The sequence below is a fragment of the Ovis canadensis genome, chromosome 2 (genome assembly GCF_042477335.2).
Source record: "Ovis canadensis isolate MfBH-ARS-UI-01 breed Bighorn chromosome 2, ARS-UI_OviCan_v2, whole genome shotgun sequence".
Taxonomy (NCBI): domain Eukaryota; kingdom Metazoa; phylum Chordata; class Mammalia; order Artiodactyla; family Bovidae; genus Ovis; species Ovis canadensis.
In genome coordinates, this window is record NC_091246.1 from 243,115,770 (window position 1) to 243,187,858 (window position 72,089).

Genomic DNA, 72,089 nt, shown 5'->3' on the forward strand with positions numbered 1-72,089 from the left:
TGTGTCTCCAAAGACAATGAAATATAATTTCAGGCCCATGAAATTAATAAAGACTGAATAAAAAGAGAAGAAATCGATGCTGGTAAATGTGTGGCGAACCAGGCGCTCTCGGGCGCTGCTGGAAGTCTCTTTGGAAGGCAATTAAGTAATAAAGATCTTGAACCTTCAAAATGTCAGCGCCCTGATCCAGGGATAGCACCTCCAGGAATCGGTCCTTAGGAAGTGTTCAGGGATTTGAGCAAGGATTATGCCTTGAGATGTTTATTACAGCCCAAGGATAAGAGTGAAGAACCATAATGCCCTGTTTATCCAGCCACAAAGGATGACAAAGTAAATGATGACACTTCTAGATGAGGGGCTGCTACGAACTATTAACATCTTGCTTTTGAGGAACTTTTCAATAATGGGAGAAAGCACTCATGATACCATGATAAATAAGAAAGAAAGCTGAGTATATAGTAAAATCTCAAAAACAAAAACTATATTGTATGGATATATTCAAATCTACAATACATGCTTATAGAAAGGGGAAGTTAACAATACTCATAATAACAATACAAAGAAAAGCTTTCGAGTGCTCTCTCTACGCCATGTACTGTGCTGAAGACTTTAACCCCCAGATGGACATAAGTGGCAGAAAACGAAGCACAGAGGGGTTAAGTGCCATGTCCAGTGTCGTCAAGCTGAGAGTCCGAGCTGTGATATGAACTCTGGTCTGGAAGACGCCTGCCGTTACTGGGTACTGCTGGAGCTGAGAGGGCCAGGCACTGTCTTGGACCACTGCCCATCGGCCCAGGCTCCTGGAGAGTCCACGTGCTGTGTCAGGAGACCATGGAGGCTCTGCTGATTGCCCTGATAAACTGAGGCCCGGAGCCTCTCTTGACCATTTCTCAAGTTGGTCCAGGCTGCTGTTTTCTATTTGGCCATCTCTGCCTGCCCTTCAACCCCCAGTTCTTCCAAGTTACCCAGGGTGTTTCCCCGATGGGCCATGCTGACAGCTGGGAGATGTGTGGAGATGTGGGACCTTGTGAAGGTCTAAGGGCCCAGGCCTCCCCTCATTAGAGCTGCTCTCACATCCATCACCATCAGTGAAAGGCGAACACCAGGGCAGGAGGATCCCAGAACTATCACTCAAGGGCTCCTCAAGTAGGGAGGGGTGATGGTTTCCCCCTGATTTGTTGATAACTGTTTTCTTTACAGCATCAGTTTCTGATGCCCCTGCCATGCCTGGGCTGCCCGCATCTCTCCCCACCTAGCTGGGGGCTTTTGGACAATCCATGGCTTATCTTGGTCTGTCTGCTCACTCGCATGTGGAGGGGAATCTCGTAAGCCACCCCCACCAGACTTTAACCTCCCCTCCCCTGACTGCGTGGCCATCCCATCTACCTCTCCTCTGGATGGATCTAGATGTTCTGATCAGAAATGTGTTGCATCAGCCTGAGCAGGGAGTGAGGCTTCCTGGAAGCTGGAGGAGAGAAGGGAATAAATCCCCCCCTTACCCAGCTCACCCTATCCAGCCCTGTCATCACCTCGACAGTCCACCCCTCCCTTCTGTGGGGACTTAGAACAGCAGCCATATAGTGGGGACACACTGGTATGTTGGCCCCTGGACTGAGGCTGCCCAGACCTCTTTCCCAGCAGGATTTCAGATCCAGCCAGGGCCACCCTTCTTGTAACACTCAGTCTGCACCACAGGCAGAGATGTAAGCAGAGAGATTTGTAATTATCTGTGTACACAGGTGTGCGTTTTCCTTGACAAAGCATTTTCCTATCATTCTTCACATCCCTGCAAGGCCAGGGAGGTTATCAGCCCCATTTTATAGATAAGAAAACTGAGGTACCAAGAGAAGTCATCTTCCATCCAGTTACCATTTAGCTAATTCAGTAATGGACACTGGACCCCAGCTTGGGGGTGACTGATGCAAACTCACGGGTTGCCCTTGGTTACAGAAAGAATCCTAAAGAACCGGAAGCAACTGAGATGCACTTGGGGATGAGATGCTTATTAGGCATCAACAACTTGGAAAAGAAGGGAAGGAAGCAGGGCTGGAAGGAAGGACAGCCCTGCCTGGGGGAGGGTGTGCAGATGACAGTTCTCAGGTGACACCACCCCCCACTCAGCGTCTGTTTCCACCCACTGAGGAGCTTTGGGTCGAGACACGTGCAGGGCTCCACATGTGAGGAGCCCAATGTGGCCAACTTACCAGCTGGTCTCATGGAGGAATGGTGCCATCTCAGGGGCTCAGCAATGGCCTGTGCAACTGGCTGGTTGGCTTCCAGAAGGAGCAGTAGCTAGGTCCACTTGGTAAGTGGAACCTAGGCCATTGTGCCCAATTATGGCCCCCATCTCCATAGGTCAACATGGGGTGGCCAGTGGCTGCTGTCAACTGTTGGGTCATTTTGTTTACTTGGTCCTTTAATGCATCTTCTTTAGAGGAAGATCACGTGATACAAAGACTTGAGCACTTATTGAGCATTTACTAAGTACCAGGTAATGAGTTACAGGCTTTATATCTATTAGCTTATTCAGCAATAAGAACTCTTGTCATACCCATTTTACAGGTGGGGAAACTGAGGCACAGAACAGGTCAAATACCTTTCCAATTCTACTCAACTAGAGAGTGGAAGAGCCAGGGTTCAAATGTGGGCATCTGGCCCCAAAGCTAGGGCTTGACTCGTGGTGTCACACGGCTTCTCCGAACACCCAGACAGATCCTGGTCCTGTTCGCTCCCCCAGCAGGTGTTTCAGCCCAAAGCTTCTCGGTGGACGGAAACAGATACTGGGTGGGGGATGGTGACACCCGAGAGCTGTCACCTGCCCACCCTGCCCCACGCAGGCTCAGCCAGACCCACCACCCAGAGGCGAGGTTGCTACTCATGTGCTTCCAGAGCGCATCCTTTGTGGCTGGAGATGAAGGGTAGCTGTTCAAGATATATTCGTTTAGCATTGACTATGTGCCAGACCCTGTACTGGGGATTCATGAATGAACAAAAGCAGATTCTCCCCAATACTTCACGGTTTACAGTGAGGGTGAGGATCAAGTTTAAAATAACACCTTTGATTGATCTCACAGGACAAAGGAGATGGAGCCAAGAGGGCTTGTGGCGGGAGCTCTGAACCAGCCAGGGGAGTCAGGGAGGGCTTCCAGAAGGAGGCAATGCTGGAGTGCAGTCAGAAGCCTGGAAATGCTCTCGCACTGCTCAGAACTCCAGGGAAGGGACTGGAGTGATGGCTGAGTGTCTGGGCAAGACTACGTTTAAGATTCCTGGAATCCTAAAACCTCGTGATCAGATTCAATATTTTATAGTTGTAAGATTCCATTAAGTGAAGATTCTATGACCTGGGAATTTACGATTCTGGAAGTCAAGGACTATCTGGTTCTAGGGTGTTGTCATCCTCACACATGAGCCTTTGCTGCTGGAGAAGCACCAGCCAGAACCTTCCTTGGGTCAGAAGCGTGCTGTTCCCCTTCCCGAGCCCCAGCCAGGCCCGTAACATGGATACATCTGCAGCTCTTTGTGGCTTAGAGAACGTAAATTTATTCTGCAGCTCCAGCATCAGGCACTCACCTTATCTGCATGTTCCAGTCGTAAGGATAAATATTAGGAGACAAGTCTGTGGAGATTTTCTGTGTGTACATGAGTTAAATCCTCCAGCCAGTGGTTAATCCAGGCAGGGATTTCAACAGAAATGCTTTCCTTATATTAATTACAAGGAAGGACTGGTAACTGGGCCTCTGGCTCTATCTGAAGAGGGCTCCTGTCTCCCCAGGAACGGACTGAGAGGGGTCTTTGTGTGCTGAGGCTTCAGGCCAAGGTGGGAGGAGGCAGGAGGGAGGGCAGGCCCAGCGGGTCTGGGCTGTGTGCACGGATGGGGCTGTTTTCTGCAAGCATCTGGGGGTCTCCATGTGAACCTCTGGGTCTGGGCTCACCCAGGGCTGGTGCTTGAAGAGCTTCCCCAGCGGGATGAGAGGGGCAGGGCAGCCCCACCACAGGTCAGATGCTGCCCTGGGTCCCCAGGCAGACTCTGAAGTCAGACAGATGGGGCAGAGCTCACAGTTCAGTCAAGTGATCTTCCCAAGCCCCTTAGGATTCAGTTTCTTCAAAGGGACCCAGGGTCTCAACCACCCCACCCCATCTGCTGATTCTAAGAATTAGCAATGGAGCATCAAAGCCAGGAGACACTCTCATAAAGCCCTCTGGAGGCCAGGCACAGCTTGAAGCACTTTGCATAGCTAAATCTCCACCCCAGCCCAGTTGTAGTGGGACTGTCACTCTCCCCACTTTACAGATGAGAAAACTGAGCCACAGAGAGATTAAGTAACTTTCTCAATATCACATCGGTAAAACAAACACAAAACAGCAGAAGCAGAATTTGCAATTAGACAGTTGGCTCCAAAATCAAGGAACTTAAAACACTGCATTCAAATTATTCCAACCCCCTCCTAGCTGGGTGCCCAAGAATTGGCCACGTTTCAGCACGGGCACCCTAGGATCTGGCTCTCACCCTTCTATTCTGAGGCTCAAGATTCTAGCCACGTGACAATGAAATGCAGTTAGGGTCTCTAGGCCTTTGCTTGTGCTGTGCCTGCTCCCTGGACCACCCTTCCCCTGGCTTATCCAACAGTCACCAAGTTAGGTTCCTGTTGTAAGATTCACATTCTGAGAAGAAAGACCAACCCAATGATGTTGGTATAACTACTTTCTTGTGGCCAAAGGCCCAAGTAGCAGTCTGGGAACTCTGACCCCACTCCAGACTGCCAAGATCACTTTGTATAGTTAATGGAGAAGCCATTCCTGTTTAGAGGCTGTAAAGTCCCTCTCACCCAACTCCCCCAGGAATGTCAGTCACTCCTCCCTGCAGCCAGGAGTCCAGGAGACACACCTCCTTTTTGTCACAAACCAAACCATTTAGTCAAGTTCGTTAAATGTGTATTGATTATAAGAATATTACTTAGGATTTTAAAGAGATACACTTAAGAGAGGAATGGGGGAAGAAAATAACAGAACGCTATGGCTTTGTTATGTTTTTTCAGAGCAAGCCTTGGTAAGAAATTGAAGGCTAAAATAAATTTTTGAAATTTGTGGTTATTGTCAGTCCCCTCTAATTCTAAAACGTAAACTCCATGTGGGTGGGAATTTTGTCCACTTTCTTCACTGCTGAATCCAAGCACTTAGAACATTTTACGGCATGCAGTACTGGGACAATAAAAATTATATAAATGAAAACTAATAAAAATAAAACAAATAAAAATTTTAAAGAGATACATTGAGGTACTATGAGATTAATAAAAAAAAAAAACAGGCAAGTCAGTTGAGAAAATTAATGAAACCATAGTTGGTTCTTTGGAAAGACCAGTAAAATCAATGAGCCTCTATCAGGCTAAGAAAAGTAGAGAGAGTCACAAATTACTAATAACAAAAATGAAAGTGGGGCCATCACTACAGATCTCACAGAAATTAAAAGCATAACAGAGGAATACCATGAACAACTCTATGCCCACAAATTTGATAACCTAGATGACATGGACCAATTCTTTTTGAAAGAGACAATCTGCCAAAACTCAAGAAGAAATAGATGATCTGAATAGACCAATATTTATTAAAGAATTTGAATAAATAATTAACAACCTCACAAAATAGAAAGCATCAGGCCCAGAAGGGTTGACAGGTCAGTCCTAAAAAAATGTTTAAAGCTATACCAACTCTGTACAATCTCTTTCAGAGGATAGAAGCAGAAGGATTTCTAACTCATCCTATGAGGCAAGCACCACCCTGATACCTGAGCTAGAAAAAGACATTATAAGACAACCAAACATAGGCCAGTATCATTCATAATGCTTGATGTGAAAATCCTCAACAAAATATCAGCAAACCAAATTCAAAAAACATAAAAATAATTTCACTGTGACTTCCCTGGTAGTCCAGTGGTTAAGAATCCAACTTCCAGCCAGGCTGGATCCCAGGTCTGAGAACTAAGGTCCCATGTGCTGTGGGGAAGCTAAGTCCACATGCTCTGGAGCCCACACACGACAGCAAGAGAGAAGCCCACTCCCACAGTGAAGACCCGTGCGCTGCAACGAGAACCTGACGCAGCCAAATAAAAATCATCATCATAATTCCACCATGATCAAGTGGGATTTACCCCAGGTAGGCAAGACTGGTTCATCACTCAAAAATCCATTACTGTAATCCATCACATCAACAGACTAAAAAAGAAAAGTCACATGGCTGAATCAATAGATGCAGAAAAGAGCCTTTGACAAAACTCCCTTTCATAACAAAAACTCTCAGTAAACTGGAAATAGAGGGGGAGGTTCTCAAGCTGATAAACACATCTACAAGAAAACCCACAGCAAACATCATACTTAGTGGTGAGAAATTTGAAGGATTCCCACTAAGAACCATATTGATACACTATCCTGGCAGGTATCATTTAAAATTCTTTTTACTTCTTCACTTTAAAACTTACTAATAACGGCCTAATTCTTGTGGATTAGCAAACCTGTACTAATGGATGACCAAATGAAATGAACTGGCAAGAGTGAAGAGCAAGTTTAAATGAAGCCAAGGTTCTGTGGTCCAGTCAAGGCGAGCCTGAAACAGGCGAACCTCTGTAAAGGAAGCACCAGCCTCATGGACCCCTGACGGTCATCATCCTGCAAATGCTCTCAAGGGGTCTCCATGTGTGGGCTGGGGTTCAGGCTGCCTTGCTTGCTCACCTGGAATATGGCCCCAGCCTCCCATTTTGCCAACTCCAATCCCATCTCCTAACCCTAGATCAGAAATGCCTCAATCAGAGCATGGCAGGAAAAGATGCTCAGCTGATGCTCAAGTGTTGACTGTTCTCATCAGAAGCTGTGGTATAGTGGAGTCCTCACCTTGGAAGGTCCAAAGTCAGGGAAAGAGTTGGTCACAGAGGCAAAGAACTAGGGATGTTGGGCCAGCACTCCCAAAGCCCGCTGCACTCCATCCCTCCTCATGTCCAAGAGCTGGCAGGGCAGGATGCTTGCTTCTCGTCCCGCAGCCCTCCAGGTACAGATGAGGGAACTGAGGTTCTGAGGGTGGTGCAGCCCAGGGGCTAGAAGCATGGGTTCTGCGGCCCAAAGGACCTGGGTCAGCACCACTCACTCCCGTGGGACCAAGCACCTATTTCCTCATCTATAAAATGGGGATATTTGTGGTACTTACCTCCTAGGGTTGTTGTGTTGGATCAAACTGTATAAATGTCCATGAATGATCTGGCACTGAGCCTGGCACATTGTATGTGGTTCAATAATGTTAAAGAGTGATAATAACAATTATCATTCATATTATTCTCCTCAAGTGACTTGGCCTCATGGAACCCGAGGCCAGTGTGCTCTGTAAACCTACAGACCCTGGGATGACTGCATTAGCCATTTTTATTTGTGTCTTCAGCCCTTGTCATGGTTCTCAAGGATCTCAAACTATGACTCCAAGATCTCAAGGTCTTTTCATTTCCTGTCAACGAACAGTGATTTTGTCCAATATTTACATGGTCCTGAGTGTGTGAGTCTCCAACCATTAGAAATAATTTCATTCTGCATCTGTTAAATTCCTAACCGAGGGTCTCTCACATTCAAGTACTTGGTCTATGTTGCTTAAAGAATTTATAGGATGGATTTTTTTAACTATTAATACATCACTGATTTATCAGATTAGGGATAAACATTTCAACATTTAAAAAGCTTTGTTTGGAAAACCTCACAATTCAATTATCATTGTTGTATTTAGCGCTTACACTGCCTTGAGAAACCTGTAAGCAGGTCAGGAAGCAACAGTTAGAACTGGACATGGAGCAACAGACTGGTTCCAAATAGGAAAAGGAGGACGTCAAGGCTGTATATTGTCACCCTGCTTATTTAACTTATAGGAAGAGTACATCATGAGAAACGCTGGACTGGAAGAAACACAAGCCGGAATCAAGATTGCTGGGAGAAATATCAATCACCTCAGATATGCAGATGACACCACCCTTATGGCAGGAAGTCAAGAGGAGCTAAACAGCCTCTTGATGAAAGTGAAAGAGGAGAGCGAAAAAGTTGGCTTAAAGCTCAACATTCAGAAAACGAAGATCATGGCATCCGGTCCCATCACTTCATGGGAAATAGATGGGGAAACAGTGGAAACAGGGTCAGACTTTATTTTTGGGGGGCTCCAAAATCACTGCAGATGGTGACTGCAGCCATGAAATTATAAGACGCTTACTCCTTGGAAGAAAAGTTATGACCAACCTAGATAGCATATTCAAAAGCAGAGACATTACTTTGCCGACTAAGGTCCGTCTAGTCAAGGCTATGGTTTTTCCTGTGGTCATGTATGGATGTGAGAGTTGGACTGTGAAGAAGGCTGAGGGCCGAAGAATTGATGCATTTGAACTGTGGTGTTGGAGAAGACTCTTGAGAGTCCCTTGGACTGCAAGGAGATCCAACCAGTCCATTCTGAAGGAGACCAGCCCTGGGATTTCTTTAGAAGGAATGATACTAAAGCTGAAACTCCAGTACTTTGGCCACCTCATGTGAAGAGTTGACTCATTGGAAAAGACTCTGATGCTGGGAGGGATTGGGGGCAGGAGGAGAAGGGGACGACAGAGGATGAGATGGCTGGATGGCATCACGGACTCAATGGACGTGAGTCTGAGTGAACTCCAGGAGTTGGTGATGGACAGGGAGGCCTGGCGTGCTGCGATTCATGGGGTCTCAAAGAGTTGGACACGACGGAGCAACTGAACTGAACTGAACTAAACTGCACTGAACTGCCCCAGTATTGCTTTTATACGGGGCACATGGTGGAGAGGGGAACAGACAAGTTTCCTGCTCCTGATAGTTTATGTCTTCATGGGGAGATAAGAAATGAGGATGGAGAAAAAGATGGAGGTTCATGTGGAAAGACCAGAGATGAGGAGGAGCATGATGCTAAGAGGAGCTGGAGGAAGTGAACGGAGACCTGAGTGACTGCAGAGGGGTGACAAACAGGGGTGTCATGTGGCCTGAAAGGCCCTCATCAGGGTCCCGTTCTTCATCCTGAATACAGGGCAGCCACTCTAGGGAGATGTCCAAAGACTAGATGACCCCAGTCCTGGAACTGGGGGTGATTCTTATGGAAAACAAAGAGGGGGGCAGTCCAGACCTCCCAGCAGGGACATGGCCACTTAATTTGCCACTAAATCCAGACTCAAAGCCAAGAGCGATGGCCCCATTGCCCCCGACCCTGACAGTGGCGACACAGCAGTGAGACTCCTCCTCCTTACGCCACTAGCATCCACTCCTGGAACTGTGATGTCATATATGTGTGGGAAACACCAGAGGTTAAAGCGTCTGCCTCTAATGCAGGAGACCTGGGTTCGACCCCTGGGTTGGGAAGATCCCCCGGAGAAGGAAATGGCAACCCACTCCAGTATTCTTGCCTGGAGAATCCCATGGATGGAGGAGCCTGGTGGGCTACAGTCCATGCAAAGAGTTGGACACAACTGAGCGACTTAACTTAATGAACTAGAGAACAACCACAAGGCAAATTGATGAGGCAAGATTTGGGGGGACGTGGCCTTCCTGCTGGTGTTGGAATGTCCTGCAGGGATTTCATTGTTCTGTCTGGACTAGTGGAGCGGTGGTGCTCCAACTCCACGGGGCTTCTGCAGGATAATTTCTGATCCAAATGGGAGAGGGAGAAAGAAGACCTCCTAGCACTGTGCACTGACGCTCCAGAAAGCCCAGCCAGTTCTGCAAAGCTCATGACTGAAGCACACCGATTGTTAAAAGCATTTTCCATACTGGGTTCAAAAGACACTGGTTTGGGAGATGTTAACAGTTGACAACCTTGCACCAGCAGACTACACTGACCTTTTGTTCTCATTTTATGAAGAGCTTGTTACAACTTCATCCCAGGCTGCCATGACATCAGGCTCAAGTATGCGCACTGGCTGGGATGAGGACCAGAAAACCCTCATTCGGTGCTCCCTCCAGGGCCCGAAGGGTCCCCGAGTGGACACTCTCCTCCATGGGCTCAATTTCATCCCCTCTACCCAAGTCCATACCTCCTCTTCTGCCCTGCTCTCATCTGTTCCTGGCTCAGGATTCTGGCCCAGCCAGCCCCAGGTTTGGAATTCAAGTGAAACAAGGCAGAGCTGAGAGACACCAATCGTGGGTCAGAAGAGTGAGTCCTGGTCCCTGTTCTGCCACTGACTCAATCATGACCTTGAACAGGTCACGTCCCCACTCTGGGCCTCAGTTTCCCAACCGGACCATGACGAGGTTTAACTGAATGAGCTACCTTGTCCCTCTCCACTCTAGGAGCCCAAGAATCTCTGATTCTGTGCTGGAGGACTTGCCCCGGTATTTCGTAACAGATGACACAGGTTGATTGACAATGGTGTCTACCTGGGAGGTGAGAAAGGGGAAAACATCAACTTAATCATGAACCGTAATCAGAACCCATAAGATATACCTTCATGCTAGTTACCACTGACAGAACAGAGGGACACTTTTGTTCCCAGAGTGATTAAATTCTAATCACTAAAGTAAGATGATGTGTCAGGACATAACAATTTGATCCCTCTTCTAATACAGGGTGTAGGATTAACTGAGTCAGTAAAAGGAATGAAAGCCCTTCTTGATGTAAGAGTCTGGGGACAGGGAGGGAATGGATCAAGAAAGAGGGGGCCTGGCCTTTGATGACAGGAAAAAAAAGGTGATAGGAACCAGGAGGAGAGGTGGGTAAATAGCAACAATAATAATAACAGCTCATGTGTGTTAGGCACCAACCTCCTTCTCAGCACTCTATAAAGAGACTTAGCCCAGGGCCCGGCACACAGTGGGTGTCTGTGCTAGTTGGACTGATTCGTCTAGCAGCCATCAGTGAGGTCTATATTTGATGCTGCTGAAAGGGCACCTCCTCTCATATCGGCCATGTGCAGCCTAGCTATCAGCTCTCAGCAAACTTCTAAGAAATGATGAGATTAGAGGAGAAAGTGAGCAAGACTCCCCACGTCCCCAGTCACAGCAGCATTCGCAAAGGCCTACCCGCCGCACACACGAGGCTGCCCCATCACACCACCAAGGTCAGACAGTGTCTTCACATCCTGAATGTGGCACAATGCAGGCATCTCTGAAAAGCCTGGAATAGATCCCGCCCGTGCATCCCTGTCCTTCCCAGGTACCTCTTGGGCCTGACCTCTCTGTTTCCACCAAGATCCAGTTATTCTACAGGGGACTTTAAATAACTCCTAAGCTGCCAAGAACTGTATTCTGTGTCCCAGAGAGATGTGTGCAGCTGTGAAAGATGAGTGAGAGAGAGGTTCAAGACCTGGCGGCTTTTGGACAAAGAGCATGAAGTGTGCCCTCCTCTTCCTTCCCTCCTTTGGGATGTCAGTTTCCAGTGACTCAGCGGATGTCACCAGAGAGTCCCAGGCCATGCACAGGGCTCTGGTCACAGAGAGAAAACTCGGGTGTATTCCGTGGTTGAGGAGGTCATGGTCAGCTGGGGCAACCTGACCTGCCAGCAACACATCCCCGCAAAGCCCCAGACTAGAGGGCACAGCAATGGGAGCCGATCCACGAGCTCCCCCTGTATACAACCTGCTCATTTAGTGCCTACTGTGTGCTGGTGCCATGGCCTGCTGATTCACTGGCCCCACATCAACTGTCCCTGCTATTTAGAGATAAGGATACGGGCTCAGAGAGGTTGGGGAACTCACTCGCAGTCACACAGCCAGGGAGGCAGTTTGAGTCAGCGTGTGCTCTCTGGCTACCCATGCCCCCTTACGGGTGGCTCAAGGAGGCTAGACCTGCTGGGGTGGACCAAAGGTAGGTGGGGTCACTGACCCAGGTGGTCAGAATCCGGAGAAGGTGCTAGATTGCAGGAGCACTGTCACCTTCTGATTGTGGAGCTTCCTCAAGGTGATCAACGATACCCCAGTAGAGTTTGGTCATCTCACCCCAGTGACCAAGCAAGAGACAAGATCAGCTTTATCGATACTTTGCATATCATCCTCCTTCCCCCTCACCCACCCCTTCTCCCCTCTTTATCTCAGCAGTTCAACTGGGGCTGAGCCCACACCATACTCCAAGGGTGTACATGTGATGCAGGCCTTACCAATCAGTAGTTCCCTTCCCCCAGCCACACTGGCTGGCTCAGATTTGGCACATGACCCTAGCTGATTCAATCAGAACTAGACCCTGTATTTTTAATTTTTCTGAACATTAACGTCTGTAAACTGGCTAGTATGAAGCACAGTGGTTGGTGGTCATCTTGAGAAAGGCCTGCCTGGGAGGGAAGCCAATGCCGACAAATGCAGCTCTGAAAGACGGAAAGGAAGGAAGAAGAGAGAGCTAGACAGAGAGACAAAGAGCGGGTGCTGACATGCGCATGTGGGCACGTGATCCACTGACTCCAAGCCCAGGGAAGGCAGAGGGGACCTTCCTTCTGCATTGCTCCTGCTATTTCCCAGCACTGGGCACTACCTGGCACAAAGCAACTGGAACTCCCGGAACCCCCATATCAAGGCAGGCCTGGAGGCAGAAGCCCCCATCCTTCCCTGAGTAAAGGGCTTTTCTTTTCTATCTAAACCAGTTGCAGTTGGGTTTGATAGTAACTCAGTGAGTCCCGAGGGTGCCTTGTAGCTGCTCAGCCCCACACACCTGGAGAAACAGTGCAGGGAACAAAAGTGAATGAACTTGACCGTTTCCCCTTTCTTGGTCCTCTCAGCTCTCCCCAAGAGCTACCCCCATCCTCTCCCAGGCAGAGGTTCTAGCTGGACCATCAATCACGGGTGCATAAAGGAGGCTTGACCACTCAGAGGGGGAGACCTAGCAGAGTGGCAGCGGCCACTGCATTGTCAGTGCTGACTGCTGGGCGGCCCCACCGCCACCCCGGGGTCCCACGGGAGCCAAACTCTGGAGGGCAGGTGGGCTCACGTCTTTCATCTCCTTCTGTATCTTCCCTCCGCACGGGAAGCTCCAGGATGCCTCCCTGAGCTTGGAACAGTGAGGAACTCATAGCCAAAGCTCACAAATGTAGCACAGAAGAAAGATGGGGGTACCGAGGGACTTCACTTCATAGATCCAGAGTAGAATTGGAAATTAGTAGGTTGTGAGAGTGAGGAAATCAGAAAAGCTTCAACATGAAAAAATGGTCCGATGGTGACCTATGACATCTGGCTTTCTCAGGAACAAATTACGCTGCACCCTGGTAGATCTGGGAGTTCCTGGTGCAAAACATTTCTCACACCTCTTACTTGTCATGCTGAGCTGGACAAGTCCCAGATTCCAGGAGCCAGTGAGCAATCCTAGGGCCAGGGCCCAGGAAAGAGCAGGAGGTCTGAGCTCTGGTCTCTCCTCACCAGCCGTGTGAATGCAGACGAGTTCCCATCCGGTGGATGATCCTCCTGTGTCCCAAGCTTGGGAGGGTCAGGGTGATGGACTTGGGGCCCAGGACACCAGCCCCATGGGCTGCAGGAGCTCAGGGACTGTGGGGTGAAGGTCAACAGCAGAGAGATGGTGGGAGCTCCACGGATTCTGGGGCACTGACTCACCCCCTCTCCCTCACTTCTTGCCCCAACCCCTTGGGTAGGTACTGCCCCCACATAGACATGAGGAAACCAAGGCTCAGAGAGGTCATGTGCTTTGCCCAAGGGCACACAGCCAGCCCTGGAGTGTCTAGGTGAGATCCTGGCCCCATGCTCTTCCCATGATCCTGGGTTGCATTTCTGTCCCCAAAGGCACCTTCTGCAGTCCTTAAGATAACAATCCCGGGGGTTGAGGGGCCTCTTAGGCCATTCCACAGGACCTTGGCATTCAGCCAAGCTGGCCACCAAGCTCATCTTCCTCCCAAGGCGTGACCCCTCCCTGCCTCACGAGGGTGGGTTGATCACTGATGGGACCTTCCTAGCTGTGTGACTTGGTCCCTTCACTCCACCTCCCTGGAATCACAATCCCTCTCCTGTAAAAGGAGTAATAACAGTTTCCAGGCCCCTCAGGTTATAATGAGGATAGAGTGAAGTAATTTTCATAAAGCTGGGTACATGGCCGGCAACCTTTCCTCTCGGGAGCAAGCTCCTCCTACCAAGCCTCTACCCTCTCCCTTGAAACTAAAAGTGTTAGCCTCTCAGCTGTGTCTGACGTTGGCGACCCCATGGACTATAGCCCACCAGGCTCCTCTGTCTATGGAATTTTCTAGGAAAGAATACTAGAGTGGGTTGCCATTCCCTTTCTCCAGAGGATCTTCCCAACCCAGGGATTGAACCTCAGTCTCCTGCATTGCAGGCAGATTCTTTATCCTCTGAGCCACCAGGGAAGCCTACCTTACCCCCCTCCCCTTACCTACTTCTTAATCCCCCACCCTAAGTCCTTCAACAGCCTCCCCAAACCTGGCATTTGTTTTTTATTATACTTTTTTTTTCCTTCACAGCACTTTTCATACTATGTAATGTTTTGTTTTGGTTCATTTACTCATTTTGTTCAGCTGTGTCCTGAACTGCCCAAGACCTTGAGGGAACAGACCTGGCTATCTTGTTCACAGAGCCTGGCACCCAGGAGCCTGATAAGTACCTGCTGGATGAAGGGTTGAATGAGAGGTGGGACTGGGTTGTATCAGTCAGTATAGGTGAGGTGCCGTAACAAGTAGCCCCGGTGACATCACGCAAGAAGAGCTGGTTTCTCTCCTCATGAAGGTTGCTGGTCTGAGGATCTCCTGCAGGGAGGCACCTTCTCTGAGCAGTGATGCAGGGATGCAGGCTCCTTCCATCTGTGATGATGTCATCTCCACACATAGCCTCTGGGATCACCAGGGAAGGGGAGTGAGTGAGGCGGAGGTCACCAGGTAATTAACCAGCTCAGCACAGAGGGGTCCACATCGTTTCTGCCCACCTATCACTGGCTAGAATGAATGTGCCTCCTGCCCCCCTTGGATGCATGGGGGCTGGGAAATGTCACCCCAGGCTGGACAGCCGCCCCCAGCACCAGCCTTGCACTGTGAAAGGAGAGGGTGAGCAGATATCTTCACAGAGATGGTCAACAGCCATCTATGCCCCTCTGCAGTGGCAACTGATGACTCCTGCCATTTTTCTCCTCTTCCTGAGACCCCTGGGCCCTGGGCCCTCTCTCTGAGCCTCTGGCTGGCACTGATGCCTGGGTCAGGAGGGTGTGGAGTCCAGATCAATGTCCCAGGAAAGGGCTGGGAGCACTGCTCCCCACACTTGATGGGAGGGGGGGAAAGTTCTGGCTGTTTTGAGCTGATTGTGTTTGGAACCTTCTGTGTCTGCTGAGCTGCTAATTCCGGGGCCATCTGCCTGTGTTCCCAGCACCAAAGCCCCGGGATAAACAAGTTATCTTCTGTAGTTCTTAAAGAAAGTTTTCACAGAGGGTGGGGAGAGCGAGGGGGAGAGGAAGGAGGCAGCCAAACGTCTTTGTCTCTGAAGAGAAGGCACTGCCTCACCGAGGAACAAAGGATGTTGGAGGGACTGGAGTGTAATTTGCCTGTAGCTCAGAGCCTCATAAGAATCACCAGAGATTACTGTAGTTTGCCCCCATTTTACAGAGAAGGGACCCAAGACGCAAAGAAATTGATTAGTTTTCTGAAGGTCTCAATCTCCAGGTCACGGAGCAGAGCTGGGGGCAGCTCCTTATCTGACTCTGGTTGCTGCTTCTTCACGCGTCTGCTCCTCTGGCTGGAAGCACCCACCCCCTCGGCCCTTCCGAGAAGCACCTCCCCACCTCATCGCCGAATTCTGGGGATCAGAAAAGCTCAGGCTTGGCAAGGAGGCTCAGGGGAGTGTCTGCCCCTGCAGGCAGGGTCACAGAGCAATGTGAAGCTGGGCGACGGAGGGGTGCGGAAGGACAGACTTGGAGACACCGCACTTGGAATGAGTCCCGGATCCATCAAGCACCTACTCTGGGATCCCCTGTGACCTCACCTCCCCAGGAAACAGCAATAAACTGCCACCCGGGAGTGACTGGCACGTGGCACGTGGCAACAGATGTTTGTTCCCCTTCCATTCAGAGGCACGACTCAGAGTCTTAATCATCACCTCCAAGAACACCCAGTTTCTGCTCTCGCCCCCAACAATTTCTCAGGAAATCTCCTTACTTCCCAAGGCTCCGTGTGAATGCCGCTGTGATTTGGGTCAATAATAGTAACCAGGAAAGGATTTGGAATCTGCATCCCAGATCTCAGCTGCCTTGTCTCTGGGGTAAAATTGGCTTGGGATAGGATGCCAGCTGTTCCCTGCACACCAAGTGAAGCGATGCTGGTCTCTTTGCTATGTGAAAGTGTGTCTATTCATGAAATGGGGATTATACTGGAAACTCCCCCATATTATATTTAAAGAAACAAAACCCCAAAGGTATAAAATTACTAAGCCAGAGAGAAAATATTAACCATTTTGCTGTTATTCAGTCCCTCACTTGTGTCCGACTCTTTGGGACCCCACGGACTACAGCAGGCCAGGCCTCCCTGTCCTTCACAATCTCCCGGAGCTTGCTCAAACTCATGTCCATTGAGTTGGTGATGCCATCCAACCATCTCTTCCTCTGTCGTCCCCTTCTCCTCCTGCCTTCAATCTTTCCCAGCATCAGGGTCTTTTCCAGTGAGTCCGTTCTTCACATCAGGTGGCCAAAGCATTGGAGCTTCAGATTCAGCATCAGTCATTCCAATGAATATTCCAGATTTATTTCCTTTAGGATGGACTGGTATGAACCATAGCTAAGGTTTACTTTTATCAGGCTTATTGGGAGATAATTGGCTTATGGTAAACTGTGCATGTTCAAGTGTACAGTTAAAGTTGTGACATATGTGTGCCTCTGCGAAACCATTACCTCAGTCAAAATGATGAAGATATTCATCACCCCAAACTTTCATTTGTGCTCTTTGTAATACTGACCTACAACCCATGCTCACCCTCTATCCTCAGACAGCCACCCATCTGCCTTTTATCACTACAGATTGGTTTGCGAGTCTCAGAATTTTTTATAAATGGAACCATACCATATGTAATCGTTTTGTCTGGCTTCTCTCACTCAGCATAATTATTTTCAGATGTATTCATGCTGTTGCAATAGTATATCAATTCTTGTGTATCAATAGTTCATTCTTTTTTATTTTTGAGTGGTTTTCCTTGGCAAGGATAGACCTTTTTCACCCATTTAATGACCCTGTTGATGAGTTTTTAGACTGTCTCATATTTGGAACTATTACAGACAAAACTGCTCTGAAACATTTGTGTACCATTTCCCTCTAATTTCTGTCTTAGCAGCGTCTCACAAATGTGTCTGTGTTGTGTTTTAATTTTCATTCATTTCAAGATACTTCATAATTTCCCCTTGTATTTTCTTCTTTGAGCTATGGATTCTTTAAAAGTGTGTTTACTTAGTTTCCAATTTGGAGGGTATTTTCCAGAGACTTTTCTATCATTGATTTCTAATTTAATTCCATTGTGGTTGGAGAACATATGTTTCATGGCTTGAACACTTTTCAATTTTTTTGAGATTTGTTGCACATAGCCGCAAATCGTGTGTCTCTCAGTAATTGCTCTGTATGCCCTTGAAAAGAATATGCACTCTGCTGTGGCTGTGTAGAATTTTCTATAAACGCCAAGTAGGTTAAGTCTGTAGATGGCATTGTTCAAGTCTTCTATATCCTTACTAATTTTCTATTTGTTCTCTCAGTTATTGAGAGCGGAGTATTTTGCACTCTCGAGCCAACTGAAGCTTGTTTATTTCTCCTTGAGATCATAAATTTTCCTTCGTGTGTTTTGAACATCTGTTATTGTGTTTGTGAACATTGATAACTGATACGTCCTCCCAATGAACTGACACTTTTGTCTTTATGAAATGACCCTCTTATCCCAGGCGACATTGTTTGCATGTCTTCACTCCAGCTTTGTTACTGATATCACCACTCCAGCTTTCTTTTGATTAGTGTTACATGATATATAATTTTCCATCCTTTCCGTTTCACCTACTTCTGTCTTTTGGTATTTAAAGTGTGTTTCTTGTAGGCTGCTTATGGCTGTGTCTTGCCTTTGCATCCGATATGATGATCTATGTCTTTTAGTTGAATATATTTAATGTGATGACTGATATGGTTTGGTTTTAGATGTACCATCTTGCTATTTATTTGCTATTTCTTCCATCTGTTCTTTGTTCTCTTTTCTCTCTTGCTCTGCCTTCTTTTGGACTAATTAGGTAGTTTTTATGATTCCATTTAGTCTCCTTTGTTGGCTTCTTAGTTATACCTCCTTGTTTTGTTATTTTGGTCCTTGCCTTAGGACTTACAGTATACATTTTTAACTTAACGCTGCCTACTCTCAAGTGTTATTACTCCACTTTACGTTTAGCGTAAGAACCTTACAACAGCCTCTCCGAGTCTATGTGTTAAAGTGGTCATACATTTACTTCCACTTAACAAATGGTAAACAGCCAATTATCTTTTAAATATATTTAAATAGTGAGAGAAAAAATGTATTGTATGTTTACTCACATAGTTCTCATTTTCAGAGCTCTTTATCCTTTAATGTTTTTAGGGGTTGTCATTTTCCTTCTGACTGCCTTTAATATGTCTTGCAGCTCATATCGTCTAAAAGTGAAGCCTTTCAACATCTACGTACCCGAAAGCATCTTTAATTTACCTTTAGTTTTGAAACATGTTTTTGCTGTCTATAGAATTCTAGGGTGATGACTGCTTTGTACGTTTTTCCTTTTCAGAATTTTAGAGACTTTTCTCCACTGTCATCTGGTTCACATTGTTTCTGGTGAGAAATCTGCCGTCCTCGTTTTTTTCTTCCTCTGCAAGTAATGTGTCTTTTTCCTCTGGATGCTTCTAAGATTCTCTCCTTATCACTGGTTTTGAAGACTTTCCTTGTGATATGCCTTGGTATAATTTTTTCCGTGTTTCTTGTGCTTGAAGTTTTCTGAGATTCTTGGATCTATGGATTTAAAGTAGTGACCAAATATGGCGGGGGGGGGGGGTGAATCTCACCATTATTTCTTCAAATGTATTTCTGAACACATCCTTTTAATTTTAGGGACTCCAATTACACATGTAACAAGGAACCTGAAGTTGTCCCACAGATCACTGATAATCTGTTTATCTTTTTTTACATTATTCTTTTTTCTCTGTGTTTCCTTTTGAATAATTTGTATTTCTATGTCACCAAGTTAGCCAGTCCTTTTTTCTGCAATGTTGAATTTGCCATCACAACTGTCTAGCATCGTTTTCATCTCACACATGGTTATTTTCATCCCTAGACATTCAATTCTGGTTTTTTTCCTGTCTTCCTTGACTCTACCTGTCACTTCCAGTTTTTAATCTGTCCCCTCTATTTCAGAGTGTATGAAATAATGTTAAAATCATTGGTTTTTACCATTCCTGTCTGCTAATCATATCATTTACTTCAGTTCTAAGCTTTGATTTTTTTATGCTCAACACAGGTCATATTTTCTTTGATTGCCTGGAAATTCTTGACTGAATACTAGTCCTTATCAATTTTGTCTTTCAGGGTTCTTAATATTTTTGTATTCTTATAAATCCTCTTAAACTTCGTCCTGGGACACAGATAAGTAACATGGACACACATATCTCAAGTCTGGCTTTTAAGACTTATTAAGCATAAACACATGGGCTTCCCTGGTAGCTCAGCTGGTAAAGAGTCTGCCTGCAGTGCAGGAGACTTGGGTTCGATCCCTGGGTCAGAAAGATCCCCTGGAGAAGGAAATGGCAGTCCACACCAGTATTCTTGCCTGGAGAATTCCACGGATGGAGGAGCCCGGTAGGCTACAGTCCTTGGGTCACAAAGAGTTGGACATGACTGCGGGACTAACACACACACACACAAAGATGTGTGGGCAACATTCATAACATGGACTCGACTTTGGGGTCAAAGACACAGCGGCTCAAGGACCCCGAGGGCCATAAGGATCCTGAGTCCTTATGAGCTCTGCGACCCTGAGCTTCAGTTTCTTCATTAATAAAGAGGGAGTTGCTGATAAGAACCTGTCGTAGAGCACAGGGAACTTTACTCAATACTCTGTGATGACTTATATGGGAAAAGAATCTAAAGAAACTGAGAGTGGATATATGTATATTTGTATGTATAACTGACTCACTTTGCTGTACACCTGAAACTAATGCAACACTGTAAAGCAAGGAAACTCAGAGAAAAAAAAATGATGAAAATTAAACAAACAAACAGGGAGTTTAATAGCCACCTTACAGGGCTATGCATGCATGGTAAGTCACTTCAGTTGTGTCCAACTCTGTGTGACCCCATGGACTGCAGGCTGCCAGGCTCCTCTGTCCATGGGATTCTCCAGGCAAGAATACTGGAGTGGGTTTCCATGCCCTCCTCCAAGGGATCTTCCCAACCCAAGAATCAAACCCACATCTCTTACATCTACCTGCATTAGTAGGCAGGTTCGTTACCCCCAGCACCTCCTGGAAAGCTTGTAGGGCTAAGAGGAAGGTTAAACTGGATCATGGATGGGCTAGCACAGTGCCTGGAACAGTTTGCTCTGGTCAGAACAACTGCAGTCATCACCTACTAGACCTTGGATAAGTTATCTCAGTTTGATAAAGTGGGGGAAATAATAGGACTTTCCTCATAGTCAGATTATAAGAATGAAGCGCAACAATCATATCTGCCTGATTCCTACATCACTCACCTCCACCTCTTTTGTTTCACTGGCCTTCAAACCCCCTATCTTAGTGCCATCATCCTTGGGACCCCTGTGCTCGAGGCTGGGGGGAGCAGAGACAGTGGGTGTCCATGCCCCTGTCTCGGAGCAGACTAGGAAACCACAGTACTGGCATTGGCTTGACACTTTACTAACTTCTCATCAAGCCAGTCTGTCATAGGAACAAGAATGTCATCTCTAATTTCTCTGCTGCTTCATTTAAATGCAGCCATTGCCCAAAGGCCTCCAGGTATTTAGAGAAACTACATAACAGTATGGTTCCTGTCTCATGTGTGCATGGAATTATGCTCTCTCTGAAGCCCAGTGAGTGCTACATGCATTTATTTGAAAACCCAGGTGGGTCTTAGCTATGAGATAAGGCGGAGACACTGGCCCCATAGAATATCTGGATGGGCATGAAAGGGCTGGGCGTCAGGAGCAGGCATTCCATGAGAACCACAGAAAGGCCTGGCAGTCCCACACATCAAATGTTCAGGGTCACACCCAGCACCTCATGTTGTCCTGCAGGTCTGAGTCAGTTAACACAGGGCAGAGCCCCAGAGTCTGCAGATATAGCAACTGGTAACCACAATGTGAGGTCAACAAACTAGCGACCAGTGTTCCCTGAGCACTTGCTATATTCCAGTCACTGTTTATCATCCCTGTTTAGATGAGAAAGTTGAGACACAGAGAGATGAAAACCTGGCCGCGGTCCCACAGCTGGGAAGTGGCAGAGTGGGATCTGAACCCAGACCGCCAGGTCCCGGAACCTGTGGTAGAGTCACTGTAATGAAGTCCAGACCACGCTCCCCCCAGCCTATCACAGAGGCCACTCCTCTCCCCAGTTTGTCTCCTTCTCATGTGTATCAGTTAGCATTTGCTGCGTAACAAACCATCTTCATATTTAGCACTTAAAACACAAGCATGTACATTTCTAATAGTTCTGCCTGTCAGCAAGGCAGCTATTCCAGGCCAAGCTGGCCTGAATGGGACCGGATAGCTTCAGATGGCCTCAGCCAGCTGTACGGGCCTCCAGTGGAACCACTAAGAAGGCTGGGTCATCTGCCCACATTGTCTCTCATCCCCAGAAAGCCAACCTGAGCTTGCCCAGGGGTGGCAATCACAGGTCTCCCAGCAGCAGGAAAGGGCTGGCCCCATGCACAGCATTTTCCAGATCCCTGCTGGTGTTATGTTATTCATGTCATTTTGAGCAGGTCACTGGGCCAGGCCCAGATTCAAGGTGGAGAACCAGACTCAACCTCCTGGCCAGAGGAGCAGCAACACTGCCTAGCACAGGGCAGACACTGGGGGAGGCGGCGGGCAGGGGGAGGGGCGGCCTGAGGAGTGCGAGCACGCTGTGATCTGTCATGCCTTGTCCCCAGCTTCACCTGTTGCCACCTCCCTCCCCACCTGTCTGCTGCTCCAGATTGCCACACATGCTGTTCCCTCAGCTTGGGGTGCTCTTTCTTCAATTTCCCCGGATAAGATCTTTCAACATTCAGCTCAGGGACACAAGACTTCCCTGACCACCCATCCACTCAGGGGGTAAACACATCCCCTCCGGTAGGCTGGGAACCCTGAGGTCAGGAGCAGCATCTGCCAACCCCAGCATCTGTCAGGCCCAGCATAAAGCCAAGAATGAACAGCTAGGTTAATAACTGCTTTGGAGGCTGAGAAGGAGGAACGAAGGGAGAAACAGAGGGAGAGAAAAAGTGAGGGAAGGTGGAGGGGGCAAATAAATGAGCCTTGGGTGAAAGGGACAAGATGATCTAGGGTCAGATGCCAGGACAGTGACCAGGCAGAGCCAGGCCCAAGCCAGGTAGCAGCTGCCCAAAGACCCATCAACCCTGACATGGAAGAGCCTGAGTTTAGGGTATATATCCTGGCAGGGGCTAGAGGGTGTAAAACATTTACTGGCTAGTAACAAAGCCAGTTTCTACCGGCAAGAGTGCTGCCAATGAGAAGGGCAAGTGCCTGAGCTGGGTAACAGCTCAAGGGCTTGATCTGGTCCCAGGTGAGGTTGGGGGAGCCTTCTTAAAGGAGGTAACATTTGATGGGAGAATGAGGGGTGCAATGAGGTAAGTAGTGGGCAAAGGTGTGGCAGGCAGAGGGGCACCATGGACTCCTCTCCTAAAGTAGGACGGGCAGGGCCTGTCTGAGGAGCTGCATTAAGACCCCCAGGTAGGCACTTGGAAAGGGAAACAAGAGGGCTTTGTGTGAGGCTGGGAGAGTAGCCAGAGTCTGGGGTGGAGGCTTAGGTCCTTCTTGGGAATCCTGCACAGTTTGAGGGTATCTATGAGGTTGGAGGAGGGGCTGAGTCTCAGCCTTGGAAGGTCTGGGGTCTCAGGAGAGGGAGCAAAGCAGCAGCTCAGATGCTGAAATCCAGAACAATAGGATAGGAGCAAATCCTCATGTGCCAAGTACTACTAAAGGCCAGGCTGGGGTACCTGTACTCACTTAACCTGACAACAAATCAATCAGCTGCGATAGCCTATTGTTCCCATTTAACAGGTGAGAAAACTGAGGCACAGAGAGGCTGAGCAGCTTGACCAAGGTCACAAAGCTAAGCAAGTGATGATGCTGGACTTCAAACACAGATCATGTCACTGCAAAGCTTGTGCTCTTACCCACTATCATCGCCTGCCTTGTTATTAGACAGTCATTCAACAAGCATTCATTAATCACCTAGTGCATGCAGACACTGCCCTCGGTGCTAAGGATATGGCAGGGGACAAGAGAGACCTGGTCTTGGTCTCTTGGCATGGATACTCTACCTGGACAAAGAAACAGGGCAGCAAGTATTAGTGAAACAGGCTATGATGCAAATAAAGAAGGGCAATGCAATAGAAGGGATGGCTGGGTAGGGGATGGGGACAAAGTTGGGTAGGTGATTGGATAGTCCCTGGAGGTGACATTTGTCCTAAGACCTCAGTGCTGTGAGGGGATGAGGAAGAAGAGAGCCTCCCAGGGAGAGGAAACAGCAAGTGCAAAGGCCCTGAGGCAGGAGCGAGTTGCATGTATTTTAAAAACTGAAAAGAAAAAAAAAAGTCAGTGTGGTGGAAATACGGTGAGGGGCAGAGGGCAGGAGATGAGGTCTGAGGGGCAGGCAGGGAAGATCTGGTTGGGCCTCAAGGGCCATATGTGCTGCTGACCTCTGTGCAACCTGCAGATTCCCCCTCACCATCTCCCCTGCTCTGTGCCTGGGAAACGGGTCTGCAGGGATGGCACCGACAGGGCGCTGAGCCCTCCTGGCCTTTGGCTTCTGCTGGGTCCTGGAGGCAGCCAAGGAGCCCAGGGTCAGGAGGAAGAAGGTCCAGTATCCGTTCATGGCTTGCGCTGCCGGCCACGTCTGTCAGTGGCTGCACCTCTCTCCTGCCGTTCCAGCTCCAACAGGCAGCCCCTCTCCCAAGCTCTCTCTGCAGTCTGATAACTGCCCCGCCTTTGGTCTCATCAGGACTGAGATGGACACAGCTCCCAACTCTTGCTCATCCCAGGGGCCCCAGCATCCCTGGTTCATTTCCTGTATCCTGTCTACACCTTGGAGAATCATTCCTCTTTCAACCTCTCTTCAGCTACCCTCCCCCACTGGTCATTTGCTCCCTGCAAAGACTATATACTTGATTCTCCATAATGAGTTCAGATTTTATGTGAAGTCAAATGGAGAAGCCACTGGTCAGGGCAGGGACTTATTCTGACTCACATTTTAGAAAGATTCCCCCCCTGGCTGCTGTGGAAATGGACAAGAAGAGGAGGCAGGGGTGGATGGGGGATATGTTAGGGTCCAGGCAGGTCTAATGAAGTTGGTCCTAGGTGGACACATCAGAGAGAGAGTCCAGACCAGACTGGTCAGCTGCAACATCTACAGAACCCACGGCTCCCACACTCCTTGTCTAGAGTCCTGAACTCCCCGGTGAAGGGGAACTGGAGGGTGCAGAACCAAGGACCCCCTGCTGAGTCTGGAGCAGGCTCAGAGGAGCTCAGTGGGGGAGGGGTCCCTGGGGACAGCACCCTAGGATTTAAGAAGGAAGGACAGGTGTAGGGGTACCAGTGGGAGCCAGAAGCTGCTCTGGGCCCTGGGGAAAAGCTGCCTTGAGCTGGGAGATCAGGAAGCCCATACATTTCTGCAGCTCTGGACAAGGCAGCATTAAGGCACTAAACCGGGAGCCATAAGCCTCATCTTTTCTCTTTATCTAATTGTTTCAGTCTGGGGAAGGGGAGACAGCATGGTGCAGGGAAGTGATGCAACTGATCCTCCATCATCTCTTAACAAGCAGAACTGAGATGCATCTCAGACTCCAACAAAGGTCCCTGCCCCTGCCCTGCATCTTTCCCTCTAGGTTCCACCCCTGGAAGACAGGAAATGGAAGGCTAGGGGATCCCCAGTTGGTGTAAGAGCCAGGAAATTTGAGATCCTTTTCCCAATTGGACAGTTTTGTGTTTCGGAGGGATTAGCTGTTGGGCACTGGGCAAGTCATTTTATTTCCGTAAGCCTTACATACCTCATCTGGGAAATGTCTAACATCTGCATCACAGGGCTGGTGTGAGCCACAAGGGAAGTGACCCAGGTGCTGTGCTTGGCCCTCAGCAGAGGCTCCACGTGGGTGAGCCCCATCCCCACCGCAGAGACCTTGGCACCAAGGATGCTCCTAGAAGGCAGCCCCTGAGTCTCTCTGCCTTTAACATCCCCACATCTCTCTCACCCCCCATTTGGAAGGTCAAGGCATGGGTGGATGGTCACCAAGGTCCTTTTCAGCTTGGATAGTATGGGGCCCCTTATTTCTTTCCTGAGCAAGAACCTCACTGCCCAAGCATTAACCCCTGCACCTCCCCCACCAGCCACCGGAGCCTGTCGAGAGGCATTCAGGCGACCCTGAAACCGCTGCTGAGTCCCTACACCTGCAGGCTGGGGAAGAGACCTCCCACTAAGTAAGGACATCGCCTGTGTGTCTGGGTCCTGGGCTCATAGGGAGGCCCCCTTTCCACTGAGGTTGTGTGTCTGTTGGCAGAAGGGCGCAGAAACCATGGAGATGACCCTGGGGCCCCAGGCACCCCCGGGAGCCTGGCGCTCACCTGGAGACCCAGGAATAAACATTCTAGGTTCCCGGGTGAGCACTGGGCGGGCTGCAGCAGCTCCAGCTCTGCAGCCTGTCAGCACCGGGAATAATTAGAATCCTAAAAAAGCCTCATTATTTCTCCCAGGGCCAAGACGCCCTTTGGAAAAAGGGATGCTTCCTGCCAGATCGTCCCCTGAATGTGCGTTTGTCACAGGCTATTGTGTAAACCCACGTTTGGCCCATTTGAAAAGATGTGACTTATCCGCTTGACTGGCCTTAACTCCAAACCCTCAAAGTGTGGCCGTAATTAGCAGCCCAGAGAGAAGCCATGAAACATGACGCGGTGGCAGCCCCTGGGCCCTGAGCCCCTCGTCCTGCACGGGAGAACCAGAGGGGAGGAGCTGCGGACACTTCAGGACACGGTCAGTCCTCATGGAGAGAACCTGGGATGCAGATAAAGGCCTAGCATCAGGTCCTCTCCTGCCACCAGGCTTGTTGAGGCCCTACTGTGTGCCTGCCTGCACAGGGGTCGAGGTGCAGCAGGAAACAGACAAGGTCCCTGCCCCCAGGAGCTGGAGTGGGGAGGCAGGAAGGAGCAAACAAACCACCATCCACAAGAGCATCCCAGGTAGGAGAGGTGCTGGAAGAAAGTGGACAGGGTGATGATATACTGGCTGGCTCAGGGGCGGGGGAGGGACAGTGCCCATGAAATGGGCGGGTCAGTGAAGGCCTTTCTGAGACAGGGAATCTGAGCTGAACCAAGGAAGGAAGACAGAGTGGTTAGTTCTGCCTGGAGTGGTGAGGGGAAGGCTCTAGGGAGGAACAGACACCCCTCACCTAATCTTGATGGATGCTTAGAATGGCACCAGGTGGGAGGGAGGAAGAGAATCCAGACAAGGAGACAGGAGCAAAGGCCCAGAGCAGTGCAGGTTCACAATAGGTTGGAGAAATGCTTATTGCAGCCAGAAGTGGGGCCGCAAGTGTCCTGGGGGCTGCATGAGACAGACCTGAAATCATGCTGAAGAGATGAGATGCTATCCTGAGACAAGGGACTCTCCAGACATGTTTATCAGGGAGTGAGTCACACTTCTGAAGAGGACACACTCTGGCTTTTCTAAGGCCCCTTCCAGCTCTAAATCTCCGTGAGCCAGAGCAGCAAAGGCTGTTGACTTTAGTTGAATGAACACTGAATGTTAATAGACTTGTACTCAAATAGCCTTGAGTGTCTGGGGTTCACAGAGACCAGGGCCTCAGTAACCAAGGCTCCCTCACATGGGGACCTCACACGGATGGATAGCCAAGGGCAGGGGCTACCACCCTCCTCCTAACAGCCTCTCCACTCAACATTGCCGCCCAGAAGTGCCAGCAGCACCCAGGCCTCCCAACACTCATCACCCCAGCCCCCTCTGGAGCAGCCTGGGAAGATCAGCCCCAAATAACCAGCCCTGAACCAGGTCAGCCTCCCTCCCCTTCTATTTTAGACCAACCCAGCCTGGCTTCCCTGGGGGAGCAACAGACTGCCGTTCTCTCCCAGGCTCACTAAATTGGTCAGACCCTGTGACTGTCCCAGCAGGCAACAGAGGGAAAAGTTTTCCAGAATGTCAGGCCCTTTGATGGAGAAAGTGCCTATTAAATAATGCAGAGGTGCCTCGGCTTCCCGAGACCGATGCTGAGCAATGAAGATGTCTGTCCCAGTTCCCCCAGCAAAGGAGAGCTTCTGAGTGCTCCAGCAGAGGTGAGGAAAAGGCTTGACCTAAAGATGAGGCAGGAAAGGCAGGAGGGCTCAGGTGCAGAGAGGCTGGAGGTGCCAGGATAGGCAGGGGTGGTGCTGCTTCAGGTACAGATGCAACCAGGTAGTTAGTAATTATGAGCATGGACTCCACGCTCAGATCTGGATAAAAGACCTGTAAGTGGGTACAACACAGGGTCAGAAGCGCAGCCCATCCTTTGTTCCAAATGACCAGGTGCATTTGGAGATGGCAAGGTGGGAGATACCATCTTACAGCAGTCCAAAGGAAAGAGAGTTCCTTCCCTACCCAATATCTAGTCATACAAGTCCAGGGAGGAGCTGATTGGCCTGACTTGAGCCATGTGCTTATCCCTGCACCAATCATAGTAGGCAATTGATTGAAGTACTGTGATTCAGTCAGTTCAGTTCAGTCGCTCAGTCATGTCTGACTCTTTGTGACCCCATGGACTGCAGCATGCCAGGCTTCCCTGTCCATCACCAACTCCCAGAGTTTACTCAAACTCATGTCCATTGAGTCGGTGATGCCATCCAACCATCTCATCCTCTGTCGTCCCCTTCTCCTCCCACCTGTGATTGGTCACTTCTAAATCACTGTGTGTGTGTGTGTGAGTGAGTCATTCAGTTGTGTCCAACTCTTTGCAACCCCATGGACTGTAGTTCTCCAGGCTCCTCTGACCATGGAATTCTTCAGCCAAGATTACTGGAGTGGGTTATCATTCCCTTCTGCATCTAGATCACATGCTTACTCCTATTTTGGGAGAAAGGTGGTTGATTGACCACCAGTCATAGAACCACAGAAGCGAGGGGAAGGGCAAACAAGAAGGAAATGAATGGTTGTTGGCAGAAGAATGGAGAGAGGAGGGGGTGTTGCTGGGCATTTGATGGGGTATTCAAATCCTTTAATGATCTGGCCCAGGCTTCCTGTCCAGCCCCTTCCAGACACATCCCTCCTGCACTCTGTATTCCTCTGGATATTTGCAGGGTCTTCATGCCACACTCATGGAGTGTGAAATCAAGTGGGCATTAGGAAGTATTATTATGAACAAAGCTAGTGGAGGTGATGGAATTCCAGTTGAGCTATTTCAAATCCTAAAAGATGATGCTGTGAAAGTGCTGCACTCAATATGCCAGCAAATTTGGAAAATTCAGCAGTGGCCACAGGACTTGAAAAGGTCAGTTTTCATTCCAATCCCAAAGAAAGGCAATGCCAAAGAATGCTCAAACTACCGCACAATTGCACTCATCTCACATGCTAGTAAAGTAATGCTCAAAATTCTGCAAGTAAGGCTTCAATAGTACATGAACTGTGAACTTCCAGATGTTCAAGCTGGATTTAGAAAAGGCAGAGGAACCAAGATCAAATTGCCAACATCCACTGGATTATCGAAAACGCGAAAGAGTTCCAGAAAAACATCTATTTCTGCTTTATTGACTATGCCAAAGCCTTTGGCTGCATGGATCACAACAAAATGTGGAAAATTCTGAAAAAGATGGGAATACCAGACCACCTGACCTGCCTCCTGAGAAATCTGTATGCAGGTCAAGAAGCAACAGTTAGAACCAGACATGGAATGAAACAATGCCCTGGTTCCAAATTGGGAAAGGAGTAAGTCGAGGCTGTATAACTGTCACCCTGCTTATTTAACTTACATATAGAGTACATCATGTGAAGTGCCAGGCTAGATGAGTTACAAGCCAGAATCAAGATTGCTAGGAGAAGTATCAATAACCTCAGATATGCAGATGACACCACCCTTATGGCAGAAAGTGAAGAGGAACTCAAAAGCCTCTTGATGAAAGTGAATGAGGAGAGTGAAAAAGTTGGCTTAAAACTCAACATTCAAACAACAAAGATTGTGGCATCCAGTCCCATCACTTCATGACAAATAGATGGAAAAATGATGGAAACAGTGGCAGTTTTTTGGGGGGTGGGGGGAAGGGGACTCCAAAATCACTGTGGACAGTGACTACAGCCATGATATTGAAAGACACTTACTGCTTGGAAGAAAAGCTATGACAAACCTAGACAGCATATTAAAAAGTAGAGACATCACTCTGCCCACAAATGTCCATATAATCTAAGCCATGGTTTTCCCAGTAGTAATGTACAGATGTGAGAGTTGGACTATAAAGAAGGCTGAGCACTGAAGAATTGATGCTTTTGAACTGTGGTGTTGGAGAAGACTCTTGAGAGTCCCTTGGTCTGCAAGGAGATCCAAACAGTCCATCCTAAAGGAAATCAATCCTGAATATTTATTGGGAGGACTGATGCTGAAGCTGAAGTTCCAATACTTCAGCCACCTGATGTGAAGAGCTGAGTCACTGGAAAAGACCCTGATGCTGGGAAAGATTGAAGGCAGGAAGAGAAGGGAACAACAGAGGATGAGATGGTTGGATGGCATCACCGACTCTATGGACATGAGTTTGACCAAGCTCTGGGAGATGGTGAAGGACAGGGAAGCCTGGTGTGCTGCAGTCCGTGGGATCGCAAAGAGTTGGACAGGACTGAGCGACTGAACAGCAGCTTACCACACTCTGTCAGCTTACCTCCATGCCTTGCCCGTGTGCTCCCTCTGCCTCTGATGGGTTCCCTTCTTCCAGCTGAACAGTGAACACTGTCATTGTTTAAGTTTTAGATGTCACCTGCTCTGCTAAACCTTCAGTCCTGCCTCTTAAAACACTGTGCTCCATTCCCACCACACCCTGTAAAACTGAAAAGATGCTCATAATGACAGTGACCACAAAGACGATGATGAAGGTGGTAAGGAGTAGCAGGAGGAGAGGGGATCTCTTCTCCTTGGTCAACCTCTGTTCACACTCCTATCTGACTTGAGAACAGAGATTTATTCTCCTCTATTTACCTTGAGCCTTGCACATCACCAGGCACATGGTAACCACCAGTGGATGTCTTTGAAATGAATCAGTTAATGAATTGCAGTTATGGGCAGAACTGGTCTTTTGCATACCTGGAGGGATAGTTGCTGTCCATATGCTGTGGGTTAAGGTGCGTGGGAGAGATATCCTTGTCCCAGAGTATATTCCCAAAAGACATCCTGGAGAAGTCTCTTCTCTCTGACCTTGGTTTTCTCATCTGTGAAGTTAAGGGCTGAACTGCTTGACCTTTAGCTCTGGTTCTAGTCCTATAAGTCACGAAAAAGGAACAGCCTTGGGAAACAGGGAAACATAGGGCCAGCCTGGGGTCCCTGCACATTCAGGAGGGCCTTGGGAGACTGCCTTCTGGACAGCATAGAGCAACAGGCCAAGATAAGAAAAGTTTCCAAGTGCAAGAAAGAAATTCAGTGAAATATTAGAACACTGTCAGATATTTCCAAACTCAAAAAAAAGGGGGTTTGAATCTTGAATTAGCCTTTGTGTTTTAATAGGGAAAATTAAACTTGTGTTTGAAAATACAATAAAAGATCACCAACACAAACTGGGCATAATTCTAAGGAGGGAAAAATTATTTTGCTAAACCAGTTGATATTATAAAGAGGACTGGAAGTGAGAAAGCATTTGCCCTACTAAAATTAGCAAATTGTCTTCCAACCTCTTATTCACAATGCTTGGGTCTCATAAGGACCTCAAGATCCTCTCACTGGACTCCTCCTTCATCCTGCTCGTGTAATCCATACCCAGATGAGCTCTCAGAAATAGGTAACGCTTATAAAGGACCTGCTCTATGCTAACACCTGGGCTAAGCACTTTTAATCGGTGCAATTCTGTTTCTGCTTCTCTGACCTCATCTCCTACTGCTCCTGCCTCCCTCACTCTGCTCCGGCCACACTGGCTTTTCCTCGGTGCATAGAATGAACCCAGCTAATGTGCACCCTCAGCCTTTTACACATGGTGTTCCCTCTGCCTGGAGCTCTCTGCCCCCTGATCTCCACATGACTGGATCCTTCTCACTGTTTAGTCCTGAATCCAAATAGCACCTCCTTCAAGAAGCCCTCCCTGATCATTCTATCCTGCACTTCCATCCTCCTGTCCCACAGCATCCCCTTCATTAGCATATCACCCTCAGTTCTCACTGTCATCACCTTCATCTTGGTCTGAAGTCAATCTACTTGTTTATATGCTTGTTAATTACCTGCCTCCCCTCCAGAACTTGAGCTCCTGCAGCGTGGAGCCCGTATCTGTCTTTTTCATGGCTGTATTCCCAGTGCCCAGAATAGTGATTGGCACAGAGCTGGGACTCCATAACTGTGTGTTCAGTGAATGGATGAATGAGTGATTGAAGGGTTTCCATTACCTAGACAGTGTATTAAAAAGCAGAGACATCACTTTGCTGACAAAAGTCCATATAGTCAAAACTATGATTTTTCCGGCAGTCATGTACGAATATGAAAGTTGGACCATAAAGAATGCTGAGTGCTGAAGAATTGATGCTTTCAAATTGTTGTGCTGGAGAAGACTCTTGAGAGTCTCTTGGACTGCAAGAAGATCCAACCAGTCAATTCTAAAGGAAATCAGCCCTGAATATTCATTGGAAGGACTGATGCCGACGTTGAAGCTCCAGTACTTTGGCCACCTGATGGGAAGACTCATTGGAAAAGACCCTGATTCTGAGAAAGATTAAGGGCAGGAGGAGAAGGGGGCAACAGAAGATGAGATGGTTGGATAACATCACCGACTCAACTGACATGAGTTTGAGCAAACTCTGGGAGATAGAGAAGGTCAGGCAAGCCTGGTGTGCTGCAGTCCATGGGGTCTCAAAGAGTCGGACACATTTTAATGACTGAACAACAACAAAAAATTTTCCAAAAGCCTAACCTTGCCTGTGGCACTTCCCAATAAATCCTTATTAAATTAACAAATGGATGTAGGAAGTAGAGCAGACCCAAATAACTCTGAATATATTAAGATCCAGGCAGGAGTTTGTCTCTACTTCATCAACAAGTTTTCCTAAGTCATTTGAAAGGTTGTAAAAGACATGTCTGTTCTATTTTTGAAAGTTCTTTGTTTTCCAGCTATTTCCACTCACAAATTCATCACCTAAATAGAATTTCAGTGATCATATAAGACCATAGCTAATTTAACAAATGAAAAAAACGGACACTCAGAAAGAGGGACAGGTGCTCAGCAAGATCTTGGGTGTGTCAGAAGACCCAGGACAAGAAGCCAGTCCTCTCCATCCTGTCCTTTCCATGTCTAAAACATTTAGGAGGTGCTGGCAGTCACTAAAATTGGCACATTTCTGGATGCACCCTAAAAATAATAATAAAACAATAATAGTAGCAGTCAAAATCTCTTAGTGTTTTCTGTCTGTCAGACAGTGTAGCCAAGGCCTTAATTTTTCACAACAAAACTAGGATGGATGGGTACTGGTATCATTCCCATTTTTCAGATGAGACGGAGGCACAGAGGGAGGAAGCATCTTACCTATAGTCACATAAAGAATAGATGGTAGAGCTAAGGTTTGGCCTAAGGCAGCCTAGCAATGAGCATCAAAAACGTTTGGTTTGACAAATTCACTCCTGAATACTTCTTTCAAGGAAATGATCATGGTCCAGGGGACCCTCTCTGGTGTGCCCACTTTACATGGACTTCAAGTCTGCCCAAGAGGAGAGAGAAGCTGTGAGCCTCACTGCCCATCACTGGGGGACACCTATGTGAGGAGGACCAAGCCAATCCCTCCCACAACACCCCTCTCAAGACAGGGACAGGTTGGGGAGACCCTGGCACACTTTCTATCATCTCGCTCACCTGGTCTCATTAGTGGAGATGTTAAGATACACCAAACGCTGAATTCACTGAGAGTTCTCTATCCTGCAGTTTCAACTGAAAATTATGTCTCTTGCTTTCTTTTTTCGCTCCTCCTAAAATGTCAAGTGGGTCTTTTCTAGAAGTGCTAACTGGAAATAAAAGGGATTAGGGGATAATTGTATCCCATTTAAGCATAACCTGGAGCGAATGGGAGCAAACAGACCCACTTGGCACCCACACTCATTCGCCTTCTGCCTCCAGGCTCCTGCCCTCCCGCTCCCCAAAGGCACCCTGAGAGTTCTTAACACCAGCAGGATTCAGGCATCCACTGGGGCCATGGTCTGCCTTCCAGAAGTTCCATACCTATATTCACTTTGTGTGAAGCAGTTGCCTGTGAAAGGCTCTGAATCTTCTGGGAAAGAAACGGGAGGAACCTCCTGGGGAGAAGACAGAAGCCCCTCCAGCCTTGTCCCGGGATGACTTGGCCAACACTCCTCTCCATGAAACCGCAGTCCACAATGAACCTAAGCCCAGAGATCCGACCTGCTGTTTCCTAGATCCTGTCTGCCTACCTGCCATCTTTGTGGCCAGACAATTTGTGAGACGTGACTCAGCAGAACCAGCCAAGAGGCAAACACGAGCATGGGCAGGAGTCCGGAGGCAGCCTAGACAAGGGCAATAGTTCAGGCAAAGGCACAGAGAAGTTTGGAAGGAAGCAAGAAAGAGCTCAAGGTAGACAGTGATGATGGGGGGATGGAAAAGTAGGGGCAAGCAATGAGGCTTCAGACTTTGCCCAAGGACAGACTTGACATGCCAGGCTAAGGACTTTGAAATCTATTCCAGAGACAAAATACTTTTGTGACCAGCTTCCTCTGAGATGGCTCAATTGTTGAGCTGCAATATTTAGCAAATAAAAATGTAAGATGGACTCTTCATTTCATCTGAGTATCAGTTAAATGGTGATTTTTCTTTTTTTTTTGGTATGACTATGACCCATTCAGTATTTGGGATATACTTATTCTTTTTGATTGTTTCTACTAAATAAATACATTTATTGAAATTGCAGCTGGGAATCAAGGTCAAGTCAGTTTAAGGCTTCAAAGCTCCTGTTCTTAATAAGTCTCTGTTTTCCTACATGTTGTTGTCCTTCGGTTGCAAAGTAATGTCTGACTCTGTGGCCCCACGGACAGCAGCATGCCAGAATTTCCTGTCCTTCACTATCTCCCAGCGTTTGCTCAGACGCAGGTCCCTAGAGTCAGTGATGCCGTCCAACCGTCTCACCCTCTGCCCCCTTCTCCTTTTGCCTTCAGTCTTTCCCACCATCAGGGTCTTTTCCAATTAGTTGGCTTTTCACATCTGGTAGCCAAAGTATCGGAGCTTCAGCTTCAGTCCTTCCAATGAATATTCAGAGTTGATTTGCTTTAGGATCAACTGGTTTGATCTCCTTGCAGTCCAAGGGACTCTCAAGAGTCTTCTCCAGCACAATCTGAAGGCATCAGTTCTTCAACAGTCAACTTTCTTTATGTTCCAACTCTTACATCCATATACGACTACTTGAAAAACCATAGCTTTGACTATTCGGACCCTTGTTGGCAAAGTGATGTCTTTGCTTTTTAATACACTGTCTAGGCTTGTCAGAGCTTTCCTTCCAAGGGGGCAAGAGTCTTTTAATATCATGGCTGCAGTTACCACCAGCAGTGATTTTAGAGCCCAAGAAAACAAAGTTTGCCATTGCTTCCACTTTTCCCCCATCTATTTGCCATGAAGTGATGGGACCAGATGCCATGACCTTAGTTTTTTGAATGTTGCATTTTAAGCCAGCTTTTTCCTACACATAACGAATGCTTTAATTAATTCTACCTGTGTGCTTGTGCTCAGTTGCTTCAGTCCTGTCCAACTCTTCACAACCCCATGGACTGTAACCGCCAGGCTCCTCTGTCCATGGGATTATCCCAGCAATAATACTGGAGTGGGTAACTACTTTCTCCTCCAGGGAATCTTTTCAATCCAGGGATTGAACCCATGTCTCCTGAGTCTCCTGCATTCGCAGGCAGATTCTTTGGAGGCAGAGTCACTGGCAGGCAGAGTCACTGGAAAAGACCCTAATTCTACTTGGGATGTAATTGTTGTAAAGAAAAGAAATCTGTTGTTTATCTGGAATTCACGTGTAGCTGGGTGTCCTGTATTCTATCAGACAACCCTGCTTGGGGTGGAGCAGGAGGAGGGGAGGCCAGGAGAGGGCAGGCTCAGCCCCTCCCCACTGCAGTCTGAGAAGCCTTGCTGCTGTCAGTTTTAGATCTGGAGGAATCCGTGTCAATGTCCCATTGAAAACAAGTGTTTGACTTTTCATAGTATCATAATATACATAAAAACGCTGGATAAATTATGTGTAAGAGCCCCTCAGGCAAGTGTCTAGAAAAAGAGTCAGCAAACCTTTTCTGGAGGGCCAGACTTCAGGCCTGTGGATCGCACAGTCTCTGATACAGCTCCTCCGCCACGCAGGTGGAACATGAACACAGCCTTAGGCAGTACAGGATCTGATGAGTGGGGCCGAGTTCCAATAAAACTTTATTTGCAAAAACAGACTGTGGGGCCAGCCATGGCCCATAGGCTGTGGTTTGCTGATCCCTGGTCTAGACCATTGGGCACCATCAGAACCAGTTGGAGGAAACTGTACTCTTTCCCCCACAGTCCATAAAATCTACCTGGAGACATCAGTATTTCTCTTTCTGCCACTGAATTTTAGGCATGCTGTGAATCAAGATGTCTTACCCTCCGCTGGTCTCAGGAGGCCCATCTCTAAGATGAGGCCATTGGACCTTCAGAATCTTCCCTAAATCAGGTTTGATGACCCTGCCCTGCAAGATAATTCTTGTCTCCAAAGTGGTAGGTGTCTTTCTCCCTGCTTCCTTCCCCAAAACCCCCACTGACTAGGCAACAGTTTGCAAGAGAAGATACCTGTTTCTTATTCTGTCCTCTTCTGCCCTTAGTGACAATGGTTTCTGATTTTCAGGGATTCTGAACCCTCTGGCAACCCTCCACCTCTGCCACTTATTTAGCCAATTAGCTGGGTGGAATGCCTCAAACAGGAGCACTTTAATCAGCCTCCCAGCAACTTCCCTCCTGCAAATAAATAGGTGCTAACTCACTGCAAGTTGCCAAGGGGCCCCATCACAGGGCACTTGCTCATAACCGGAAATATCTTTAACACTCTATTGATGGTTTTCTCCCCTCTACATCTCTGTGACAGAGTTGAAACAGTGAAAGACATCGATTTTCCATGTTGGACCTGTGAGCCCAAGATCAAAACAGGGAAGAGGTGGGAGAAACATGGTACAAGAGGGCAGGTTTTACAATGAAATTATGGTGATTGTTGTCCTGGTAGCATGTCTTCTGTGCCTCCGTGGCAGACAGCTCTCTGAGTAACAGCAGGTTTGTATTTCATTAGGACACTTTAGTCAAAAGATCAATGATACTCTCGGAACTGCTCTGTCAGTCCACGGGGGCGGATGAGCCTGGTGAGAAGCCTGCAAAGATCCAGCTAAAATTAGGCAGCTGCTGACAGACACTGGATTCACAATCATAGCACATCGATTTCCAAAGTGATGCTGAATTCAAGTGAATTTCATCGGCTTCTGTGTTGTGTCTTTGTGGAAAGGGCCTTTCATAGTGAAGTGGGTCCCTCTCTGGGGAGATGGGCAGTCTTGGGGTCTGACAGAGTCGAGGGGGCTCTTTTAACCCAGAACTTGCCTGTCAGGCTCTGGGGTTCATAAGGAAAAGCAAGACTGCGGGTGGCAAGAAAGAGCTCAGCTACTGGCCAGCTGAGTGGCCTCAGCACTAACTTCTCTGGCCCCCATTTTCCTCATCTGTAAACTGAGCACCTTATCCATTGGTACCATCCAATGGTACTTCATCAAGAAGTTGTTCTGAGAATTCATTGACTGAATTGGTGCAAAGTGATTGGCAGGGGGCACGGCACAGTGGCACAGCTCATGATCCAGAGACCATCACTGATGCCTCTTACTAAGTAATCTTCCTCACACCACACACTGTACCTTGCATTTTCCTTGCCCGTGTGGATGCAGAACTTTCAAGCCCTCCTGGGTTTCTGGGCTCTCGGTGGCCTGTGGCACTGATTGTCTGCACTCTAGCATCTCATCCCAGCCTCTCCACTGCTTTGCCATGTTTTCTGATTGTTTTAACGGGCACCAAGTTCAAGGAGAAGAATGGCCTTTGAGTCAAACAAACCTGGATTCCAATCCCAGCCCAGCCACTTCCAAACATTGTGATCACTCTCAATTCATTTACCTGCTAAATCGCAGACTCTTGGGATAATTATGTCTATAGGCCACTGAGATACAATGAGGGGGAAATCTGCATGGCCACCCTGCAGAATCTGTAAGCCCCTGGGGGTGTGCAGGGTAGGGGTGTGTGAAGTGGGGGGGCACCAGAGTCACTACCCTTCACATCCTCATGGTGCCTTGGGTACTCATGCATTCTGCCAAACATTTTCACACCTCACCTCTTCCAGGTCCATGATGGGACTGAACTTCCTGTCCCCCGTGGCTAGTGGGACTGTATGACTTGTTCTGGCCAATGAGTTGTGTGAATGGAAGTAACGCGTGTCACTCACCTGCAGAGCATTTCATAGCTGGTACAAAACCCACCAGAGCTCTCTCCACCTCTGGCTTGCTAGCTACTCTGTTACCTGGGGTCCATGAAGGGCCCTGATGAGTAGATTCACCCCCACCCAACACACAATGGGCAGGTAGGATTAGCAAGAAATAAATATTTGGGTTTTTATATGTGGAATCTAAAAAATAAAACAACAAAATGTATATAACAAATGTACATAACAAAACAGAAACAGATTCACAAATATGGAGAACAAACTAATGGTTACCAGTGGGAGAAGGGAGAAGGGAGAGGAGAGATAGAGGTATGGGATTAAAACCTTTTATAAAAAATAAGTCAGCAACAAAGATGTACTGAACAGCATAGGGAAATATAGCCATTATTCTGTAATAACTTTAAATGGAGTATAATCTATAAAAATATTAAATTACTGGATACCTGAAACTAATATAATATTATAAAGGAAATACACTTCAATTAAAAATAAGTTGAATTAGTAGATAGAGAAACAAACAAATAAAATGTCAGTGACATAAATAAATAAATATACACACATACACATATATGTATTTAAGCCACTGGGGACTGTTTGTTACTGAGCAGAGCCTCACCTATGCTGACTGATACAGTGCTCACTCAGGCAAGGCCTCAAACCAGGTGTCCTCCATGACTCTCTACTGAAGTATGCTCACAAGCTCCCTCTCTGATGCTGCTCTAGGAGGGCCAGGGACGGGGGCAGCAGTGACTGGAGACATTGGTCTAGCCTTTCAGAGGAGGGGACAGTGATGATTAAGCCCCTGCCCCACTGTGGAGGCTGTCAGAGTTCTGGGAGAGATAGCCCAAAGTGACACAAAGCTTGGCAAGTCAAAGCCGGAGCCCTTTAACCACAGAGGCCATAATCCAGGGCAGAACCATGACCCAGGCTGCAGCTCTCATGGGCTCAGCCCATCTGCCCTCCAAACAGCCTGAAGGTGACAGAGGGCTTTGGGCTCTTGGTTTCTGGCTATCAGAACCCAAGACAAGTCTGTCCTCCCCCTCTGTTCCCCCTTATGAAAGTCAAACTCGGGGAACTCTGCCTGCTCAGGAGTTCAGCACAGAGCTCTAGCGTCAGTTGTTGCTCAGGAGTTCAGCACAGGGCTTTAGCGTCAGTTGTTGGTGCTGGCACTGCCTGGCTGTGTGACCTTGGACAAGTCCCTCTGCCTCTCTGAGTCACATTGCTCTCAACTGGATAATGAAGATAACTGGTCTCTTGGCGGGGGGTGGGGGGGGAGGGGCTGTGGTGGTGGCTAGGAGGACTAGAGGAAGAATTTGCAGGGGGCTTAGTGTAGGGGGAGCACAGGGCAGCATCGAGTACGCAGGAGTCAGAGATGAATAGACATCATCCTCTAGGCTCAGGGAGTCCAGGACCAAGGTTGTAATGATCCAGCCACTTAAATAGTTGTTTCTTTATATATATAAATAGACTGTTTTGACATGTGTAAAAGCTCAGAGAATAATGAGTAGTGCCATAAAAAAGAAGCACCTGGGGACAGAGCATAGCTGTTAAAGCAGAGACCTGGGACACGGGGATGACGTCAACTGTGGTGATGGGAGTGCTGTGAGGGTGATGTGAGTGGGCCCATGCACAGTGTGAGAAGAGGGGCTGGCTCACAGCCTGAGCCCACGGACATCAGTTCTGTAGAACCGCAGGTATCATAGGCAACCTATTTTTACTGATGACCTGGAGGCTGACTACAGAGGTGCAATGAGGAGTGAGGGTGGGAAGGGACGTGTTCCCATGTCTACGGAGGATTTTCAACCAGGAAGGGAGGCATCCAAGGGTGGAGCCAAGGCCACTTGCACCTATGTCTCCGGTTGTCCCTGGGAGACCCGTAAATGCATCTACTTCCCTGGGTCTCAGCGGAAAAGCCAGAACAAAAGAAAGAGGCTGAAAGGGGCCAGGGTTCAGCTTACCACCAGGAAGAACTTTCTGAAATCCACAGGTTCTGATTGCTGAGGCCAAGCTTCCTGGCTTAGCATGCAAAGCCCCATAGGATCAGGTCTCCTCCCCAGTGTCCTCTCCCAACCAGCCCTTTGCCTCCAGCCCTGGGGACCCCTCCCCACCCCTGCCTTTGCCCCTCCTGTTCACCCAGCTGGAGCCCCTCTGCTTTCATGCCCACAGGGTAACCAGTGCTCAGGGCTCTCCAGGACCCAGCTCAGAAAGCCCCTTCTCTCCATGCCCACTTCCCCAGGCACTAGATGGGCTCAACAAATACTCTGTGTTATTATTTTTAATCTGTCAGACCCAGGTTCAAATCTAGACCCTGCCGCTTCCTGGTAGTGCATTCTCATGTAATTGACTCAAGCCCCATGCAATACTGCCTCCAAGGGGCTGCTGCGGGGAGAGTCAAATCCATGTATGAAGCTCTTGGTCCAGGGCTCGGAGACACCAGGGTCCACTGAAAAGGAGACCTCTCCAAAGCCTCCCAGGGCCTGAGGGGAATGTGGGGTGCAAGGCATTTATTTGCAAGAGAGACAGTTGGTTATTCCAGAAAGGATGTCGGGGAAGGAAAAAGAAATTATGTCCCTCCCACCTAACTTTGTAAGCATTATTGATTCGAGGCAGTAGTCACCAGTACTGCAGGTGCATTGATCGACGGGCTGGGCTGGGCCTTTCAGGGTAACATGAGCTGCATTCACAATCAATTCCATCCCTGCCCTCCCGCAGCATTGATTATGAGATTAAAGGTGCCTATAAAGCTCCAGCAGCAGCAGCAGCCACCAGCTGGTGTGGGGGAGAGGCAGAGTGTCCAGGAGGGTCAGGGGACCTGAAGGAAAGACCATGCTCAACTTGGTGTGCCCCACCCCCTTGCCAGGAAAGATGCAGGGTAGAGGCCAGGAGAGATGCAGGGTAGAGGCCAGTGGTACCCACAGAGGAGGGAGCAGCCCTGAAGAAAAGGAACAGAGCTCCTCATCACCTTGGAGCTTCCATTCTGTATGTTTCAGTGACTTTTTCACATTTCACCAGGGAATTTCCTCTCTCCAGATCTATTCCTTGAGGCCAAGAAATGGATCTCCTTCCCTGGGACCACAGCCTTGTTCTTGGCACATTGTTGCTGTTGACTGCTAAGTCATGTCCAGCTCTTTGTGATCCCAGGGACTGTAGCCCACCAGCCTCCTCTGTCCATGGGATTTCCCAGGCAAGAATACTGGAGTGGGTTGCCATGCCCTCCTCCAGGGGATCTTCCTGACCCAGGAATCAAACCCTCATCTCCTGCATTGCAGGCAGATTTTTTACTACTGAGCCACCAGGGAAGCCCCTCCTGGCAGATAGTAAGTACATATTTGTTTCATAAATTAAGTCTCTGAGCTCCCCTTTGCCTGGAGCCTCACACTCCTGGAACATTCAGACTATAAATATCAGGATGGACGAAGGAGAAACTGAGGCCCAGAGAGGGAAAATGACTTTCCCAAAGCTGCACAACAAGCTATCAGCCCATTCAGTGAAATGGAGCAAGACCCTATGGTCCTTGCCCCTCCCCCAATGTCCTCTGCCTGCCGTTTGCCCATGGAAAACTTTAGTCAAAGAATAAGTTTAATCAGAGAAATGAGAACATACAAAAACAAAGGAAAACAATCCAAAGAGACCAAATAATAATCATGCAGTCATGAAGCATCATCGAGGACCTCTAGTTCCCTCTCAAGGGCTGTAGATAATATTCTGAGCCATATCCGGTGAGCTGTCTTGTAGATACTGAAACACTGGAAGAAGTTCATTATGTGATGACCAGACTGTACCCACATCATAAGCCGCCACAATTCCAAGAACTGGCCTCAAAGAAATGCGAAAAAAAAAAAAAAAAAAACACGACCGTGGAACTGAAGATTAACTGCAGCTAAAACAATCAAGATGACATCGGTCAGACCGCCAGTGACCAACTGGAGATGACTGTCAAAGATGACTGTGCTCTTTCTGCCTGTAGCCCCCACCCCCTCCACTGTCTATAAAAACTTTGGCCCATTGACTGTCCGGGGGGAAGAGTCAGCCTTTGGACAGATGTCTGCCCTCCCCCTGCCCAGCTGCCACATCTGAAATAAAGCAAACTTTCCTTTCCACCAACCTGTCCTATTTATTGTCTTTTCAGCAGCCAGCCACTGGACTCCTCCACTCTTTCAGTAACACCAGAACTGGAACCCAGAGACTGCTGCCTCTCAGTACAGGGCTTCTTCCAGATCTTGTTCACTCACATCCACTGGGCACGTCCAAGGCTGCGGCACAGTGATTTTATGAGAGTGTAAAGACAATTTATTTTCCCCTAAAAATAACTGAAAAAATAAATGACTGAAGAAGACACCCAAATGTTTATAAATGTGCTAAAACCATGCTTTCAGCTCATAAACTACAGAAGCGTGCAGGGGAAGAAGGCTCCTGCCTGCGAGGCAGTGACAGGCCCATCCCATGTGCCCTTGATGGAACCAGCTCCATAGGCACCTGCTAAACCTAGTAGGAAATTCCGTGCACATAGGCAGCAGGACTCCCAGAAAGTGAGTTTCAGATGCCTTCACTCTTCCAACTTAACAGCAGCAAGGGCAGAAGACAAAAATCTATATTGTCCTATAAAAGTACCAACCTAGCATCTTTCACAGAAAATCACAAACTACTTTCACTCATCTAAGGAGGAAAGCTGGCTATGGCTCATGTAGAATTTGATGGGTTCTGACAAAGGAAAGAAAATGTGATATAGAACAAGAAGGAGAAAAGGCACATCGTTTCTTGCAATACCATTGTGTGTGGCACAGAGACAAGCACTCTTAGCTCATTTTCTAAATTCACCCGTGAACCGTGTGGAGCAGGTATATAAAGCCCAGCTCTGCACCTGCTCCACACCTATCTGCCGAATCAAGCCCCGCTGTTCAGCTGTGGTGGTGGTGGTGGTTTAGTTGCTGAGTCAGATCCGACTCTTTGGGACCCCATGTACACAGACTGTGCTTGCATGGGACTATCCAGGCAAGAATACTGGAACAGCTTGCCATCTCCTTCTCCAGGTGATCTACCCAACCCAGGGAATGAACCCAAGTCTCCTGCTTGGCAGGCAGATTCTTTACCTGTAAGTGACAGTGTGCGTTAGTTGCTCAGTCATGTACAACTCTTTGTGACTCCATGGACTATAGCCCGCCAGTCTCCTCAGTCCATGGAATTCTCCAGGCAAGAATACTGGAGTGGGTTGCCATTTCCTCCTCCAGGAATAGAAGGGATCCCTTCCCAGCCCAGGGATCGAACCCAGGTCTTCTGCCTTGCAGTTGGATTCTTTACCCTCTGATTAGCTGGCCCTGTTCAATTCACTTGATGGCAGAACAGAGCCACTCTATTCAGTGGCATCCATCAGCCACTCATGACCGTGTCTGTTTCAGCAGCCACCTGCTTGCTCAGCTCTTCATCCCAGAATCTGGGGGCAAACACGGAGCGCTCTCTCTCTCTCTCTCTCACGCAGTCTGGACGTCTCTTCTCTGCCTCTCATCCTGGCTCGCCTTCATCTCCGTGCCCTCCTTTCTCTCCCCCCTTCCGCTTTCCCTTCCCGATGTTTATTTTCAGAACCTCAAAATCCTTCCCAAGCCTCTGACATTTACTCTTCAGAATTAGCAACTTTTCCATTTCTCTTGCCCAGAGCAAAACTGGTGGAAAGGGTTTCCCCCAGGATCTTACCTGCCCTTCTAGAGGCAAAGCTGGCTTATGTCAGCCCAGCACCGATTGTGTTAACCAGCAGTTATTAGGTACCCACTGTGCACCAAGTCTTTCTAATGAACTATCACATTCAATCCATTTAATAAGCATGTGGGGTTGGTGTTACCATCTACAGGATGAATGAACCGAGGCTTAGAGCAGTTAAATAGCAAGTCTCAGGGGGAAGGAGAGGAGGGAGGGGGAGGAGTGACATCACAAGAATGAGCTAGCGCTCAGAACTTTCTGTGTATCCTGCACTGCTCTGAGTGGGCATCTTACACACGCTAATTCATTTATCCTCATAACAATGGCATGAGATACATCTCCAGTTTATAAATGAAGAAATTGAGGTGCTGAGAAGTTAAGCAACTTATTCAGAGCCATGGTCAAGCAAGATTTGACCCAAAATCTTGGGTCAAAATCAGTAGCTCAGTCGTGTCTGACTCTTTGCAACCCTATGGACTGTAGCCCACCAGACTCCTCTGTCCATGGGATTCTCCAAGCAAGAATACTGGAGTGAGTTGCCATTTCCTTGTCCAGGGGATCTTCCCAACCCGGGGACTCAATCTGAGTCTCTTATGTCTCCTTCATTGCAGGTGGATTCCTAATCATTGAGCCATCCGGAAAGCTCCTTTCTTTTTAGACCTAGCCTCGACTCAAAACCCATCACCAAAGGAATGAAAAATGAACCCACCCTGGCACTCAAGATCTCTGTTCCACCACCCCAGGAGTCCCAACCAGTTCTCTAGACTGCAGCCAAGTCACAGCACTTTGTTGACTTTATTTCATCCTTTCATGACCATTAATTGAGTATCTGGTATGTGCCAAGCTAAGTCTGTTGGAGTTAAGGGTGCAGAGGTGAGCAAGACAGGCATGACCGCCCCTGCCTGTGGAAGAGACAGATGTGACACAGTAAAACTGTCCCCCACTATAAACTTCCCACCTCTGAGAATTTGCTCTTGCTGTTCCCTTTGCCTGATCCATCCAGCTATTGATCTATCACCAATATCTGCAATTCTGGACACAAGACTGCAATTGGGGAAACTGAGACCAGGGCCAGGACAGAGCCACCGTCCAAGCCCTGGGTCGCCGTATCTCAGCAATGGCCCCACCGTCCTCCAACCTGAAACCTGCACATCGTCCTTTGTGCTGTGCTGTGCTCAGTCATGTCCCACTCCTTGCAACCCCAGGGACTGCAGCTCACCAGGCTCCTCTGTCCATGGGACTCTCCAGACAAGAATACTGGAGTGGGTTGCCATGCCCTCCTCCAGGGATCTTTCCAACCCAGGGATCAAACCCAGGCCTTCCACATTGCAGGTGGATTCTTTACCAACTGAGCCACCAGGGAAGCCTCTGAATACAGGTGTGGGTAGTCTATCTCTTCTCCAAGGGATCTTCCTGACCCAGGAATTGAGCCAGGGTCTCCTGCATTGCAGGCGGATTCTTTACCAGCTGAACTACCAGGGAAGCCCCACATACCATCCTTTATCCCTCCCTTTTCTTCACCCTCCCTTGAAATCAATCACCAAGACCTGTTGACTCTAAAACCTGAATTCTCCTAAAAGCCACCTCCATCCCCTCAGCCTCAGCCTGTCCCCCGCCCCCCCACCCTTTCTCCCAGTGCACTGGGCCAGCCTCCCTCCTGGTCTTGCTGCTTATCTCTCCTCCTCCAATTCAGCCCCACACTGAGAGCCAGAAGGCCCTTTCAAATGCACAAGTCTGCATGTTCCTTCTGCTCAGAAGCTTTCACTGGCCACCCAGTGGACTCAGCACACTTCCCAAATTCTCCCCCATGGCACTGAGCCTACCCAGGACCCAGCTCCCCTTCACCTCTCTCCCTGTCACAGGATACACCCTAACCACACAACCTCTGGAGGTCCCCAGGGCTCAGTACTGTCCCTTGGGCCTCTGCACATGCTGTCTCCTCTGCCTGGTGTGCTTTGCCCCTTCCCACTGGTCACTTCTTACTTTTTCTAGACCATGCACATCATCGCCTCCTCTGCCGCATGTTCTCAGAGCTCTGCTACTGCCTTCAGAAGGCAACTTTTCTCCACATGGTGATTCACGGCCCCAGTTCCTTCCATCTCAAGGCTCCACCCCTCCTCTAAGGCCTCAGACTGCTCTTTTTCCAGCTGGCAGAGGGGAAAGAGAGAGTGGAGAGGATATACCTGCTTCTGAATCACTTCAACCAGAAGTAACATTCACATCACTTCTCCCAACCCACTGGTGAGAGCTGGTCATGTGGCCCCAGCCTACATGCAGAGGGCCTGGGAAATGCAGCCCCCGGCAGCCCCTTCCCAGCCTCAACCCCTCACACATCTCACCACCTTATCATCATCTCTGTATTAGTTCACTAGGGCTGCTGTAACAAGATGCAACCAACTGGGTGGCTTAAAATAGGAATCTACTGTCTCAGTTCTAGAAGCCAGACATCCATATCAAGGTGTCAGCAGGGCCATGCTCCCTTGAAGACTCTAGAGAGGGATTTGTTCCTGAGGCCTCCAATAGCTTCAGGCATGCCTTGGCTTACCGCCGTCTTCTCCCTGTGTCTCATGACATCGTCTTCTCCTGCGTCTGTGTCCAAATTGCCTCTTTATGTAAGGGCACAAGTTACACTGGACTAGAGCCCACTCTAAGAATCTCATTTTAACTTTCCCTCTGGAAAGATCCAATTTTCAAGAAAGGTGACATTCTGAGGCACTAAGGGTAAGACCTACAAGTATCTTTGTGGTGGTGGTGTTCAGTCGTGTCCGACTCTTTGTGACCCCATGGACGGCAGCACGCCAACCTTCCCTGTCCTTCACTATCTCCCAGAGTTTGCTCAAACTCATGTCCATTGAGTCAGTGATGTCAACCAACCATCTCATCCTCTCCTGCAGCCTTCTCCTTTAGCCTTCAGTCTTTCCCAGCATCAGGGTCTTTGCCAATGAGTCGACTCTTCACATCTGGTGGCCAAAGTATTGGAGCTTCAGCTTCAGTATCAGTCCTTCCAATGAATATTCAGGGTTAATTTCCTTTTGGATTGACTAATTTGATCTCCTTGCTGTCCAAGGGACTTTCAAGAGCCTTTTTCAACCCCACAGTTCAAAAGCATCAATTCTTCGGCACTTCTTTATGGTCCAATACTCACATCCATACATCTTTTTGGAGAAACACAACTCAACTTACAGCAATCATACATTCCAGTTCATTGGCAACTCCTGGGCCACTTTTTACCACCATCTTCACCTGGGGGCCTGCAGGTGGTCGGAGTAAGTGGTTAAGAAGCTTCAAGGCAGACAGAAGTGGACTCAAGCACTTCTTTCCAAGGGAGCAAAGGTCAGGAAGAGACCAACCCACTGAGAGGTGGGGAGGAGGAGCAGGAAGGTGGGAAAGGACAGCTCCAGATGGCATTTCCAGCTGGTCTTTAATGCTGAGGCTTCTGAAATGTGATGCACAAAAAGAAAACAGACTCGCCTGAAATGGAAACATGTTGTGATGGGTAAGAGGGGGAGAAAATGGAAACTGCACTTCCTTTCAAACATGTTGTATGTCACTCCTGAAAGGAGATCTCCTGGTAAAAGCTGCCCTGATGCTAACTGAGACGATGGAGATGAGAGAGCACAGAGCCCTCGTGGAAAGAAGCGAACAGTAGCTGTGGCCGCTGTCAGTCTTGTCCCCTCAGGACGCAGCCCAGAAAGGAAGGTCGGACACTGATGGGGAGCCTGGAAGAAACCAGAGCCCCACTGGCATCGACTTGCTGATTGACTCTGGGGAGGTCAAGGCCTCCTCCCTCCCCACCCACTCCAGCAGCCACAATCACCCCCAAACCCCCTCCCAGGTGAGAAAGTCAAAGGCCGTGATGGGCAGGCCACACGACTGTGCAGGGGGAAACAAGGTGCTGGGTTTAGTGACATCACAGGAGCTAGGGGGCGGGGTGCACTCAGGTGCTCCATCTGCACAGGCCTTAGTTTCAGGTTCCCCACGTTCCTGCAGGAGCGGGGCCAGCCAGAGGCCCCAGGGCCCAGTGCCCACCCCGACATTGCCACCCAGCAGGTGGCTTTTCTCCTGCAGAGATTCAGGACCCAGGGGCGAGGGCCGCCCCTTTCCACCTCTCAGGAAGTGTGGGACAGACGCTGGCACATCTATGTGGTCGTTCAGAGGGGGTCTGAGAAGAGAAGGTGGGGACATGGCAAGTCTGTGGGGTCATTCAGAGGGGGACTGGGGGGAGAAGGTAGGGACCGGAGACCTACTGTCCTATAAGAGTCACCCTGGGCTGATCCTTTGAGTAGGGCAGCCCCTCTTGCCCTAACAGCCAACTGCACTGACCCCATATTGCAGAAGAGGAAACCAGGTTTGGGGGATGTGACCAAGTCACCCAGCAGGAGAGTGGGGGAGCTGGGACTCAAACGCAGGCCTCTTAGGCTCCAGAGCTGGTGCCTCACTCAGCCACACGCTGGAGCTCCTCACGAGTGGGCATCTCCCCTCCAGCCCCTGCGCTCCATCAGGACAGCAGCTCTGCCTCATTCAGCTCTGCATCCCTGCTGTGCTGGTTCCCAAATCCCAGGCAAAGAACCCCTGCGGCAGCCTCCCCTGGGAAGCTCATTAAAGACGCAGGTCCCTGGGCCCCACTCACAGCTGCTGCAACAGCATCTCCAGCGCTGGGGGTCCTGAACATGAAGTTTTTAAAAGAACCTCCCTGGGGAATTATGTCCAAGGAGCACTGCCCCAAACCCTAAGTGCTAGTCTCTCTGTGCCTTGGGCCTGAGGGGCAGGCACCATGCTAAATGCTTTACACCTAGTGATTCAGCCAAACCTCACTGCAACTCTACGAGGTCGCCACTGTTAAGTCCCTACTCTATGTCCCTATAGAACTTCCCAGGTGGTTCAGTGGTAAAAATCCACCTGCCAGTGCAGGAGATGAGGGCTTGATCCCTGGGTCGGGAAGGTTCCTTGGAGAAGGAAATGGCAAACCACTCCAGTTTTCTTCCATGGACAGAAGAGCCTGGCAGGCTACAGTCCTGGGGTCACAAAAGAGTAGGACGTGACTTAGCAACTAAACGATAGAGCCTAACTCATGGCTATTGTGCCTGGCATATAGTCATCATTCAAAGCACACCTGCTGATGGGCTTGCTTCCTATAAACTCATTAAAGGCCCAACAAAAATATGAAGTGGATCTAACTCCCATTTTATGGAAAGGGAGACCGAGACTCAGACAGGTTAAGTGATTGGAAGAGGCGGGGTCAGGAACTGGCTGGCCTGCAAGGCATTGTCCAGGGCGGGCTGGGCTCTCCCCTTCCCCTGCACATGGAGTGGCGGCAAGAGCTGTGTCAACAAAGAGAGAATTGATCCCGTGGTCCAGTGGCTTTGCTGAGGCCTGATGCTAGGAGGCACCAGCTGCCAGCTGGGCAAGGAGTCCAGCTGTATCCAGAGAGGCTATTTTCATGCCCCCTGTGTGCTCAGAAGCTGTGACTGTGCTCTTTGCTTCCATCATTGGTTCATCCCCCAGAATGTCCCTAACCCAGGCTGGAAGCCCTTCCACTGGGGCCTGGGTCTCTGCCACAGGGTCTCCCTCCAGGCCCGGCCTGGCTGTGCCTCCCACATCTCTGGGGAGGGGCACTGCCCACCAACCTGTGCCAGACAGCTCACCTGATCAGAAAGTCCCTTCTCCTGAACTCTGTCTCCCAGGGGTTCCTCTTGAAGATCCTAGCTCCACACCCAGGGGCAACACAGAGCAAGCAGTCACCCACGCAACAACCGTCACACATCAACCACAGCAAGCTATTGGCAATGAGCTATTTACCAAATGCTCGCTGCCTGCCAGGCACCACACACCACACAAAAGGGTTCACTCAGATAATCTCATCAAGCCCCTGACAACCTGTGGGGGCTGGGGATGTTATTGTCCAACTGTGCGCATGGGGAAACTGAGGCTCACTGAGGGAGAAAGGTTTGCCTAAGATCATGGAACACAAGTTTCGATAGAGTACATGGCATTACCCTCTCCTCTCTCCCCCTCCCTTGGATCCTGCTGACAGCTTGCTGGGATCCCTTTCTGAATTCTCCTAAAATCCTAAAATAGTCCTTGGGCTATGGAATCAACCCCATCTGTAACCTCATTCACACCTGGATTCTCATCACGTGCAGTAATGAATTTCATTAGGATCCAAGCCATTTTGATTGGAGCTTTATTGATTTGGAGCCTGAGCAACATTATAGACACAAAGTTCACAGTAACACAAAGTACTGACATGACTGTTAAAAGATGTTATCAGTGAAATAGGCACAGAACCAGGGGACACCAGGGTTATTCTGAACTCTCACACCCATGCCCCCTGCAGTCCGCATCCCCCTTCACAGCTCTCAAAGCATATTTTGTTCTGGACAACCCCACCCACCCTTCACAGGAGAGGCTCAGAGAGGTGAAGTCACTTGACTAAGATGACTCAGCTAGTGAGGGGCAAAGCCCAGAAGTGGACCCACGTTGTCTGGTACCAAACAGAGAACATTTCCCTGCACCATGGTCCACAAGTGGGCCAGTATTGCTGGTCCAATTCGATGGATCCAATCTAATTGTGTGGATTACAGAATGACAATGCTGATTAAACTTGCTCATCAGACAAGCCGCTGCTTCTCCCTTAAATAAGAGAAGGTGGAGAGAAAGAAATGACAGCAAACGCTTCTGGACTATAGTCCCAATGGTGGGGTGGCTCCTACTGAAGAGCCAGGAGTAAAATGGGGAAGGGCAGAGGATGATGGCCCATTACACCAACTATTAGCATAGCATCATCCATGGGCATGGACTGCAGGTCATAGTAGAGGTGAGGTGGGCTGAACTTCTACCCAAACTCCTAGCCAGCTTCAAGCCCACCCTATCCTTCTGTTCAAGATAGCACAGAACACAAAGAGAGAGGCAAGGGAGACAGGGTGATTGCCACTCCTGGGAGCACCCAGCCAGGCCTTGCTGGAATTAGGATGAGCAGTTTCCCAGAAGAGAAAGTGGTTTGGCTCTTGGTGCCCTGTAAGGATGGGTCTTTCCCTTTTATGCCAAGGCTCAGAGGGCCACGTTTAATCCAGAGAAGGCTTTACACTTGGTTATTAGTCAAGAGTGAGGTCAACAGGGCTAGTGGGGACTATTTCCATCCATGCACATGGTCAGAGCAGCTGCCAAGCAAAGGGCATTAGCAGCCAAGGTATGTCCAGGGCCTGACCCTCAACCCCAGGGGTGTGAATTGAGGTCATCACAGCAACCAAGGCTTCACTCTGGACTCTTTCTTCCCCCACGTGCTGCAGTGAATCTGGCTGTATTGTGCCTAAATCCAGATGTGTGGGATCCCAGGAAACACTGTTGGTCAAAGACAGCAAAGAATTGTAGTGGCCTTAGCTCTCTCTAGAAGTGGAGAAGGGCCTGCGAGGCTGCCTGACTTTAGGACCCATACTTCCCTGTTCAAATGTCCTCTGAAGGCTTCCTGAAGCCCTAACTGGAGAGACAGAACTTCTCAACATGACCTATATGGCCCTCCCTAGACTGGGCCCAATGTTGTTCCAGGCTAGCTTTACCCCACTACCCCACTCTCCTCACTTTATCTGCTCCGGCCACACTTGCCTCCTGGTCATGCTAACCTGCCCACCCCAGGACCTTTGCACATGCTGCTCTCTTTGCCTAGAATGCCTTTTTTCTTCCCTCTTACGTGAGAAACTCCCATTTATTACTTCCTCAAGACCGTCTTCCCTGACCCCTTACTTGAGCTATAAAACATGCAATAGATGGTTGGCTTTATATACTGTCTGCTCTCGCTGCAGTCTAAGCTCCAGGAGGGTGGGAACCCTCTGATTCTTCTCTCTGTGGTGTCCCTACCCTCATAGCACAGGTTCTATGACAGAGTGAGAAGCCAGTAAATATTGAGTGAGTGAGTGAATAAACAAGGAGTTTCAGCAGTGGTTACCGCAGGTGCATAAGGCTCTGTCAGTGTAAACATTACCTAATTATCTAAATGTTCAGGGAGGCCCCCTAGTATGAGGCATCCCAGAGTTAAGAGATGATCCAGAGGGCTCTTTGAGAGATCCAAATTAAGTCAACAAAAAAGCCCACATATCAATGCTAAGGTCAAGAAGGATGGAGTTGGGAAGCAGGTCTTGGGGGCAGGAGAGAAGGTGAAGAAGATAGAATGGACTCTTTCCCCTCACATAGTCAGCACCACCCCCCAACTTCCATAAACACCCTCATCTACACACCTGAGTTGGGCAGGTCTGCCAGTGCCCACCCCCCAGCCCCGGCAGCCGATTCTCCCATTTTCCTTTAGCAACTGAACCTCAAATTTCAGCTTCGTCTGTGGCTGCTCAGACCACATTTCCCAGGGCTTAAGAAAACCTTCATCTCAGCCCACTTCTGCTGCCTAGACTTGGGCACAGCCAGCCCACAGAGCAAGGGGGAGGGAAGGAAGGAAAATTTATGGCACCACTGATGGGGATGACGGTTATGAATGGGTGGATGTCCAGCCACCCACCCATCACACCCGCCTACTGAGGCCTCGGGCAGGCGGGGCTTAGGGGCCGAGTCCTCCTCCCTTCAGGGCTCACTCTGGCCCCCTTGCTCCGGCTCCCTCCCACCAGGCCTGGTGGAATCATCAAATAAATCCAACATTTAGAAAAGGGGGGCAGGGAGGGGGATCCTGCAGACACTTTCCTGAAATTCAGTAGTAATAAAAGAGAAAAATGGACCAGCTCACTCTCGACAACCAGTGCCAGAGAAGTAATTATCCCACTTTCTCGTCTTCAGTGAGGATGCCAGTGGCAGAGGCACCTGCCCAGGTAATTCATCAGCCTCAGATTTATGGACTCTCCGGGAACCTAATGTACAAAGACGCCTCTCCAGTTCTCTTGAAACAACGCTATTTAGATTTCGTCAAGATTATTGCTCTTCTCTGCCATCCCTGAGCAGGGAGGCAGGCGCCACGATGTAAATATTGATTTCTAAGCACCAACCCTGAAGAAAAATCTCTACCAATGAGCCAGTTGTTGCCAACTGCCCGAGCCCACCCTAGGGCCGTGGTTTCCCCTGTGAGGAACCAAGCTGCCGCTCTCACGCCAGGCAGACAGAAAGCCCAGCTGACTGACCACAGGGCAGGAAGGCTGTGTTGTATAGAAGGTACCATGAGCCTCAGTTTCCTCATCTGTGAATGGGGATCACAGCATGGAATGATGAGGATTCTCATTTTCTCTATTGTTTTTTAAAAAATTTGAGATGAGCAGATATTTCTTTTGTATGGAGAAAACTAAGCCCAACAAAACAGAAATAAAAGTGAGGGTGGACAGGGACGCCCTGGAGGCACACTGGTCGAGAATTCACCTGCCAATAGAGGAGACGCGGGTTTGATCCCTGGGTCGGGAAGATCCCCTGGAGAAGGGAATGGCAACCCATCCCAGTATCCTTGCCTGGAATATCCCATGGACACAGGAGCCTAGCGGGCTATAGTCCATGGGGTCACAGGAGTTGGACACAAATTAGCAGCTGAGCTTGAGCATGAGGACACATCCCGCTGATTTGCAGAGAGAGTTGAGTGTGGTGATACGACGCCCACAGGACAGGGCCGGGCAGGTAATGAGCGCACAGAGCCTGTGACCGCCAGGCCACTCTGATGACTAGCGGGTGCTGGTTGTGGCTGTTGAAAATCAGGGAATAACAAGGCAGGGTGATGCCTTGCGACATTGGCCAGGGAGGATGACCTCTCTGATTCACCCACGAAATTATAAAGACACTACTTTCCAGCCTAGAGGCAGGGGCAGACCTTCTGCCATCTCCAGCACCTGAAAACCCCTGTTTGAGTCACTGAGGGGCTGGTGACCTTAGATGTTAACCCTTCAGGAGGATAAGACATGACGGCAAGCGTCTCTTCACTTCACTATGGTCCAATGCCTTCACTCATCCCTCATTCGCGCATCCTTTCAAAAGCCCAGGAGGCCTTATTCAGCACATTATAAGCTGTGCCCTGGTACCCCTGGTACACCAGCCGTAAGCCTGGTGGGTGAGGAACACACAGGAGTAGGCGAGTCTGGTGCAATGGGAGGTGCCGGCTGCAGAGATGCCTGGAGTGTAGGGAGCTCCAAGCAGGGCTTGTCCGAACCTGCCTGCGGAGGCTGGGCAAGCTTCACAGAGTGGCACTGATGTGGGAAGGAAGAGGGGGCGTTGTTAGGATGTCATGGTGGGAAAAGCACACCAGACAAAGGAAATAGTGCCTGCAGAGTCTCAGAGACTGGGAAGCATTTGGCCTGTTCAAGGAAGAGCACATGATCTGGAATGGCTGGAGGATGGGGTTTGTGTTAAGGGGTGGAGCAGAGGAGGCTGGAGAGGTTGGTGCCTAGCAGACAATGACGTCACCTTACAGAGCCTGTTTATTGCTCCAATTGAGGGGGAGCTCAATCCCTGTCAAACCAATGCTGGGGACCAACTCTTGAGTGCCTACTGTGTGCTTTGTTCAACTCAGCCCCTCTCAGGTCCTTTTTCGGGAAGTGCCATCTCCCTACCCTGGGATCTGCCTCGACTTGTGCTCCAGGCCTGATGGCACCCTAAGGGTCTGAAAGGCTCCAGCTCGGCTCCATGCTCGGCCCCAAGCTCAGTGCCAGGCATGGGGGGCGAGCACGTGTGTCCGTGGGTGAGCAGTCTTGTTGGAAGAGCATCCTCCCACCGACCTGTTCTGTGGTCAACCCCACGCCCCCATCCCCCACCCAGGGAACCATCCCCACCTCTAGCCCTGCTCCTGGTTCCATCCCTGAGCCTGGGCTCCACATTTGGAGTCTGCTTGCATCCCAAAGGCCCTGTGAATGCCACACCCGTGCAGTCCACTTCCTGTGGCCCCCACCTTTCTACATGCTCTTGTCCAACAGGACAGTCTTGTCACTTATCTGGGGCCTCCAGGGCTAACTGTACTCTGAGTTGCAACCAGCTGATGTCTGGGCCTTGGGAAACCTGGGTCTTCCAAAGTCAGGCTGGGGGACAGAGCATGAAGCCCTCTTGATTTTCTGATTCTGCCTAGTCTCAGAATGAGGTCATATCCAGGAAAAAGAAACTGAGACAATTAACAGCCAGAGTGGTGAAAATAAAACATGAACATATGGCCATTCACAATAGCATCATAAATAAGAAAATACTTAGGAATAAATTTAACAAATGAACAGCAAGGCTTGTGCACTGAACACTATGAAACATGGCTGAGATCAATTAAAGAAGATCTAAATAAATGGAGAGATATTTCATGTCCATGGGCTAAAAGACTCCATATTGTCAAGTTGGCAATTTTCCCCAGATTGATCTACATATTAAATGCAATCCCTATTAAAAAAAAAAAAAACTTAGCGATTTTTTTTTTACCGAAATTGACAAACTGACTCTGAAATTTATATGGAAATTTTAAGGATGAAGAATAGAGCAAATAATTTTGAAAAAGAACAAAATTGGAGGACCAATACTGCCTGACTTTGAAACATACTATCAACCCACAGTAATCAAGACAGTGTGGCACTGATGCAAGATAAGCACATAGATCAAAGAAAAGAAACTGAAAGTCATAAAGAAAGCCGTGAAGTTCATGGTGAATTGATTTTTAACAAAAGTACAAAGACAATTCAGTGTCTTATAGAATTCTCAGGGCGCGTTTGACCATTGGTTCAATCTTGTCAACAAATGGTGTTGGGACAGTTGGCTACCAACATGAACTTAAACCCTAACCTCATTCCATACACAAAAATTAACCCTAAATGGATCAAAGACTTAAATATAAAAGCTAAAACCATAAACCTCCCAGAAGAAAACAAAGGAATAGTTCTTTATGACCTTGTGTTAGGCAAAGAATTCTTTGCCTTTTTGGAAGAGACCAAGAAGATCAGTAAAAGAAAAAAAAAAATCAGCAAATTTCCTTTGTCAAAATTTTTAAAACTATTTCAAAGGACATCATTAAAAATATTAAAAACAAGCCCACAGACTGGGAGGAAATATTTGTAAATAGCATACTGATTAAGGTATTATACCCAAAGTATATCAAGAATACCTCTCTAATTTAATAATAATAAGACAAACAATCCAATTTTAAAATAGGCTGAAGACTTGGGTAGACATTCATGAAAGAAAATTTATGAAGGGCTAATTAGCTCATAAAACATGCTTAACATATTCAACTAATGAGATTAGTCAGGAGGTAAATGCAAACTAAAACCAACAGTGAGACGCCTGTTCACACCCACTTGAATGAATATCCTTTTTTTAAAGGACAGTATCAAATATTGTTAAAGAAGTGGAGAAACAGAACCCTTCTTATATTGCAGGTAGGAATGTAAAATGTACAGTTGCTTTGGGGAAACAATATGGCAGTTTCTTCAAAAGCTAAACACAAACATATCATAACACCCAGCAATTCCATTCTCAGGAATCTCCCTAAGTGAGACAAAAAACAACAACAACAACAACCTATGTTCACAAAAGAGGTTCATATGCAGATGTTTATAGCAGTGTTATTCATGACAACCGAAATGCAGGATAACCCAAATGTCTATCGACTTTGAGTGGGTACATAAACGTGAGCATCCATCCCGCAGAATATCACTCAGCAATAAAAGGGAAGGACGACTGACCTATCATACTCATGAATGAACCTCAGACCTATTATGCAAAGAAGCCAGCTACAAAAGACTATGTACAGTAACAGCCCCTTTATATGGAGAGTCCACAAAAGGCAAACTTACAGTGACAGAAATCAGACCTTGAATGCCTAGGACGTTATGTATCTTTGTAGGGGAGGGGAGAAATAAGGATTAACTGCTAACAAACATAAGGGAGCTCACTGTGATAGAAATGTTCAATAATTGGATTTTGGTGAAGGTTACACAACTAGTGTGTGTGAAACATTCTTTGAGATTATACATAAACTACACTACACTAGAACGGGACATGGAACAACAGACTGGTTCCAAACAGGAAAAGGAGCACGTCAAGGCTGCATATTGTCACCCTGCTTATTTAACTTATAGGCAGAGCACATCATGAGAAACGCTGGACTGGAAGAAACATAAGCTGGAATCAAGATTGCCAGGAGAAATATCAATCACCTCAGATATGCAGATGACACCACCCTTATGGCAGAAAGTGAAGAGGAGCTAAAAAGCCTCTTGATGAAAGTGAAAGAGGAGAGTGAAAAAGTTGGCTTAAAGCTCAAATTCAGAAAACGAAGATCATGTCATCCGGTCCCATCACTTCATGGGAAATAGATGGGGAAACAGTGGAAACAGTGTCAGACTTTATTTTGGGGGGGTGGGGGGCTCCAAATCACTGCAAATGGTGACTGCGGCCATGAAATTAAAAGACGCTTACTTCTTGGAAGAAAAGTTATGACCAACCTAGATAGTATATTCAAAAGCAGAGACGTTACTTTGACGACTAAGGTCTGTCTGGTCAAGGCTATGGTTTTTCCTGTGGTCATGTATGGATGTGAGAGTTGGACTGTGAAGAAGGCTGAGTACCAAAGAATTGATGCTTTTGGACTGTGGTGTTGGAGAAGACTCTTGAGAGTCCCTTGGACTGCAAGGAGATTCAACCAGTCCATTCTGAAGGAGATCAACCCTGGGATTTCTTTAGAAGGAATGATGCTAAAGCTAAAGCTAAAGCTCAAGCTCCAGTACTTTGGCCACCTCATGTGAAGAGTTGACTCATTGGAAAAGACTCTGATGCTGGGAGGGATTGGGGGCAGGAGGAGAAGGGGACGACGGATGAGAAGGATGAGATGGCTGGATGGCATCACTGACTCAATGGATGTGAGTCTGAGTGAACTCTGGGAGATGGTGATGGACAGGGAGGCCTGGCTTGCTGTGATTCATGGGGTCGCAAAGAATGAGACACTACTGAGTGACTGAACTGAACTGAACACTACAATGCATTTTATTAAATAAAAGAGAACAGTTTAGATACAGCAAATTTTAATTAAATAAGCATAGTTAAGATCAAAAAGATAAATTAGACACTGCCTTCAGCCCTTGCCTTAAGCAGGCTGATCAAAACAACTTGAAATATACAAATGAGTCTTTCTCTGTTCTATGAAGCAGTAAATGGATATCCTTGGTATTTAAATATATTAATATAACCTGTTATATAGACCTAACTATAAAACCAGTCTCCTAGAGGTTTTGAGATGCCATTCACCATCTCTATAAAAGGTTGAACATTACCAGTCAAATTTAGTCATATGTTTACAAAGGGAAAACAGTGTTAAAATATTGTTTTCTTTTTTAGTTTTTTGGCTGCTTGCTAAATCAAAATTACTATCAAAATTCAAAAAGCTGATCATGATTTAGCCACAAGCCAATCTTACTTAAATCAGGACTTTCCAGCAGAAATATTCTATCAGCCTTTTATGATCTGAATTCTTGTATATGCGATCAATTTAGATACTGTACATATAAAAAGGTCATAGACATTTCTATCTTGTAATAAATAAGTAGTTGTCTTGACATAAGCTATCAAGTCTGAGAAACCTGTATGCAGGTTAAGAAGCAACAGTTAGAACTGGACATGGAATTGTATATTGTCACTCTGCTTATTTAACTTATATGCAGAATACATCATATGAAATGCCAGGCTGGATGAATCACAAGCTGGAATCAAGATTGCTGGGAGAAATATCAACAACCTCAGGTGTGCAGATGATAGGACTCTAATGGCAGAAAGTGAAGAGGAACTAAATAGCCTCTTGATGAGGAAGAAAGAGAAGAGTGAAAAAGCTAGCTTAAAGCTCAATGTTCAGAAAAATAAGATCATCCAGCCTCATTACTTCATGGCAAATAGATGGCAGAAAAATGGAAACAGTGGCAGATTTTATTTCCTTGGGCTCCAAAATCACTGCGGACCATGACAACAGCCACAATATTCAAAGACACTTGCTCTGTGGAAGGAAAAATATGACAAACCTAGACAGCATATTAAAAAGCAGAGACATTAATTTGCCAACAACTTAGTCAAAGCTATGGTTTTTCCAGTAGTCATGTGCGGATGTGAGAGTTGGACTATAAAGAAAGCTGGGCGCAGAAGAATTGATGCTTTTCAACTGCGGTGTTGGAGAAGACTCTAGAGAGTCCCTTGGACTGAAAAGAGGTCCAACCAGTCCATCCTAAAAGAGATAAGTCCTGGGTATTCATTTGAGGGCCTGATGTTGAAGCTGAAACTCCAATACTTTGGCCAAATGATGTGAAGAGTCGACTCATTGGAAAAGACCCTCATGCTTGGAAACATTGAAGGCAGGAGAAGATGGCGGTGGCAGAGGATGAGATGGTTGGATGGCATCACCAACTCCATGGACATGAGTTTAAACAAACTCTGGGAGATGGTGAAGGACAGAAAAGCCTGGCCTGCTGCAGTCCATGGGGTTGCAAAGAGTTGGACATGACTTAATGACTAATCAACAACAGAAATCAAGTCTGCTCTTTCCGCCTTCTTAATGCCAGTGAAGGTTATTTTTGTTTCAAGGATGTACTACATACGAGTCTCTGAATACTGGTCCATGTCTCTTCTTCCCAGTGATGCCTTTGTTCTTGTGAGCACCTGCATAAGAGAGTCTAGGGGCCTGAACTGCATTTCACCGAAACAGAACATGGGGGCTTGGCCCAGCCTAGAGTTTGTCCCTTTTCCACAGTATGGCACTGGGTATACTTCGGAGAAATCATCTTGCCCTTCTCAACATCACCCACTTTTAAATTGTTCCTTGGTCACATGTGATACAAAATTTCCAGATACAAGTCAGATGTCCACTCTCTCCACAACTTTTTAAAGAGTTTTTTTTTTAATGTGGACAGTTTTAACATCTTTATTGAATTTGTTACAATATTGTTTTGTGTCTTGGTGTTTTTGTCAGAAGGCAAGTGAGAAACTAGCTTCCCATCCAGGGATTGAACCTGGACCCTCTGCATTGGAAAGTGAAGGTTTAACCACTGGACCACCAGGGAAATCCCAACAACTCTTGAAGTTTACTAAAACTCACTGATTCATACTCTTAAAGTGTGGATGGAGTTTATTATAAATTATAGTCCATATTCATGAACTGTGATTCAATAATGTTAAAACATCAATTCTTCTCAACTTGACAGATAGACTCAAATCAATACCAATCAAAATCCCAGTAAGTTATTTCATGGATATTGGCACACTGATTTTTGTGGAAAGGCAAAGGACCCAGGAGAGCCAACATAATGTTGCAAAAAATAGCAAAGTTGGAGGACTCACATTATCCAATTTCAAGACTAACTACAAAGCTACAGTTTTCAAGATAATGAACGCTGGACACTTAGATCAATGGAACAAAAAAGAGAACCCCAAAATAGACTCACATAAATCCAGTTAACTGAATTTTTACAAAGGGACATGGCAAGTCAATGGAGAAATAACAGTGGTTGCAATGAAAGGTGCTGGAGTAATTGTGTAGCTATTTGCAAAAAAAAAAAAAAAAATGAACTTATCCTTCACAAAAAATTATCCTTTACAAAAATTAACATTATCCTTCAAAAAATTAACTCAAAATTGATCATAGACCTAAATGTAAAATGCAAACTATAAAGTTTCTAGAAGGAAACACAGGAGTAAATCATGGTGACTTTGGCAGCTACTCACGCTGCCATTCCTCAGCTACCCTTTGGTCTATAGTTAAACCCCTTCTGGCTACCCCTCCAGTCTGGGAGATGATGAAGATAAACACAGCCGGACGTTAGTCACACCAGTGAAAACAGAATTTATTCAGTAACTAGTGACACTAGGTTTGACTAGCTCAGCTGGAATTTCATCACCTCCACTAGCTTTGCTCATCATGCTGCTTCCTAAGGCCCACTTGACTTCACACTCCAGGATGTCTGGATCTAGGTGAGTGATCACACCATCGTGTTTATTTGGGTCATGAAGATCTTTTTTGTATGGTTCTTCTGTGTATTCCTGCCATCTCTTCTTAATACCTTCTGCTTCTGATTGGACATTTTAAAGAGAGAATGATGGAGGAGAAAGGGAGATGGCAGGGGCTTGAGCAGAGTCAGGGAAGTGAAACATTACAGAAAGTGAGAAGGAAGAGTGGTCCATGTAAAAAAAAAAAAAAAAAAAAATCTGGGTTTTCTCAGTGGCACTCAATGAGTTAAGCTCCTGCCCTCCCATGAAGGCTGAGAGACTGCAGCCATATCTTCAGGTGTTGGCTAGAAGAACAAATAATAACTACTTTTGGCAGCCTGGAGTTCTGTCAAGCAGGCTCTTTAAGAGGGGCTGTGGACATCCTAGGGATGTGGCCTTGAGCTGTTAGAAACTATGTTAGTGTTTTGTTCAATTCTTTATAGGCTAAGGTTAGGCCTAGAAAGAGGAGGGCCCAGAGGAGCCAGGCTAGAGTTCAGTCAAGGAAAGGATTTTTGTCAGAAACCAGGGCCACATCTTCATTCTGGGCTGCCAGTTCAACCTACTTATGATGTTTAGGGCTTTGCTAAATCTCCTGTGGCATCGGCTCCCCAGGTAAGTTCTTCTTAAAAGCCTTCTCTGTGAGAGAGTTGGCAGTGCCAGTTTCCCTTGGAATATAGATCTTATTCATCTCTGTTCCTCTACAGTGCCAAGCGCAGCACCCAGCTCTTAGAAAGAACTTGGGAAAATATTGGTTGAATTGGACAGAACTTGAAACAGAAATTGAGCATGTTTTTAAGGGTTGCATTGAAGCATAAAAGAAATGGGTTTATAAATCAAAATCTTTTTCTGTAGGCCCCTGGTGAGTGCAGCATTTCAAGGAAGGCTTTGGCAAACCTTTTCTGTAAAGTGTGGAATTGCTTTCTATTGCGAACAGCTCTTCTTTGTAAGGCTGTTTCACACACACGCATGAGCTTGTGTGCACAAATTACAGAGGTAATATGTGATTTTGGGTAGAAGGAAAGAGAGAGAGAGAAGAAAGAGTTAGGGAAGAAGAAAGGAAAGGAAGAAGGGAAGCAAGAAGCCAGGAAGGTAGGGCGAGAGGGGTGAACATGCAGTTGGATATACAAGCCTGCAGTTCAGGAAAAGGTCCAGGCTGAAATGTACATTTGGGAGTCATCAGTGTATGAAAGGCATATAAAGCCACAAGTTGGTGAAGTGCCCAAGGGGGTGGGGGAGGATAAGGAGAAGAGAACATGGGGCGGAACTCTAGAATAACTCCAGGGTAGTTGGTTGAGGAGCCAAGAAAGAATCAGCGAAGGAGACAGAAGAGAAGAAATCAGGGAGACAGCAATCAAGAGAGGGTGGGATCCCAGAGCAGAGAGGAGAAAAGGTTTCAGAGAGGCATGAGCCACTATTCCAAATACTGATAGTTCAAATGTCATTGAAACTTGACCATTGGGTTTATTAATTCATGGCTAATTGGTGAGCTTGTCAAGAGCAGTTATGGTGGAGTGTGAGGGGCTGAAATCCAGTTAGAGTGCAGTGAAAAGAAAACGAGAAGAGGGAAATCAAAGATAGTAAAAACAGTGACTCTTTTGTTTTTACTGTAAAGGGATGCAAAGGTAGCATAAGAGAGTTAATACTGATTTTATTTGGGGGGATTAGAGACTGGTGTGTTTGTAAACAGGTTGCCCTAGTGGTAAAGATCCCACCTGGCAATGCAAGAGACGTAAGAGACTCAGGTTCACTCCCTGGGTCAAGAAGACCCCCTGGAGGAGGGCATGGCAACTCACTCCAGTATTCTTGCCTGGAGAAGCCCCATGGACAGAGGAGCCTGGCGGGCTACAGTCCATGGGGTTGAAAAGAGTTGGACACGACCGAAGCGAATGAGCATGCACGTGTTTGTACTCTAGTTGGAATGATCCAGGAGAGATGGGAACTTTGATGATGTAGGCAAAATGGGAAGGGATCTCAGGCACAAATAGCCTTGAATAAGGGACATAGAGTTCATGCAACACACAGGCCTCAATGCATGAGGAATTTGTCTGAGAGTCTCCCACAGATACACACCCAGCCAGACACTTATCTATGTACAAACCAAGACTATTAGAATCTTTATCACGCTGTTCACATTTTTCAACTCACTACTTCCTTTATTCAAAAACACATCAAGAATATTCTCCCAAGTCAAAACCTAGAGGCCAAATTCAATCATTTTAATGGCTGCTCAGTATACAATGGTATGGCTGCACCATAATTTAAGTAACCAGTCTCCTACTGATGGACATTTAGATTTCTCCAATTTTGCTATTACAAATAGCACCATTGTGAAGACCCTTACATAGCTTTGTACTCTATGCGGTATTTCAGAATGAGCAACTCCTAGAAGTTAAATTTCTGAGATAGGATATGTGCGTTTTGAATTTTGATAGACACTGACCAACTGTCCTCTGCCAAGGTGGCATGCATGTGTGTGTGCTAAGTCACTTCAGTTGTGTCTGACTCTGTGTGACCCCATGGACTGTAGCCCACCAGGCTCCCCTGTCCATTGGATTTTCTAGGCAGGAATACTGGAGTGAGCTGCCATGCCCTCCTCCAGGGTATCTTCCCAACCCAGGGATCAAACCCACGTCTCTTACATCTCCTGCATTTGGCAGGATTGTTCTTTAACCACTAGAGCCACCTGGGAAGCCCCCTGCTAAGATTACCCCAATGAATATCCCACCAGCAGAATGTGAGAGAGGGAGTATAACACCAGGGGGTTGATTTGAGCTTGGACTTTCCATCACCGACGTGCTTAAAGTGCCTCAGCCTGAATGTATGTGTCACAGGCATAAGTGACCAACTTTGGTCCTCTCATCTTCAGGCTGCAGAAATGTGCTGACTCCAGCAGGTCTGGGGAGCTGGAAAGGCAGAGAATTGGGACAGCAAGAAAGGAAACAGCAGAAAACATGGCCAGAAGTGCAGATCTGAAGAGCTATTGGGTGTCCAAGGCAGGGAACTGGCCTCTAACCTGGTTCTTCAACACTGCTATGGGGACCCAGGTAAATGGTTCAGCTGCTCACTTTCTGATCACAACAAATGTGTTTGTCTGGATCCAAGTGGAAGTGAAAGTCACTCAGTTGTGCCCAACTCTGTGACCCCATGAACTGTACAGACCATAGAATTCTCCAGGCCAGAATACTGGAGTGGGTAGCCATTCTCTTCTCCAGGGGATCTTCCCAACACAGGGATCGAAGCCAGGTCTCCCGCATTGCAGGAGGATTCTTTACCAGCTGTCTGGATCCAGGGAAGTGGCAGACATGAAAATGAGGTTGTAAATGTGGGGGCAGAAACTGCAGGATAGTCACCTTCCTCTTCTTACTAACACAACCCCAGTTTGGTTGGGGGCAGCAATTTCCCCTGCTTAAAAACACTACATTTTCCACCCTTCTGCAGGCTGTCATGTGACACAGCTCTGGCCAATGAGATGGGAAAACATACAGTCTCACAATGAGACTGGGGTAGAGGTTGCTGCGGGGCATTCTGGGAAATTCCCTGGAAGGTCAGGGGCCTCAGGATTCTCCTGGTTGGCCACCAGCTGCCCAGGTTGAAAGGTAGGCTGAAGCTCAGATGGAACAGCCATGCTGTGACCTTGAGGGTGTCTGCACACCCAAGGACTCTGAGGAAAGATAGAGAGGGAGGCTGGCCTGATGGCATTTTCAAGCTATTGGGTTTTCATCACCCCCCCCCCACCCCAACCCTCACCCCATCCAGATGTCTCATTGGATGAAAAACACAACCCCTAACTTTCTGCCTCTTCCTCGGCCAGATTTCCATTACCCTCAGGAAGACTATTCCCAGCTGTAGGAGTGGCAAGGTGACAAGCTACCAGAAACTGGACTCTAGGCAACCTGACCACACCCTCTTCACCACTGACCAGCTGTGTGAGGGAGCCCAGAGCACTGGGCCTCTCTGAACCTGGTTCTTATATCTATAAGTAGGGTGACAATTCCAGGGACTCCAGTCTTGCTGGAATCTAGGAAGATAACAGTGACACAAACTCTTTGAAGTCTTCTGTCCTGAGACACAGAGAGCTAGCCTTGATCTCTGAATGGTGGGCAACTAACTTTGCACAACCCCTAACTGCTTTCTGACCCTGTTGTTTCATGTTTAAATAGGAGGGTGAATACACCTTGCAAAAGACTTCCCTTGTGGCTCAGCTGCTAAAGAATCCGCCTGCAATGCGGGAGACCTGGGTTCAATCCCTGGGTTGGGAAGATCCCCTGGAGAAGGGAAAGGCTACTCACTCCAGTATTCTGGCCTGGAGAAGTCCATGGGATTGAAAAGTCAGACATGACTGAGTGACTTTCACTCACTCCCTCATTTAAGGGAGAGAGTCTGTTGGTGTGTAAATGTATATAACTTAAGAGGGTTAATGGTCCCCACCAAGGGTCATGAGAAGGGCAGCTGAGGGCTCAAGCAGTCAACCAGATCAGTGGGTAGTGGGAGAGCATTAGCCTGGGAGTCAGGAGCCCTTCTACCTGGTTCGCTCTGCCTGTCTTGCAGTGCCCTGCCTCTCCTGGGTCTCAGTCTGCCTCCTAGAAGATACAGGGTTTTGGCTAGATGACCATGGATAGCCTCACCAGCTCTCATACTCCAGATTTAATTTGTCTGCTTTCACAGACCTGCAGGGAGATAGGATCTGATGGCAGAGGTTGGGGTCAATTACTGATCAGGAGCGTGAAGTGTGAAGAGCCCCATGGTCCTCTGAGACTCACGAGCAAGGCCAAGCTGGGTGCATCTACTGAGACACCTGCTCGTGTAGGAGAGAGGGTAGGAGGGACAGGCAGGTGATGAGGGACCCCCTTTTCCACTCAGCCAGGGTGGAGTGGACTCTGGCCCACGCAGCCTGTCCTGCCTGTCTGAGTGAGAGCCGGGCTTGCCTTGCAGAGCTTTCATTGTAATTCTGCACCTCCTCTGAGCAGATGGACACCAGTGGAACAACCTCTCTCTGGGAAGACCTGAGTCTTCTGCTAATGAACTGCGGGACCCTGAGACGGTCACTTAAATTTTCTAGGTCTGTTGCCTTATCTCTGAACACAAGGATGTCAGACCAGGTGCTTTTGAAGATTCTTCCAACATGAAAAAATAGATTCTGGGTTTAGGATAATAGTAGTCACACTCTCATTAAACTGTTTGGAAGATGAAATAAGATCAGCCATACTTCACATCTACTAAGCTTTTCTCCCCACTAGTCCCTTGATTTTACACATCTGTTTTTCTTGCCCTCCACCCTAAGGCCAGTAGAGGATATCTGTAAGCCATTGCCACCTGGTGCCCTGGCACCCTTTTACTGGTAAAGCTGTAATTTCCCCCTGAGGATTTCCTCCTCCCTGCACTCAGCCCGTCTCTGCCTTAGGCTGGATCAACCCCGCTTCCGGACTGCAGGATGATTTTTCGTTGGATTAAGCCAATCACCACATTTCTCCTCACTGACCCAGATCAGTTCAGGGATAAGTGTGTGGCCCTTGGAGCCAATAGAAATCAGCCCAGGACTTTTGATTAGTTGTTGAGGAAGCTCTCTCTTCTCTGCTGGACTTCAGTCTGAAGGGAAAACCATCTGGCCTCCAAGAAGGGGGATCTGAGCGTGACTCTGCAGGAGGTAGAGATGCTAAAAGATGGAGGTGGTCCTGGTAGCATCATTTGAGCCCCTGATGAGTAAAGGCTCATCCCTGAGCTTGTCAGTGGCATAAAAGCAATAAATCCCTTCTGAGCTCAAGCCAGGTTGCACTGAGGTTCCTGTCACAGGAAATGAAAGAGCCTAATGGCTGCCTCCCCTCCAGCATCTAAGTCTCCAAGCTGAGACCAGCACAAAACTTTGTTGTGTCAGCCTCTCCCCCAGGGGTGTGAGTCAGGTTCATCTCCCGCTGCCCCTTCTCCCTCTTTTCTTTCCTCCCACAGAGGAAGCTGCAGAAACCACCCTGTAATGGCATCTCCAAGGGCGAGGGCACATTATCCCCAGACTCTAATGAACCGAGCAGCCCTGTCACCGCCAGACCCGCATCACGCAGTGACCGTGGGGGCTGCTGACTCTGCCCTATGGCTTCCTGGTGCTGACGTGCCTTCTTCTGGCAGAAGGTGGATTTGAGCTGGGAAGCCCCTGGTCGTGTTTAAGATGGGGGTGGGGGGAAGCCTTTACACAGAACCCTCTAGAATTAAGGCTCTGGGAGAGGTCTTAGAAATGATCTTGTTCTGCAGAAGTACAGACAGGCCGAGTGACTGGCCCTAAGTCACACAGTGGTCTGGAGGCTGAGTTAGGCCCAGAACCCAGATCTCCCTGAGGTCCAGCTTCACTCTGCCACGGCCCCCTCCCAGGATTAGACTTGTTTCTTCCCCAGGTCCTAGCAATGGTCCTGTAGAATCCCTGCTATCTCCAAGAATCTACACTACCCTGAATGCTCCCAGTTATGTACCAGGTCTTCCCAGTTATTCCATTAACAGGCCCTGCATCAGTGGATGCAGAAGGGATATGGATGGACACCACGTGGTCTGAGGCACTCATTCCCAGGGCCTGTGGAATCTCTGCGCTCAGGTATTGCCCCCTTTCTCAGATGTTATGGGTGCTCTCTTCACCCGAATCTCTAGGCAGCACCTGCTCCCAGCCCTCACGGTGGGTGGAGCTCTGCCGGCTTTCAGGACACACCCTGCTCTGTTTTGTTTCTGAAAGGCCTGGACTGACCTTGCCGGCCACCTCTCACCGGCCCCGAGTTTCTCTGAATGCCGTCTCTTATCGGCTCTGTGTGGGCTCCCTCCAAAGCTCTCTTGTCTGTTAGAGCAGGGAAGTCTATTGCCGCTTCCCTGACTCTCCATGTCTGGTTCTCCTCAATGCAGATCCACCTTCTCGTTGCCCAGTGGTGCCCAGAGCCTCCTCAGACAATCAGCAGTGGGATAGGGGAGGCCCAGAAGCCAGGGCTCCCCATCCCCATCTCACTCAGCTCAGCAAGTCATCTGGCACCCACTTCAAGTCAATAGCCACTTATCCGAGCAGGTGCTGTGCACAGTACCATGCTGAGAGCTTCCCACAGCCTCTCTCCTGGGACCCTCACTAGTGCTCTGTGAAGGAGGGTTCATCAGCCGTCCTTCCAAGTGGAGAAACTAGGGACTTGCCCCAAGGTCACCTACCTGACCCTAAGACACCTTGAAGGGGATGCACACACATGCTCCCACTGCCCTCGTCTACAGAGATGTGGTTTTCTGTAACCTCCAGATACAGTCTCCCTTCTTCTATAATTGGCTGTTGTTTACCTGGAATCATCCCATGGATCCCGCTGAGATCAGAGTTGCCTCCTGGAAGCCAAGGGCAGGACCACACAGTTGGTAGACCCCACAGCCCTGCTCCCAAGAGGTCCTTGTTTAACCACAGTTACCAGGGCACTGGGTCTACAGGAGGCCTGCCCTGCTTTGGACTTCTCAGAAAATCACAAGAGGACTTGTTATCAAAACTGATTTGTGGAGGTTGAAAGGCTTTGGATGAAGATCTCAGCGGTGGGACAGCTGTACTCAGGCAAAAACGCAAGGCCATGAGCTGTCTGGGTGAAACACGATGACTGTCATGAAATTTTAATTAAACCCTTACTGGCATGAATAATTGAGCATCAGAGTCAGGGCCGCTGACTTCCTCAGGCCTGCTCGGGAAGGGGAGCTCGGGCAGCCTCAGCCTCGGGAGCAGGGCCCTGGGGGGATCTGCCGACACCCAACGCCCGAGGGCCGTGGTGGGACTTCACCCTCACGCGCCCCAGGAGCTTCCCCCTTCCCCCTCCCCTCAGGGAAGTCATTTCTCCCCACTTCCTGTTCTCCTTGACCTGGCCGGAAGCGGCAGGGGAGAGGAATAGATGGGAGAAGAGCCAGAAAAGCAAGAGGGCTTGAGGGTTGCAGGCTGGGTGGCAGTTGAACCTCAGGTATAAATCGTGATTCTCCAGCTTGCTGGCTGTGCCATCGTTCTTTACTTATTTTTTTATTTTATTATTCTTTTTTTTTTTTAGTTTTTTATTTTTTTAATTTTAAAATCTTTAATTCTTACATGCGTTCCCAAACATGAACCCCCCTCCCACCTCCCTCCCCATAACATCTCTGTGGGTCATCCCCATGCACCAGCCCCAAGCATGCTGTATCCTGCGTCAGACATAGACTGGCGATTCAATTCTTACATGATAGTATATATGTTAGAATGCCATTCTCCCAAATCATCCCACCCTCTCCCTCTCCCTCTGAGTCCAAAAGTCCGTTATACACATCTGTGTCTTTTTTGCTGTCTTGCGTACAGGGTCGTCATTGCCATCTTTCTAAATTCCATATATATATATGTGTTAGTACACTGTATTGGTGTTTTTCTTTCTGGCTTACTTCACTCTGTATAATCGGCTCCAGTTTCATCCATCTCATCAGAACTGATTCAAATGAATTCTTTTTAATGGCTGAGTAATACTCCATTGTGTATATGTACCACAGCTTTCTTATCCATTCATCTGCTGATGGACATCTAGGTTGTTTCCATGTCCTGGCTATTATAAACAGTGCTGCGATGAACATTGGGGTACATGTGTCTCTTTCAATTCTGGTTTCCTCGGTGTGTATGGCCAGCAGTGGGATTGCTGGGTCATAAGGTAGTTCTATTTGCAATTTTTTAATGAATCTCCACACTGTTCTCCATAGTGGCTGTACTAGTTTGCATTCCCACCAACCAGGATAATGGCTTCACAAAATTGTGTTGGTTTCTGCCACACGTCTACATGAATCAGCCATAGGCATACACACGTCCCCTCCCTCTTGAACCTCCCTCCCACCTCCCACCTCATCCCAACCCCTCCAGGTGGTCAGAGAGCACTGATCTGAGCTCCCTGAGTCACACAGCAAGTGCCCCCTGGCTGCCCACTCTACATATGGCAGCGTATATGCGACTCTGTATACATGCTGCTCTCTCCATTCACCCCGCCCTCTCCCTTCTCCATGTCTGCATCTCCACTGCATGCGTGAGTGCATGCTAAGTCCTGTCTGACACTTTGCGACCCTATGGAGCACAGCCCGCTAGGCTCTTCTGTCTGTGGGATTCTCCAAGCAAGAATACTGGAGTGGGTTGCCATGTCCTCCTCCAGGGGATCTTCCCAACCCAGGGATAGAACCCATATCTCCTGTATCTCCTGCATTGGCAGGCAGATTCTTTACCCACTGAGTCACCTGGGAAGCCCACATCTCCATTGCCACCCTGCAAATAGGTTCCTCAACACTTCCAGACTCCGCATATATGTGGTATTCGTTTCTCTCTCTCTCTCTCTCTCTCTGACCCACCACACCCTGAATAATAAGCTCCAGGTTCATCCACCTCATTAGAACTGACTCAAATATGTTCCCTTTTAATGACTGAGTAATACCCCACCACCCACGTGCACCACAGCCTCTCTATCCACTCATCTGTCGACGGACAGTCAGGCTGGCTCCATGTCCTAGCCACTGTAAACAGTGCTGCAATGAGTATTGGGGTCACTCTACCATCTTCAACAAATCATTGTAACCTCTTTGAGCTTCAGTTTCCTTATCTGAAAACTGAGGACTATAATTCCCATCGTTTTAGAAATGCTGATTATTTTCTCCTAGCCTATCCCTCCCTGCTTAGCCCATAGCCCTGATACGTTCCTCTTCCCCTTCCATCACCACCAACAACCCTCAGCTTACAAACAGTATTGAGGTGAACAGGGGGTTCACACTGGCCCAGCTATCAAATTTCCCCTCCTGGGAATCTCAGTTTGGAACATTGAGTCAGAGTCACCAAGCTCTGGTAGCAAGCTGGAAGTGCAAGGAGCTCAGGGCAGATGGAAGCTACCATTTTGGTGTGGTCATGGTGGCTCAGGGTGAGCAGAGATGCACCCCCCCCATCCACCCACACACCCATGCTCATGAATGAGCACAATTGAAAACTGGAGAAATCTGAGCAAGATGGGTGGGTTGCATCAGTGTCAATCTCCTGATTATGATATTGTCTTTCAGTTGACAAGATGTTACTATTAGGGAGAAATGGATAAAGGGCACACAAGATCTGTCTTATTCCTTTCTTTTTTTAAACTAAACTAAATGTCAGTTCCTCCACAGGCTGATAGATGCTTTCCTGGCTGGGGGCTGTGGTGGAATCCGTCTGGCCTAAATGATGTGGGCAGGGCTCCCATTAGATCCAGTGGAAGAAGGGGCTTATCTGGGCACCATCCATTGCCAAGTGGGGCTAATAGAGAAACGGGGCCTGGGTTTCCTTCTTCTGTAGGGTGGGCAACAGGCGTCTAAGACATCCTAACTACCATATTGTTCCTCCAGTCCTGGGGTTCCTAACCCATCTGCCTTCCTCTGTCCATTTTTCAGAGTGTTCCTTCGGTTCTCTTGTTATTTCCAACAATGATAGTTACACCCTAGGGAGGACCAGGAAAAGATCACTGTATAATTTGCTATAACTTCATAGGGCTCTTCAATTATCCCCACCCCCTAAAAGGTTAATTTTTAAAATAAAATAAATGTATGCCAGAAAAAAAAATAAGACTAACACTATCAATCTCATTGGATCATTGTAAGAATTAAGTAAATTAATATATGCAAGAACTTAGCACATGCTTGGCATGCAAGGGTGCATGACAGATATTCATTCTTCTCCAATAATTTAGGAATGTCATGTGTTTTTTTTGTTGTTGTTGTTGGTTTTTTTTTTTTTGTAGCTCAGAGTATATTTTTTCCCTAAAGCTTTGTTATAGACTGGGTTTAATCCAAAAGTCCTAATGGCTTCTGTTACTGCTAAGCATGACAACAAGGCTACTTTGGGGAAATGTAGCCCGAACTCCTCCCTTCCCTGGGCCATACCCAAGACATGGGGGAAAAAAATTGCTTGGGTACCCAAAGCAGAGAGAGAGAAGCAGAGTGAGACCAGGCTCTACAGTTATGAAGAGTCAGAGTCAGCGGAAACCAGGAGCCTGAACACACCTCCCATTCAGGTCCCATTTAGAACACCAGAGATGCCACCCACGGTTGATCGGCAGAGGCGTGGGGGTTGGGGCAGGAACCTTTTATGTGCCAGGTTGTGTGTGTACCACCCCACTAATTCTCACTACCACTCTCCAAGGAAGGGACTGTGTGAAGCTGTTTTACAGCTCAAGGAACTGACACAGACTGAGACCCCCCCTCCTCCCCAGGGCCACGGGGGAGTCTTGGGCTCACAGAGAAGCCTCCATCTGAGTATCACTTGTCCTGGTGCCCAGATCCCTCTTTCTAGGTCTGCACCGCATCCTCCCTTCTCCTCCTCCCCAGAGCCCTGGGCTGTCGCTTCCTTAATGTGCCTGCTTTAATTATTACCTCCAAAGAAGACTTGATCCAGGAGGCACACCCAGAAGACCTGCTTCTGATAACTGAAGGCATCCTGCCTCCCTCGGATGCAAAGGGGGCCCCTGGAGTAACACACCGCTAACCTCTGCCAGGGCTGAGCAAACCCCGACGTGGTGCATCCCCACCTGACCCCATCCTCACAGGCCCTGGACCTGCATGGGGAGGGCGCAGGGACTGAAGCCCAGCCTTCTACAGAGCCAAGAGCTCAATCCAGGACTCTGTGCTGCACAGCCAGGAATGGGGTGGGTGGGGCCGGAGGGATCGGCACACAGCCAGTAGCAGCT